Below are 71,224 nucleotides of genomic sequence, written 5' to 3' on the forward strand. Positions count from 1 at the left end.
AGCCATGAAATACCTTTTGGTTGCATCAAGCAAAATATATTATTTTGGTTTCTGTTTGGTTGTCTGACCCCACAAAAAGGTACGGCGTGGCTTTTGGTTTAAGACAATATTGTTTATCATTCCAAGGCAGCTTGCTCTTGGAGGGCACCTGCCCGTTTGCAAGTTGCACTCAATCCGTCATCTTCTTGTGATGGAATTTTCATCACCTAGAAGGCATGATCGGGAGGTATGATCTCCTTAGAGAATCAGAAACCAAATGCTTATTCCTTTTACTCCATGGCCCTGAATGAGTGCAGAAGCGTGTTTCTTTTCCTCCCCCCAAAAGGCCAGGTAAAACCATTATAAATTCTGGCTTGTTGAAGTAAATACTGGCCTCGTTACAAACCATTAGTGCTTCAGCGAGTTGAATAGGTTGCTGAGTTTTTATTACATGTGTTGAAAGTAATAACAGGTTTGAGATAAGGAGGGGATCTATTTAAAGCAAGTGCAGATGTCTACAATCCTAAGCAACTTTCCGTCTGGCTGTCCGTCCATCCACGCACCCACTCACCCACCCATCCAATCGTTTGGTCCACCCACCCACCCATCAGATCTTTGGGTCTATCTGTCTTTCTGTCTGTTGGTCTGCCCAATCTATCCATCCATCCATCTGTCCGTCTGCCCAGTCCATCCATCCGTCCAATCTTTGGGTCAGTCTGTCTGTCCATCTGTCCAGTCCATCCATCCATCCACCCTCCCACCCATCCAATCTTTGGGTCTATCTGTCTATCTATCTGTCTGTCAGTCTGCCCCATCCATCCATCCGTCTGTCCAATCTTTGGGTCTGTCTGTCTGTCCGTCCATCCATTCACCACCCACCCATCTGATCTTTGGGTCTATCTGTCTATCTATATGAATGTTGGTCTGCCCAATCCATCCATCAATTCCTCTGTCAAATCTTTGGGTCTGTCTATCTGTCCGTCCGTCCGTCTGTCCAGTCCATCCATCCATCCGTCTATCCATCAGTCTGTCCAATCTTTGGGTCTATCTGTTTATCTATCTGTCTGTCGGTCTGCCCAATCCATCCATCCATCCATCCATCCATCCATCCATCCATCCATCCATCCATCCATCCATCCATCCATCCGATCTTAGGGTCTATCTGTCTATCTATCTGAATGTTGGTCTGCCCAATTCGTCCGTCCGTCCGTCCGTCCGTCTGTCCAATCTTTGGGTCTGTCTGTCCGTCTGCCCAGTCCAGCCATCCACCCATCCAATCTTTGGGTCTATCTGTCTATCTATCTGTCTGTCCACCTGCCCAGTCCATCCATCCATCCATCCACCCACCCACCCACCAATCCGATCTTTGAGTCTATCTGTCTGCCCAATCCTTCCATCCATTCGTCCGTCAGATCTTTGGATCTGTCTGTCTGTCCGTCCGTCTGTCCAGTCCGGTCCATCCATCCATCCATCCATCCATCCAATCTTTGGTTCCACCCTCCCTCTCTCTCTCTCTCTCTCTCTCGGCGCTCCCCCGCCCGCCCGCTCCGAGGCCGGCAGTTGGTTTCCTCTATAACCAAGTGCGGGGCCCTCCCCGCCGCCTTTGTGCCTGGGGGCTGAGGCGGGCGGGCGCTCTTTCACCATGGAGACCCCCCCCCCGCCCCCCCGCCGGGGTCGGGGACCCCGATTGTCTGCGGGCGTTTTGCTTCATTAAATCTTGATCGGAGTTCATTAAAAGTGTGGTCCGGACATTCCTGCATAGTCTATTAATCCTGCCTGACACCCTCCCCTCCCCCGCGCTCCCAGCAGCCCCGCCATTATCCCCCGCCAAGGTCACAAAAGCACCATCTGTTTGCGCCGTGTTTACTCCCGCCTGACATGCTGGCGGCCGGGGGAGGGGGAGGGCCATCCCAGCCACTGCCTGCCCCCCCCCCCCAGCCCCGGCCCCGGCCCTCCCTTTGTGGGAATGCAGACCCGGGAGGGGACGCGGGAGCCCCGCGTACCTGCCCGCCTCCCTGCCTGTTGTTGGCCACGCACGCTTCCCTTCATTTGTCTAATGGCTTGTGATGGATTTAGTAGCAGCTAGCCTCCAGGAAGGGAGGGGCGGGGGGGGGGGATGAAAGGTAGGACCTGTTTTGCATTCCTGGAAGGACCGCTGCCAAAGGCAGGCATCAGTTTTTGGAGGAGTGCAGAAAACCAGGGCTGGCTGATGTGGAGTTCGGTGTAACTCCGAAGTCTGCAGAGTGAGATTCGAGTCCAGTTGCACCTTGGAGACCTGCTAGATGTTCAGCGAATGAGCTTTCGAGAGCCTTGGTGTAACAGAAGATGCTCCAATGATATTCTGGTAGAGTATGAGCTTTCCTCAGTCACAGCTCACTCCAGCAGTGACTCAGGAAAGCTTATACCTTACCACCAATTTTGTTAGTCTTTATAGGTGCTACTGGACTCTTGCTCTTTTCTACTCTACAGACTGGCTTGGCTTGATCTGTCTCAATTATATCCTGATTGGGATGTAAAAGCTCAAGGATCTCCATTCCTACTTATATTTGAAGAAGGGAGCTGTGACTCCTGAAAGCTTACACCCTGAAACTCTGGTTGGTCTCTACGGTGCCCCTGAACTTAAATCCTGCTAGTCTACTGCAGACCAACATGGCTACCTACCCGAAATAGAGTCTTGTTGGTCTCTAAGGTGTCACTGGACTGTGTAGACTAACACAGCTACCTACCTGCAACAGAGATGGCTGTCTTTTTAGGATTATTTTTGGCATCTTTTACAAGCAAACTGGCTCTGTTGCTTTGAATCTTAACCATGTCCAAATAGGCATGCAAATGGTGTTAAACCCCCCCCCCCCCACTCTCAAGAGCTTTCACTGCCTGGTGCTAATGCGCTGTTTTCTCAGTTTGTTTTTAGGATCTCATCCCAAACTGTTCAGGTATTGGGAGAGTACAGTTAGGGCTGCCAACTTCCAGGTGGGGCCTGGAGTTTTCCTGGAATTACAACTGATTTCTGGACAACGTTACCTGGAGGTAATGGCAGCTTTGGAGGGTGGTATGAGAACCGCACATTTTACTTTCTTCAGGCACCACCTACAAATCTCTTTATGGGGACCCAAAAGAGCTTACATTGTTCTCTCCACAACAACCCTGTGAAGTAGGTAAATCTGAGAGTAGGTGACTGGTCCAAGGTCAGCCAGCAAGCTTCTGTGGCAGAGTGGAGATTCAAACTTGTGTCTCTCACAATCTTTGGGTCTGTCTGTCCGTCTGCCCAGTCCAGCCATCCACCCATCCAATCTTTGGGTCTATCTGTCTATCTATCTGTCTGTCCACCTGCCCAGTCCATCCATCCATCCACCCACCCACCCACTGTAACTACTGCTAGCTTGCTGTGTCTTTAGTATTTCTCACATACAGAGGCTGGAAACAGATTATGTGACTACTCTCAGGCATGGTTTTGTTTTTGTTTTTTGCCAGGATTGAATCCCTCCTTTCTTGTATCGCAGAGCTAAAGGTGTAAGATTCGAGTCCAGTTGCACCTTGGAGACCTGCTAGATTTCCAGGGCATGAGCTTTTGAGAGTCAAAGCTCCCTTTGTCAGATACAAGGAGTGGGAAAAGGAAGGAGTCTTTATAATCCAAGTAGAGGGTAGGAGGGATATTGCAAATCAGAGCATTCGGAAGCTTAGCTATAATACATGTTGTAATTACCTTGCTAGAGCAGGGGTGTGGAGTGCAGAAAATTAGCATTTGTGGTGTGATAAAAATCCTATGTCCCTATTCAACCCTGGTGTGTGTGTGTTTTCATTGTTCCAAACTTGCAAATAAACTCAGTATCAGCAATCTCACTTGGTAATTTCTTTTTGAAGCTTCTCTCTGAGAATTGCAACTTTTAAGTCAGCAGTGGAATGTCCTGGAAAATTAAAATGACATACATGGGGTGTCTGCCACCCAGGAACTGACCAGACCCAGATCTGCTTAGCTTTAAAAAGGGTTGCCACATTAAGTGCTTTCACACTACACCCCCAGAGCCCAAAGAAACCTTGGCCGAGCCCAGCATTGCCTGTTTAAGGACTAGCCAGTCCTTTGCCACTGGACTGCAAGTAACATCAGATAACATTATCTACAAAAGTGCCAGAACTGGGCTGCCTTTTCAGATCTCCACATTTTTGTGTGTGGCAGCCACTAGGAGTGGGAGGGAGGATACATTAAAAAAATCCAATTGCAAAACAGTCCCAACAGAAGATCAAACCCACCAATGGTTTTAAGGACATTTGTGGCGATTCTTTTCTCTTGTTTAAAGATTTCACAGTAACTATGACAGTGTTACAAAAAAAGGTGTCCCTCTGTAGATTTATTACGATGTAAGCTTTCATGGGTTTATTAATTTATGATGATGCCGTTATAAATCTGTTCGTCTTTCAGGTGCCACAAGTCCCCCCCCCCCCCAGCCCCCTGCTGTAGCAGACTGTCATAGCTACCTCTTTGGAATTTATGACAGTGCTATCCAGGCGGGATGAAGAGTTACTCTTGTATGAAGCAAAAGGATTGGAACCTTTGGAGGCAGAACTCAGCACACAAGCCAATTGAATGGCTTTTGACCATCATCATACTTCATGGTGCAAAACCAGTAAGATAGCCAGAAATCAGAGCGAAAAAGGAAGAGAGAATTTATTTCATTTTGTTTTTTTATGTTATTTATAATCCACCTTTTGGATTGCACAGTGGGAATCAGTACAGTCAATTACAAAGGTGTTTCAAGAAACAATGAACAGGGTATATAAATGCACATTTGCAGAGATTTAAAAGTAAAAAAAAATCCAAGAAATGCTAAAATAGAGCATAAGCAGTTCTAAGACCGATATATTAAACAACATAGAAACGATCCAGTAGGATCATACTTACAGCAACATATTATATATAGTAGTAAAGTCTATAGTCCCTATTCCTCTGCTTATGAAAGACAGCCAATGTGGTTTAGTGGTTACAGTGTTGGGACTAAGACCAGACAGACGCAGGTTCAAATCTTTGCTCAGCTCATAAAGTTCACTTGGGTAACCATGGTCCGGTCCCTCTCTCTTTCTCTCTGCTTCACCTACCTCTCAGGGTTGTTGTGAGGACAGAGGAAAGCTACGTACATCATCCTCAGGAGGAATGGAGGGATAAAGATGGAATAGACCGATGTATGGATATGGTCTGAAACATGGGGAAGAATCAATAGTGCTCCTTTCTCCAAATTTGAAAAAGGAAGTTTACCTGTGTGGGATCAAGAAACAGCCATGGCATAGCTTACCTGAGCTTATCCATGCCCTTCCTATTGCTGTCAATGTGGTGGTGGAGCATGCCCTCAAGTCATAGCTGACTGATGGTGACCCCTGGTGGGGTTTTCATGGCAAGAGACTAATATAGGTGGTTTGCCATTGCCTGCCTCTGCAACCCTGGTTTTCATTGGAGGCCTCCCATATAATTAATAATGAAGGCCGACCCTGCTTAGCTTCTGAGATCTGACAAGGTCAGGCTCACCTGGGCAGTAGAGGGCAGGGCATTGCTGTCAGTAGTGAAATGCATATTATTATTATTTTTTATTAAAAAATGGGTAGTTCTGAGGACAGTTTCACGTAATTCAGATTACTGTCTTCAGTGGCTGGAAGGCACGTGATGCACCAATGATACGAAAGAGAATCTTGTCGCACACTGCAATCCTAAGCAGAGTTACTCCAGTCTAAGCCCATTGATTTCAATGGCCTTAGACTGGTGTAACTCTGCTGAGGATTACACTGTAAACTGCCTATTCCTGCACTGAGCAGGGGGTAGGACTAGATGGTTTCTAAGGCCCCTTCCAACTCTTAACACTTCTTATAATACACTTCAGCCATTGTTTCAGACCCACAGCTTGGTTAACGAAAGAGTTTTAAAAGAACGGAGTTTTCTTTTCTCTCCCCCCCCCCCACTTTGCTGGAATGCACATACATGGACAGAGCAAGGGATTCTGGTGTTTAGAGAGATATTTGACCAACAGCTGTTCTTTGTATTTTCAATAGGACGCTTCCATTTTTTGTTCCTCCTTCTCAGCATGCAGAGAAACCATCTGATACCAGAGAGCCACACTTTCTGCTAAGCAGTCTATACAGATATCCTATGGAATGCAGATAGAGAGGCATTAAAACCACCAGGCTTGAAGGGTGTATCCCCCCCCCCCCACCCACTCATCCCTGCTTTTGTTTTTAACATCCAGCCTGATGAAGAATTCTGGAGAACCCAAAAGCTTGCATGCTGTTTGGTGTCCGGTTGGTCGGTCTTCATCATAATTGTTCTGTGACTTTTGGTTTTGGGTAATGTGTACCAGCTAATCCATGCTTGGAGCCTAAATTGCCATTCTAATGGCATAGTGGTGGTTCTGCTGATGGAACGGCATTTCCTTTTGTAGCGGAGAGAAGGGTGGGTTTTTTTGTTGTTGTCAATTCTCCCTCCTCCTGCCAACCCCATACCTACCGCTCCCTATACTTTTCATTGGGGTGTGGGGGGGAATCCATTGACCCACACACGTTCATGCTCTGAGTTTTCAAGTACCTAGAGAATAAAGCGGGAATGAAACACCGTTCGTCTTGAAAGTGACACAAAACTCCTGCTTGCTTTTGCAGGGACTCTCCTAGGACTACTCCCCCCTTCCTCCTTTGTTAGTGTGGAACGCTCCTTCGTCTGGCTGCAGCTTGTTCAAACCTGGAAGAAGGAATGCCAGACAGGACAGCAGGGGGGCACGTGAGCACGTATGAAGCTGCCTTATACTGAATCAGACCATTGGTCTGGCAAGGTCACTATTGTCTATTCAGACTGGCAGTGCTTTCTCCAGCATCTTTCACATCACCTCCTACCAGATCATTTTAACTGGAAATGCTGGGGATTGAACCTGGGGCCTTTAGCATGCCAAGCAGATGCCCTGCCCCTGAGCCACGGACATTCCCTTCCCTGGAGGAGGGATACCTAGGCTATCAGTGCTGCTAACCACCCACAAAAAAGTTATTTTCCCCTCTTCCAGACTCACCAGAATGGCTGCTGCATAGTGAAACAGATGCCGCTTGCAAAGTCAACCATTTCTCCCCCTACCCGCCACTCAAAACCTGTGGACAGGAGACAGCAGGGAAGCGCTTTAGACTTCCGCAGCCATTCTCTGAATGTTGGTGCCCTGGATTCAGGAAGTGTTTAATGCAGATGCTCAGGGCACGCTGATCCCCCAGAGTTGACGGAGGATAAAGGCAACTCGCTTTATTGTGCATTAGACAAACGGGGCTCTTTCATTGGAGACAACAGTCCAGATAGGGCCTCCGTTGGATGGTGATGGAGGAGGAAGAGCTTTGCAGACAGCAAGTGGTATTTGTGAACATTCTCTCCCGGAGAGAGTGTGGGAGGAGCGGTTGGATTCCTGTTGCAATTTTGAGATCACCTCTGGACCATATTTTATCTATAGCTTCAGGCGCAAGGAGGCACACTGGGTTTCACCCTCCCTTTAGCCTTCCGTAAGAATGTTTTGGAAGCGTTATCATCGGCATTATTTTAGTTTTGAAGAAAAATAAACAGAACAGTGACTCTTTCCACATGGAGATGATTCTTCTTGCTACTCTCATTGCTGTTGCAAATGCAGAGGTATTGGCAGTGGCCATGGAGCAAACACAAAGGCAATGTGGGCTGTTCTTGCATTACCTTCCCCTCTCTATGGCTGTCATTCTACATCCCTCCCTCCACAAGAAGGCTTCTGTTTTTTTTCAAAATCAGTGAATGATAAATCTCTATAGTTCAATAACATCATAGTAATCGATTGCAACAATATACTGGTCCCCAGCTTTAATTTTAAAAAGTGAGTCACTTGCTCTTTTCCTTGTGGAGGTATAAGGGAAAATGTGCAGGCTGCCTTGAAGTAATGCTTTCTCCCGTCTTCTGTTTGTAGGTGTTGTGTGACAGGTCCTCTAGGGAAAGAGAAAGGTACTCCATGATGACTGCCTGTGTGCATAGCTTTGAAAGGAGCCTGCAATTATAGGGTTACCCACCTCCATACAGAGATTAGTTTTCCAGGAGAAAATGCCTGGTTTGGAGAGAACACTGTATGGCATTATACCTTGTTGAGGTCCCTCCCCTCCCCAAACTCCCCTTTCCTCAAGACTCTACCCCAAATCTCCAGGAATTTCCCAACCTGGAGCTGACAACCCTAGTCTTAAAGGGTTAGTAAATAGCTTAGTCCAAGCACCCATCAAGAGTTAGAGGAGATGAAGCAAGAAGACAGCTGTCTTTCTGTGTGTGAAGAAAGATCAGTTTTTGATTTGGGAAGAGAGACAGGGAAAGGCAGGCAGACATGGCTATGAATTGGTTGGGAGCAATTTGAGGAACTCCCTCTCCCTCCCTCCCTCTCTTTTTCTGGGGATCTGATGTGAGCTGGCGGATCGGCTACCCTGTAGGAGTCTTTTCTCCATTTGTGTATTTGTAAATAAAGCAAATGTTACAAAAAGACGCCAGATGCCTCCACTGTTTTCTCCACCAAAGAGAACCAGACCTGGTTGCATTATCTGTGAAATTCTTACTGCTCAGGATAAAGAGAGGACATGTGCCATTATTGCAGTATCCTATCTCAGGCTTAAACCCAGGCCTTGAAAGCAAATTCCCTGGGTTAAACCTTGCCCAGGTTCGATCCAGGCTGCCCCATATTTTCCCTGTTGGCTTCTAATTGAAGTCTCAAGTAAAAGACACTGGCTGCCTGTTCCATTGCTGTGGGGTAACGGAATTGTCTATGGGCCACCTTAACATTTGCACAGAGCTAATCCCTTTTCTCTACCCCCAGCATGGCCAAGATCCCACCAAAGATTGAGGTTGCAGCCAGCAGTGGCCCAGGCCCCTACCTGCCCCCCCTTCTCTTTAATTTTGGCAGGTGCTTGCTGTTAGTTCAGTCTTTGCCAAGGGGGTGGGTGGACGTTGTCCCCCAGCTAATTCTGTTATCTCATTAACAGAAGCTCTTTAATTGCCAAATAGCCCTACAGTTAATTAGAAAAAGAGAATGGGGGGGGGGAATGGGTATGGCGAAGGAGGGATGTTGGATCAACACAATATTGTTAGTAATGGGGGAAAGATGGGAGAGGTGGAGGAGCCAACTTAAAGGCGGGCTGGAAACAAGGATCCGAGTTCCAAGCTGGAGTACCAGGGCAGGGGGAGTCTTTGGTGCGTGTTGCGTGTGTGAGAAACCCACTAAAAGAAATTTACTCCCACTGGAAAAAGTGTCTGGGCAGAGGCTTTCCTTTACTCAGCTGATCTTGGAAACAGCATCTGTTCCTCTTTCTGAGCAGTGGGACGTTTTGCAGATGTGGGTTGGAGGCGACTGTAAAAAGCTTCCCCGCTTTGGCCCTTGTTGAAAACAGGTCTGGTCTCTGAGTCAGGTGATGGCCATCTTTGTGGAGGGCGTGTGCGTCCATCCCTCCCCACCCCCACCATGTGGAATGCCTTTGCCTCCCGTGATCCCTGTTTTCCATCTGTGGCTGAGGTGGGATTTTCACACGGTCTAGAGGTTTAGACCAGCAGGGCTTTAAAACCTTCTCTGCCGGCGGATTAGACCCTCAGCTGCTTGCAAGGGCATATGTCGCCCCATTATGTTCATCCGCACACGCACGCCCGCACATGGCGGGATGGAGGCATTACGATGGCCTGTTGCTACCCTCTGCTGGGTGGTGCTCGGCAGAGCGCAACAATTCTGCACGGCTTTCCAAAGGCACCGTTGCACCTGACAGGAGGATCTCTCTCTAAGGTGGGAGGCATTGGGCAAGCAGAACAGGGCCTGCGGGAATGCCCTTCCCCTGAGCTGTCCGGAAAACATACGACCTCATAAAATCTGCACGGACAATTTGTCAAATGTGAGACACAAATAAACAGAGGAAGAAAAGCAGAGCATGAAAAAAGGCCTCTGCGTAGCTTTGTAAATTAAGATTCTGCCTATGACAATCTCTTCTAGAACATTCCATCAGAATTTTCTTCATGGCCTAGGTCTTATATCTGTCAGGCCATCTCCATATGTTCCCTTATCCGAACTGCAGTCCTCTGGCATCACCTTCTAGTTTAGGGGTCCCCAACACGGTGCCCACAGGCACCATTGTGCCTACTAACACCTTTCCTGGTGCCTGCCAAGTGTTTCTAGAAAGTCAGTGGGGCCAAGAAGGGCTTTTGCCAAGCATCGCTTCTGACTGGCCATTGGAAATTTGATTGGCTTTGCAGATTTTTAAAAACATGGCTTTGGCAGAAGTTGTTTGCACAGCATAAGGATCTTCGTGGTGAGACTGAAGGTCAATTGTAATTTGTGGAGCCATTTTGTGGTGGGCTCCACCTCAGGATTGCCAGGTCTCTTCCAGTGGTGGTGGGGAGGGGACCTGGCACTTACCGGGGGAACGATCTTTGAAAATGATGTCATCGCGCCAGTGGCGGGCGTGCTTCTGCGCTTTGTACGAGGCAAATTTAGCCTGTGAGGGGCCAAAATTGTCCCCTGAAAAGCGTGAGAGCATGCCTGCTGCTGGTGTGATGATGACATCACTTGGGGAAGTGATGTCATCACACCCTGCTGAAGGTGCATCCGCCACACACTTGCCCAGGTTGCCTGCTGATGGCCGGTGATTGGTGGGCAGCAGAGCAAACTGCCAAGAGATTGCCCATCACAGGGACTCTCAACTCTGTCTCTCGCAACAGCCATTTTGTGGCAGCCATTTTGTTGCTGTCATCACCACACTGTGTCAGAACTCCAAATCTGCCCACAGGCTTAAAAAGATTGGGGAGGACGACCCCTGTTCTAGTTGTTCCCCAGCATCTACCATAGCTTGTTCCTTCTCTATAGTGGCTCCCATTTTGTGGAATGGATCCCCTGAGGAGGTAAAGAGAGTGTGGTCCCTCGAAGTTTTCAGGAACCACTGTAAGGTTGGCTTTTATTGGGGTTTAGGTGTTTTCTTGGGTAGGTGTTCTGCTGTATTTTGTATGTTTTTGCTGTTTGGAATGGTAAGCTGCCTTGAGCCGAAAGGGGAAAGTCTGCTATAAACATTTTAATAAAACGGAACAACTAATAAATAAACCATGGCTTCCTGAGAATGCATCTATCCTAGCCAGTGAGGGGAGGTGCACAGTTTTACACCAGAGATGCTCAAGCCAAACCCTGTTGTAGAAACAACGCATTGTACATACTTGCACTTCTTTGTGTATTCTTGAGTAAACGGCACTGTTTTTGAGCCTCCGGGATTGTCCCGAGAACAGTTGAAATATGAGCGTGTTGCGCCCCGCAAAGTGGTGCAGAAATTAATAACAATCAATTAATCCCATAAAGAAACACCTGCTGTGGAATTAGTTCTGTTTCATTGCTTCAATCTCAGAACAAAAAAAAAACCACCTAGGATTTTTCCAGTGGAAGCTTCTTTCCCAATTACAACGGAGCGTACTCCTTTTCAAAAGAGGTTGCATTTGCTAAAATAAAATATTCCAGTTCAAGAGGGTTGCCCAATAACTGGTAGCAGATTTGGAAGGGGCAACTCCCCCCCCCAAAGTTCGCATAAGGCATCACACTTGTGTAATCAACTCTGCCGTATGGGTGGCCACGCAATTGGCACTGGTGCTTCCGAAAGATGCGCACTGGGATTAGATGCGCTGGTGAGATTTATCCTCTAAGACATGGTACAGATGGGCCTTCTGCTGGGTGTCGAATGACGACGGTTCGAAGAGGTACCAAGTTAAAGGCGGTATCTTTTACTGACTTGTTCTTGCCAGCACAAGGAGGAATTGTGCCTTGCAAGATGTCTTGGTGTCCTGGTTGCCGCTTCTGCAATCAGCTCACATTGCAAATGTCGTTGCAGGCGAGGGTGTTAGATCTGCAATGCAGATTGCATACACTGGTATTGGATGGGGGCACGTTGGGGTTGCGGCCGTGCGCACAGCAGGTTGGATGGACTCTCAGTGTGTGCTTTCTGCGTAAAAACCAACCCAAGGACATCAGTGCGAAGGCAGCCAAAGGTCTGTTGCAAGTCTGCCAAGGAAAATGGGATCTTGTCCAGTCTGTTGCTGTTGATCATTTATTTGGGAGAAATGCTCTTGAATGGTGGATATGAAACAAGGCAGTCGTCCTCTGTAGCCTTGTATGAGACCTTGTGTATTTGACCTTTGAAAGGGGTTCGTTGTCCTACTTTTTGAACTTGGATGGCCGCTAAAGATTTCAACATTGCTGAACTGGCCTTCTGCTTGTAGATTAGTATGTGTGGTGCTGCTGCCCCCTGGTGGCAGGAGTTTGCCTGCCTTTGGGAGGGGCTTCATATATGTATTCACACACCAAAAAAGGGGTTTTTTTGTGTGGTGGGGAGGGCAGGGCTGACACTTTAAAGCATGCTACAATAAACATGCCACGAGAGTCATCTTTTTGTTACAACAGATGAACACAGCTGGACTTTGTATTCCTAACTATGTTATTCCCAAATGGAATCCCATAATAGCAGGATCATATTTGCAAGAGGGAATGTGTTACTTCCCTTCATTGGAAGTGCAGAGATAACACGCAGCTCAAAAGCAGCCATGGGGCTATAACTGCCTGCGTAGCATGTGTGCGTTACCAGAAATTACCCCCTCTGGTGTGCTTCTATATATATGGTAGAGGCCCACTTAGGGGGGGAAAGTACAAAATTAGAGCGGAGACTAAGAATATGTATTTCCCCCCCCCCCCCCCAGAACTGAATGCAATTTGAAAGAAAGCTAGAAGCTTGCTGCATGTGCATTCCTCTTATTTTTGCCTTCGGTAAGCAGGTTTTGCAGGTGGCTGTGTTGCTTTGAAACCTGCACAACCTGTTTGACTCGAGGAGGCAGCAGCATGCACATGTGGACACACATACTTCTCTTTGCTTCAGAACTGTTGCTATCCTTAAGTGATCGTGGAATCCCTTCAGCGGCCTGTGCTTCTAGGATTCTGTCACCTCTAAACACATGAGCCACAATCTCACACTGAATTAAACACGCTTGAACCGCACAATCCTAAGAACCAGGGCTTTTTTTCAGTGGGAATGCGGTGGAACGGAGTTCCGGCACCTCTTGAAAATGGTTACATGGCTGGTAGCCCCGCCCCCTGATCTCCAGACAGAGGGCAGTTTAGATTGCCCTCTGTGCCGCTCCAGCGGCACAAAGGCAATCTAAACTCCCCTCTGGCTGGAGATCAGGGGGCAGGGCCACCAGCCATGTGGCCATTTCCGACGAGGGGGATTTAAACTTAAAAAACTCCCCCCCTTCCAGCTGGCCCAAAGTGATGTCATTGTGCAGTCCTGAGTTCCACCACCTCTTTTCCCAGAAAAAAAACCTTGCTAAGAACCTTTTGTTGGAGTAAACCCCGTTCAGTACATCTGAGTAGGATTCTAAACAGAGCTGCTTAGGATTGTACTGTAAGCACATGGAAACTCATGAGTTTAGGCGCATTTAACTCTGTTGGATTGAGGCCATGTAATGATTACGGTTCTGAGCAATCGGGATAAACCTCAGCAGGAATACCTCTCATAGGAATAATCCCTCTAAATGAATTTAAAACAATACAAGCCCCGGGGAATGATAATATTTGTCTCTTGGTGAGGGGCGAGGTATAAATCCAAACCTAGCAAGGACAGCATTTTGGAAATGCTGGGAGCCTTCCTCTCCTATGGTGGGAGTGTAGAGCCCTTTCACTGCGCCCTTTATAAAGTGTAAAGGATGAGAAGCATGCAAATTCTGCTACAGGGTTATGCGGAGGAGGGCCCAGATCTGGAATCTCAGCCATTTCACTGACTCGGCTGTCCTGCTTCTAGAGAGGCGCTTCGAAGAGTTGGTCTGAGCATCTGCTGCTGGGAACACGGTAAGTTCTTGGAAGAAGCGCGGGGTGCCTTCTGCAGGGGGCACTGGATGGTTTGCTGGCATCCAGACAGGGCACATAAGATAACCAGTGTGGTGCAGTGCTGAGAGAGTTGGACTAGGTTCTGGGAGACCCAGGTTCGAATCCCCACTTTGCCAGGGGAGCTTGCTGGTTGACTTTGGGCCAGCCTCAGCTACCTCACAGGGTTGTTGTGAGGATAAAATGGAGGACGAGGAGATGGATGTAGCTGCTTTTGGTCTCTACTGAGAGGATGGTGAGGTATACATGAAGTAAATAAATAAATACATTGTTGTGCTCATCTTCTGTGTAAAGCAGGAGTTTTTGTGCTTTTTGAAGTGGGACCCACTTTTCAACTTATTCCACATTCCATATTTATACTGTATTTATTGTGATTTTAAATTTCTGCTAAATTTAAGTTGTATTGGAATGTTATGAAACGTAATCCGCCCTGAGCATGCCGGTGTGGAGAGGGCGGTTCCCCCAACAGTCACGTGGTCCTGCCCACCTGACTTTTGGACATTTGGGGCCCGTTTCGGCTGGGGTCAGGGCCAAAACCACGAGGATTGGGTTGGTGCCTGGCGGGGGACCCCTCCCCAGCCCAGCACCAACCTGATCTGGGCCTTTGGGCCTGATCCAGGCCAAAACGTGTTGAAAATGGCCATTTTGAGCCATTTTGGACCAGTTTCGGCCTGGATTGGGGCCAAAACGGCTCAGATCGGGCCACTGCCAGCAGCCGAATCCCGGCCATTTTGGCCCGATCAAGGGGCATGGCATATGCTAATGATTTATGCTAATGAGTTCCTGCAGCTCTTTTTCTATGAAATGACCCCTGATCTGAGTGTCTGCCCTCTGAAGCTGCCCTTTCCTCCAGGGGAACTGATCTCTCTCATCTGTAGATCAGTTGTAATTCTGGGAGATCTCCAGGCCGCACTTGGATGTTGGTAGCCCTGTTCTTAAATGCCAACATTATCCTCTGGATCACAGAGGGAAGAGTGTCTCTGGGGGTGGTATTTCTCACAATTCTCTGATTATTTTTAGGTTTCCAACATCCCAAGACTGATTCTTACCTCTGAAGGATCAGGGAGCGGCAATGCTTCCCCGGGGCCTGGGAGTCGTATTCATCTGTCTTTCCCTGGACCTGACAGAAGAAGGTGAGAACAGTTCAGGCAGCCGAAGCGCCTCAGAGGAAGCAATCCAGCGGAACCGACAAGCATGCAGTTGATCTCCTTCTGCTTCAGTGGTTCATAACTTCCTCAAATGAATCCCTCTAGGGATGGAAACTGGAAGGGAGGACTCTCTACTGTGTAACGGTCGTTTGGCTATACCAAAGCTAAGCTTTCGTGCCCTAGTGAGACTTTTAAAAGAGCCATCTGATTTTCTCCTATAACGGGACTGTCGCGCGTAAGGTTGTTTCTTGCCTCCTTAGACAGACAGCGGTGTGTAGTGGTTAGAGTGTCAGACAAGGATCTGGGAGACCCAGGTTCGAATCCCCGCTCTGCCATGGAAGCTTATTGGGAGAACTTGGGCCAGTCATTGTCTCTCAGCTTAGCCTGCCTCACAGGGTTGTTGTTGTGAGAATAAAATGGAGGAGGGGAGAACAAAGCTGTAAACTGCTTTGGGTCTTTATTGGGAAGAAAAGTGGGGTATAAATAAATAAGGTAGAGGGATATCAGATCTTTCAGGGGCCCCCCCAGAGTACCCTACCCCCTATTTTTGAGCCATTAGTTGGGGGAAAATAGCAGGTCTGGTGAGCTGTTTGAGCTCAGGAAAACAGCATGTTGTTTGGGGGAGGGAAGAATTAAGCCTCGTCTCCCTCACTTTGCAGCTCTGATCTGAGTCAGGTCAGAAGGCAGAGTTCTCAGAGCCAAGCTACAAGTGATGAATGACACTTGAACGGCAAGTGAACAGACTCACATGTATTCCTGCCTGTTCACTATGTGATCAAGTGGAGCGCAAGTGGAGCGCAAGTGAACAGAGAGGAATACACGTGAGTCTGCTCACTTGCCGTTCAAGTGTCATTCGTCACTTGTAGCTTGGCCCTCAGTGTGTAGCGAAAGAGAGGAGCTGCTTTCCGTTGCCCCCTCTGCCACAAAGTCCACAGGAGGACCTTCTTCCTATCCGTCTCTCCGCCTAATCCACCTCACAGGGTCGTTGTGAGGATAAACATGGAGAAGGGGAAAACCATGTACGCTGCTTGCAGTTTCTCATCTGGTTTGACCTGAATGCAGAAAGCCCAGTTTGATCATTTGTGTACTTAGGAATTCTTAGGTGTGATCAACATGCAGGCATTAGCCGATGGTTGAGCAAGAACAGCTGCTGACGGCCATGAATGCTTCTTGTCTCCCCGATCGCCCTGCAGAGACTCCTCAACAGGTTGTCCTGGTACAGCCAGAGAGCCTTGTCATCTCTGAAGGGGGAACCACTGTACTCAAGTGCGAGGTGGAGAACGCATCCGGCATTGTGCAGTGGGCTAAGGACGGGCTCCTGCTAGGTCCCCACCGGGACATCCGTGGGTTCCCCCGCTACAGCATGGTGGGAGAACCGAGCAAAGGTGAGTGGTTCCCTCTGGGGGAGTTCGCTTCCGCTTGTATTTTCACTTAGGTGGGGCCATGTCCAGCTGTGCTTTGACACTCTGCTCCAACATAGAGAGGCAGTGAATTTCCCAGCAAAAATTCTACTGACCATGTTCGTTTGTGGCAGTCACAAGCTGATCACTTGAGTCTTAGATCCAGAGTTTTTTTCCCTTTGGTAATGAAAGACTTGAACGCTTGCCGAACAGGTTTGCACTGGGATTTTGCAACATGGTGCATGTGCAAAAATGCTGCCGATTCAATCAGCTCCCAATAAAGACAAACGTCCCCGTATGGGGGCCGATTCAATCAGCTCAGCAGCCAGTAACATCATTGAGGATTGCTTAGACAAACACCACATTGTGTTAAGTCGCAGCATTTATTTACATCCAAGTTATACAATTTGCACCCCATTTAACTGTCTATTTAAACAATTGCATTCCAAGCAAAGTAGATGTGAGGCAAGGATGTGGGGAGGGGGACTAGGTTGCCAGCCTCCAGATGGTAGCTTGAGATTTTCTGGATTATAAATGATCCCCAGGTGAAAGAGAACAGTTCCCCTGGAGAAAATGGCTGCTTTGGAGGGTGGAATCGATAGCATCATACCCTGCTGGGGTCCCTTCCCTCCCCAAACCCTGCCATCCCCAGGCTCCACCCCCCAAATCTCCAGGGATCTCCCAACATGGAGCTGGCAACCTTAGGGGGGGACTTTATTGGATGCCGTGAAAATGTGCATGGTTGAAAAGCCAGTCTATACTGTACCGTTAGGAAGGAAGAAGTCAAAGCAACCTGCTGAGACGCCATGAATGGGATGACAAAGACCAACAGTCTGTTGAAAAAATGGACTGCCTGAACTGGGACTGGCAAACAGGTTGTGAGCCAACCTGGTGCGTGTTTCAGCATCCTCCTGACTCCAGCCCTGGTGCACCTTGGGCCGTGCACCACATTAACCATTTGGAATCAACCACTTGGGTTTTCTCCTTGAGCTTTCTCCTTGGGTCTGACTAATAATTATTGTGTCAAAAGCTGTCCCAATACTGTCTAATAGGGTGGCTGACTTTTTGAACTAACACCTTCAACCACAGCCAGATTTACGCACAAGCGAAGCAAGCTACAGTTTAGGGCCTCAGATTGGGAGGAGCCTCTAAATACAAAGATCACTAAATTTCAGTGTTAGAGTTTTTCTTTTTGGTAGTATGATGAGGTCTTTTGACATAGTTCAGGGCTTCAGCATGCCTTGATCCAGTTTTGCTTGCAGCTTTGCCTTAGCAAGGGCATCATTCCCAGCAATTAGTAGGGGATCCTGTTGTGAAAAGCTCCTCGTTCATCAATGCAGATAAAGCTGTAAGTGCAAAAACAGGCAAGGCGAGTTTGTATGTGGTCCTTTGGCAATTGTGGTGTGTGGAGAGCCAGTTTGGTGTAGTGGTTAAGAGCGTGGGACTCTAATCTGGAGAGCCGGGTTTGATTCCCCGCTCCTCCGCTTGAAGCCAGCTGGGTGACCTTGGTTCAGTCACAGCTCTCTTAGAGCTCTCTCAGTCCCACCCACCTCACAGGGTGTTTTGTTGTGGGGAATAATAATGACATACTTTGTAAACTGCTCTGAGTGGGCATTAAGTTGTCCTGAAGGGTGGTATATAAATCAAATGTTATTGTTGTTGTTATTTCATTAATCAAGTTTTCAAATCAAGTCTCCTGGCCTTGCTCGGCAACTATGAGGGCTAGAATCTTTTTTGGTATCTTAAGTAAAAAACCCCGAGATTCTTGTGACGCCAAAGTTTGGGCTGGCAACCAGATTTTGCAACCAAGCAGCAAAGCCTATGATTGTGGAGAATGCACACAGCATAGCGGGCAGACCGGGAGACAGGCTAGCAAAGCTGTGTTCTTAGTTACATGGGAGCAGCAGCTGAGTCTAAATCAAGATTCGAATACAGCACAGACCAAAAATAGAATATGTGAAACAAACAGTGAGGAATGATTGCTTATGCTTGCCTTGTGTTTGGGTGCTCAGGCGAGTATAATCTGCAAATAACAAGGAGCCAGCTGGAAGACGATGCCTTGTATGAATGTCAGGTGGGACCCTCTGAGAGAAGCAGCGCCATCGTCTCGCACAGCGTGTTGCTCAACGTGCTCGGTAAGAGAATTTGAGCCTGTGCTCTGCTGTTCTGCTGTTAGTATCACCCCTTTCAGGACCAGTTTAGAAATAGACTTGGTCCCCACAGCACTGGCTGGACCTTCTAGAAATCTTGATTGACCCACCCCTCTCTTCCTCCAGATCTGTCCTCAAAACCCATCTTTCCCATAGATCCAGAGGAGTTAGCCATGTTAGTCTCTAGTTGCAAAATAGTAAAAAGTCCAGTAGCACCTTTAAGACTAACCAGCTTTATCGAGGCATAAGCTTTTGAGAACCACAGCTCTCTTCGTCAGATGCATCTGATGAAGAGAGCTGTGGCTTTTGAAAGTTTATGCCTCAATAAAGCTGGTTAGTCTTAAAGGTGTTACTGGGCTTTTTACCATCTTTCCCATGAAACCTTTGGTAGTACAGAATCCCAAACACACTGAAATAAAGCTAAACGTACGTAGCTTTATTTGTACATATTCCTCACCTTTTACCCTGAATTCTTTCTTTCCTCCCCTTCCTCTCTCATTGCCAACATTTTGATTGGAATGTCCTAGGGGCAATGGGCTACCTTTGTGCTTTTATTCCTCTGTAAGGTTTCATATACCTTAATGAAGTTCTATTCTATTCTATTCTATTCTATTCTATTCTATTCTATTCTATTCTATTCTATTCGCATTGAGTCGAGTCTATATACTAGTCTAGTTTGTAACCACGTACCCCAAACCTATGCACATTTTTTAAAAGTTAAGTCCCTGTGTCCAAAGAAGCTCTCTCGCTAGTAAGAGGGCATAGTATTGCAACCTTTGTTAATTCATCATATGAGTATTAACTGGTGTTCAACGAAATCTGCCTACATTTGCTTATGGTGAAGACAAATGTGTTTGATGAAATGAACATGCCACTCTCAAATTACTTTTTTTTTGTGTTTGGAAAGTCATTTTAATACTTAAAAATACCACGGTGAGGGTGAAGGGACAGAGGAATGCCTCTCCTGATGGCACCTGCTATTCAGCAGCTTTTAACCATTGATTTGAAGGGCTATTGCCCTTTTAATGAGATGTGCCTTTTTAGTTAATCAACAGGTTTTTCAATTGACCCATTTAGCCAATTAATTGACTAAAGGTTGCATCGATTTAGACAGGACTTACGGAAATGCTTCTGTGTTGAAACTGGAAAAGCAGTTTTTTTAAATTTATTTTTTTTAATTTTTATTTTTTTAAGTTATTGGAGTATTGTACATTTTGTGTGTTTCGTTTTGGTTAATCAATAAAAGTTAAAAAAAAGAAAGAAACGGGAAAAGCAATCTCAAATTTCCGTTGTCGACTTTGCTTCTTTTCCTCACAGTGCCCCCTAAGATGCCGCTCCTTACAGACTATGAGGCCAACAGCACAGTGACTTGGGTGGCTGGTGTGGAGTACACAGTGAAGTGCCAGGTGAAGGATGCTCGGCCTGCTGCAGAGATTGCCTTCAGCAAGGGTGAGAAGGTTGCCATAACCCACTACTTTTTCCAAGAGGGTCTTTGGATACAGATGCCCTTCCCTGAGGTGTGAGGAGGTTCAGAGGCAATGCTCCCAGGTTTTTGTTTCCTTTGGATGAGAGAATATTGGGGGGTGGTAGGCGTCTGTCTCAGAATTGCTTTTTTGACAAATATATAACCCAAGCACTCCTTTCAGATGCCTGAATTATCCATTCAGGAAACAGCCACAGCCACAAAGCGTTTTAACATTCTTTTGTTAAAGGCTCTGTCCAGACCAGTCAACTATCACCTCAGGCACAACCATTTTATAGGCCCATTCACAGTCAACATCTTCACAGATTTTTGTAGAAACAATCAAACCAAGAGAAGGTCTAGAGTTGCTTTGCTTTACACTGATTGGTTTCTATCCTGTGCTAAATCGGCTTCTATCCTGTGGTAAATTTCTGCTAACAGATGCGGAGAGCAATTTTCACCAAATTCCCATCTCCGATTCGCTCCTCATGCTGTTCGTGGGGGGTCCCTCTGGGGCAGTTTTTCAGGGGGCATTTGGGGCTGCTGCTGGAGGGGGCAGGTGAGGAAGGGCTCTGGGCACAATCTCTTTGTGAAGATTTTTTTGCCCAGTCTAATGGAAACAAATAGGAGCTGTGCGGTATAATGGCTAAAGTGCTGGGCTGTGTGACCAGTCACTTTCTGTCAGCCTCATTTACCTCACAGGCTTTATTGCAAGAGAAAAAAAACCCCTTCCATCTGTTTTGAGTGAGCTTCGGAAGAGCGTGGTAGATTGCATTCCATGTTTTGTGGCATGAATGAGATGCCATTTGGATTTCTGCCTCAGGCACAAAAATGACTTGAGCCCAGTCAGCACTGAGCCCAGCTGAATTTCTTTGTTTCAGGTCAATCCCATGGTGGGTCCAGTTTTAAGGACCGCCGTGGGAAGTGTTTGGAAGAAGTTTGCGCTGCCCTAATCTGTCTTCTTGTTTTTCTTCAGGTGATGACAATGTACCAGATGCTGAATCTAACACCCTGCCGGGATCTGAAGACAAACTCTTCAGCACGGAGGCTGTGCTGAGGTAAAAAAAAAAACCCTGATGATGTCCTAAACTGCTATTCTCCCCCTCTTCCTTTCATATTTGCTGGCATAACTGTTTAGCTGGTTTGAACTAGTGTGGTCTGGTGGAAAACATGTTGGTTGTGAACTGCGAAAGATTAGGTCTACCTGGCAACTGCTGGGAGCTTGGGAAGGGGAGTAGGGCCATGGGAGTGGTCACTAGTGTCATGTGTGCTGTGACATCACTTCTGGGAAAACCCAGAAGCAACATCATGTTGCTCTAGGAATTCCTGGAAACTCTATGGTAAAACTATAAAGTTCCTTCTGCGTTTCCCCTGTAAGTGACCACATGCTTCACACGATGTCAGGAGTTTTAATTTTTTCTCCTCCTGCTACTTGGAGCCGTGGTGGACAATAAGAGTTGATGGGTCTCCGGCAACTCTCGTTAGGTTTCATGCCCAAATTCTTTCAAGTGTACTTCTCAACTGTGAAATAGAAGCAATCATGGCCAACCTCTACAACTGTGTTGTGAGGAGAAAGGAGATATTGCAAAGGACTGTGGCCGCTCGAAAAAAATTAAGAAGTTATTTTTTGTATCAGGGTGCATTTTTCCATTACTTACTGTGTCATACTAAGATTTGGGAGATCTGAATCCGATCCCCACCCTTTGGGTGACAGGGTTGTCGAAACTGACATCATGTAATCCTGTAGGAATTACCCAAATCTTTATGGCCTTTAACACTGAGATTTGGGAAATTCCTAGAGTGTTGCCTGATTCTGTGACATTACTTTTAGGTACATACCTGGGAGTAGCGTCGCACCATCATGTGATGCCAGTTTCCCTCCCCTTTGCTCCCACTGCTTCGCCAAGCAGCAGGGGAATCTGGGAGTGGGAAGATGGCTGCCACAGAGGGCAATCTCATCTCTCCATTGGGTGATCTTGGGTCAGTCACTATCCCTCAGCCTCACCTACCTCACAGGGGTTTTGTGTGGGTAAAATAGGGAAGGGAGAACCTTGTATGTCACTCCCAGTTTCTTGGAGGAATACAGGATAAAAATATACCTATATAGTTATCTGCTGATGGCTGATTCCAGCTCCGGATTGCACAGCAAGGGTCCCCAGCCAGAATATCCCGCCATCTAGCACTAGCCCTGTGATACCAGCCTGCTATAGATTTCTATATTCTTTGCTTTTCTTTCCAGGATCACCCCCCAGAGCTCAGACAATAGGAAATGGCTGATGTGCCGAGCTTCTAATGCAGCCTCTTTAATCCCAGCGGTTGCCGGTTTCACCATGAACGTCCTGTGTGAGTAATTTTGAATGCCTCGCCAGACCTTGACAAGGAAACCTAATAATACCAGTTGCCGGGCGTACTCAGGAAACTTTTATTACAATCTAATAAAAAGCAAACACAAAAAGAAGTGGGATGAGGAGAAGAAAAGGAGGGCGAAAGGTGGAGGAGGACAAGGAGGGACATTATCCAGGGCAGCTGTAATTAAAGAGGGGGAAAAAAAGAAACAGAGACTCCCTAGAATAAGAGAGCGAGCAAGACAGAACACTAACAAGAGAATCTGGGGAACACAAAAGCAAATGAATAGGTTTGCTGGCTCTTTTTTAAAAAAATAGAGAAGGTAGGTGACATTCGCATCTCCGCTTGTTACCAAAGGTAGAGTGAAGAAGCAGGTGATGAGGGGGTGGTGGTCGAATATCTGGGAGAGGTGGCAGCTATTTCTTGCTGCATTTTTGGATATTAAAGGTCTGATAAAGATCTCCAGGTTGCAATCTGGCAATCATCCTAAGCAAGTCCCGCCAAGTCTAAATCCATCTCACAGAGTCATCGTGTGAATGGGATAAACCGAGATATTCCTACCTGATGTGTGTGATGCACATCACCCATCATTGGAGGGGGAAAAAAAGCAAGATCCAATTAAAGAAAAAAGTCCAGAATCACAAATGTAACAGTAGGACAGAAACAACGTGGGTGGTTTCGGAGTTCAGAGTAATACAGTTTGAAACCAGGTTTCTTGTATTCCTGTTAGCATTTGAAAGGAGAAAAGAAGTATCCTTTAAAAACAGGTATTGTTGCCTACCTTAAGACTCTAATAATGAAGCAGGAAGATCAGTTTTGACATTTGTTCGTGAGATTTATAAGCTGGCCCTCCAGAATAGCAGGAGCCTCGTCCCTTCAGTAAGAGAAGGGAGAATAGTTATGGCTTTTTCTTTTTCTCAGCATGGGAGCTATGTAACACAAGATAATGTGTGGGAAGGCTACTGTTATTTGGAGGTATTTGATGTAGCTGGTCTGCTAAAGCTAAGCAAATTTCAGGGTCCAACCAGTCAATGCAGCAATGGGACACTGCTCAGAAGCCCCGTGAATGCCGCTGTGATTCCCATGGGAAAAAATGGATCTAAAGTAGTAAATGAAATTCTTCATTATCTGAAAGGAAGTATAATGAAGGTCTGGCCCAAACTAATCCATCTTGCCAGGATGTTGACTGCTTTTGGGAATGGAATGGTGAAACCCTATCTTGTTTCAGTGTTGTGTAGTGGTTAGAGTGTCAGTTTAGGATCTGGGAGACCTAAAATCTGGGAAAGTTCAGTCTTGGAAGTTTTCTGGGTGACCTTGGACTTCAGCCTAACCTACCTCGCAGGGTTGTTGTGAGGATAAACATAAAGGCGAGGAGAATGACATAAGCCACTTTGGGTCTCATTTGGGAGAAAGGGGGGGGATATAAACAGAATGAATGAATGAATGAATGAATCTGCTTCTTTTCTTGTGTTCCTTTGCCAGTCCCACCCGACCCACCTGTCATTTCGGGCTATGAGGGCCCTGTTGTCAAAGCTAAGGACAAGTTAAAGTTGACCTGCATTTCTCCGAGTGGAAATCCTCTGGCTACCCTGCAGTGGCTGAAGGTGAGTGGGAGAACTTGGGAGTACTGGTTTGGATTGACCCAAATTGTAGGTTATTGTTCTGTTAACAAAATTAAAAAATCACAACAGGAATGCAAGCCCTTAAAAAAGATAACGAAAACAACAAACAGCAGTGAACACAAGCTTCAAAGCACCCCAGAACTCTTTTTCGCAAGGCTGGATGTTTCCAAAAACAAGAGGGGAGAAAAGAAGGGGAAAAGACTGCAGGCCATGATGGAAGGGCCCAAAGTCCGCCATATGTATCTTTCTTAACATTTTATTTTATTTACCTTATTTCTGGCCCACCGTTCTTAATCCAATTCCATGGGTGCTGGGTGCAAAATAGATTTCAAAGAGTCCCTCTGAAACTTTTGAGGACAGAGAAGCAAAACAGAGGAGACACTCCTGTTGAACACAGAAAAGCCAGTCGTTCGTCATAACGGAGCATTGTGTGAGTGGAGGCCTGAGACTCTCTGCTGGGTCACATTACATACAATGGCACATCAAGCAGCTGTTCATATCCCACTGCTGACACAATGTGGGAAAACCATGATTGTTGGAAAGGTACTGTCTTTCCTGTTTGCAGAGGCCAATATCAATCTTCTCCAAGAACTGCCACCTAGTGGCTGTTAATCCCTTAAGCGGCCACTACTAGCTTTGTGTCTTGCAGAATGGGGAAGTAATTTCCACCAGCTGGGAGACGGATGATACTAACCAATTGTCCCGGAGTTTCCTGACTCTCAGCTTAACAGCAGAAGACAACAATGCTACAGTGACCTGCCGGGCATTGAACCAAGTGTTATCCCTCCCCCTGCAGGCCAGCTTAACTCTGCATGTGGTCTGTGAGTATCGAACATTTCCTACCAAACGTGTGCCGTTGCGGTTCTTCCCTCTTCTTTCCCCAATTCTCACCATGTGCCAATCCAAGGCTCCTCTCACAGATTCCTGTTACCATTTCTTCCAGTTTCTTTCTGCATGCCCCAGTTCCCATTTACCGCTAGAGTTGTCACCTGGCCTTGCAAGCCAGAATTCAATACTTTTGCTGGAACAGAAAGAAGAAAGAACAACAACAAGAAGAAAAAAGGTATATTGGGTTGGATCCAACTAGCTTTCCTTCTGATGAAGAAGGGAGGAGAGAACCCCTTGGATCACCCAAAAAGGCTGAGTTGGAGATGACGAGACCTGCATGGACAAAAGTCATGTAGAATGGGGGCTGTAGTAAGGAACTCAGCAAGACTGAGCCAGAAAAGCTGGCTGGATCCATCCCATTGAGTTTACTGTTGTTTTACCACATATGCTGAAAAAAAAAGGGAGGGGAAGAAGAGGAGACATGTAGTCTTTCAAAAGTTGCTCATGATGCCCTTAGAACCTTTGCTTAAAAAATGCAACTGCACATGCTCAGAGGCATATTGCCTTGAGGCATGTTGTTATTATTTTCAGAAAATCCTCAGGAGGGCAGAAAGAGGTTTATAAGATTGCTAGGCTTTGCCATCTAGGTTTTATGGCTCATTCTCGGGGTTTGGGGGTGGCAGGTTAACATATCAGGGCTGTCAGTGAGCCCCCACACTGGAGGGCTTCCTCAAAGGGTCTAACCATGTTGCACTGTTTATGGGTCAATTCCGTATTTGCCCCAGGCCCTATCAAACCAGATGGGCATTGCGAGTGCCAGTGTTTGGAACTCTCAATTACTTTTGCAACTTCATTCTCAGCTACATGGGGGCCTACATGATTGGGTCAGGGACTGTTTTGCGCCCAGAGAGAGGCCTTCTCTCCCTGTCTCCCCACCTGAAATGGCCCTAAGGAGCTGCTATTTGACCCATTGGGGAAACTTATACATAGCCCCTCAGTACATTTAAGTTGCACAAAAAGTAGTTCCCTGGAGCTGGTCAGTTTTTGGAAAATGGTGGCCATGGGGACCTCCCCACATGCTGTAGTTCTGTTCTGAATGGGACCCCTACACATTTGAGAATTAAGTTTCAGCAGGGACCACAGAGCCTGTCTGTTTTGACAAGACCTGGGGAAAGGGTCCCATGTAGTTAGGTCCTGATTAGTCTTCTGTGAACTTTTTGTGTGTGGCAAGTACTGCAGATTCACTAAATTGAGAGGCAGGAATGAGACACTGGCAGCTCCACAGAGCCAGTTTGGGGTAGTGGTTAAGAGCGGCAGGACTCTAATCTGAAGAGCCAGGTTTGATTCCCCACTCCTCCACTTGAAGCCAGCTGGGTGACCTTGGGTCAGGCACAGCTCTGTGAGAGCTCTCTCAGTCCTGCCCTCACAGGGTGTCTGATGTGGGGAAAGGAAGGGAAGGTGATTGTAAGTGGCTCCAAGACTCCTTCGGGTAGTGAAGAGCGGGGTATAAAATCAACTCTTCTTCTTCCTCTTCTTCCTTCTCCTTTTCTTCTTCCTCTTCCTCTTCTTTTTCCTCTTCTTTCTTCACAGGTTTTATGTTTCATCTGCAGTTAATTTCCTTTTTATGTTTCTTTTTGTGTGTGGGGAGGAGCTGTCCATCTTCCATTGCCATGACGATTGTGTCTACACACATTCCGAGAAATCATGGTGGTACAATTCCTACTGATGTGCCAAAGTTTGGCCATTAGTACTGCTATTCAGTGACATCGTCATCCCACACTCTTGGTGTTGAGGGTGCTGGGGATGGAGGAATCCTAGAGAAGCACACTATACATTCATGAACACAAATGTTGCCAGTCTAGCTCTGTGATGGGGATGAACACCAAGCACTGGGCGACTCTCTCTCTCTCTTTCTCTCTCTCTCTCTCATTTCTGGCCTGCAGTTTTCCCTGAAGAGGTGAAAATCATTGGCTCAAGCAGTACTCCGGAAAACAAGGAGATCTCTCTGAGCTGCTCTACCTCCTCCAGCAACCCCCCTGTGCAGTTGCGCTGGTGGCTGGGCTGGAGGGAGCTCAACGCCACTGAAGTCAGCATCTCAGAGGTAAGTGAGACTGGGGGCTGGCCCGATCATGAGGTAAAGTGAGATACCTTCTCAAAAGGTGGAATTGGGGCACCATTCAGACCAGGACGCAGACAGGTCAGACCTATAGGACACAATCCACCAGAAGGTTCTTGTGGGTAAGTCTTACAAGCTCTGGAGATGTTTCCGGAGTGGTGCTGGATTGTTCCTCTTTTTTTTTGGTAGGTGTTTTAAGCATGGTGTCACAGGTGTTCGATATTGTGTGCCAGACTACTTTGTGCTGGACCTAGTTGAGATTTTGGAGTTGAGACCTGTGAGGAAGTAGGCTGCAAAAATCACCACATGAGGATTGCTTACCTCCTGCAGGGAACTCATGGTGGAAAAATCGCCGTGTCGAACCTGACGCACAGGGCACTCCGAGAAGACAATGACCTGCCGCTGACCTGTGAAGCCTTCAATGAAGCCATCCTGTATGCAAAGAAGGCCAGTGTGACCCTCAAAGTACTGTGTGAGCATGGGATAGGGCTGTGTCTCCATCATACAGTATCTGCTTTGCACGCCAAAAGTCCCAGATTGAATCCCCGCCGTTGCCAGTTAAAAAGAGATCAGGTAGCAGATAATCTGAAAGACCTCTGCCTAAGAGCCAAGCTACATGTGATGCCTGGCACAAGTTGGACACTTGTCAGCTTCCCTCAAGTTTTGATGGGAAACGTAGGCGTCCTGGTCTTGCAGCTGTAATGGAGAGCCAAGCTGTAAAACCAGGACACCTACATTTCCCATCAAAACTTGAGGGAAGCTGACAAGTGTCCAACCTGTGTAAGGCGTCACTTGTAGCTTGGCTCTGAGAGCCTAGAAAGCTGCTGCTGGTCATAGTACAGACTTTAATAGACCAATTATCTGACGTAAATGGCAGATTCTTTTCTTCTGGTCAAGGGAAGTGGCTGCGGCTCAGGGGTATCTGCTTGGCATGCAGAAGTTTCCTGGTTCAATCCCCGGCATCTCCAGTTAAAAGAATAAGATAGGAGGTGATGGTAAGGACCATCGCTGGATACCCTGGAGAGCCAATGCCAGTCGAAGCAGACAGAAGCGATTACAACAGATCAAGGATCCTGATTGCTCCCCTTGCCCTATGTTGGGTCAACTTCATAGGGCAAGAATGACACAACCCCAATAGGGGTACCCGTGCATTATATTGTATCCTTTGATTTTGTTGGAGGATAAAGTTGCAGAGTCTAATATTAGCACAGTGGAAATAAATTGGTTTTAGCTCTAGAGAAATACTTTTACTACGTATCAGGGAAAAGGGTACGTTTGGTGAGAAAATAAAGAATGGCTAATTAACTCCTACATCTCTATATCTTGGTGATCAGACTAGAACAGAAGAGAGACTAAAAAACTGCAGACTGAACAAAGAGTAATAAAACCTTAGTATATTTTGCTAGTTAATTGCTTCCCCCCACAATAAACTGGATCATCCGATAGATAATCCTAGGTCCCTTCATTAAGACTAAAGACTCCCCTTTCTATGGCAGGAACTTTTACTGGAGACCTAAGGGGTCCTATGCTAACTAGCTATCTGACTAAACAAAGAGAACACCAGTTTAACTCTTTCGTGACTGAACATAGGGCACTTGCTAAAATCTCAACAGATTTCCATTCCTACAACTCATCTTTTCCCCCTTTCTTCCTTTTGTTGTTGTTCAGATCCTCCTCAAAAGATCTGGATTGACGTGCCTCCCCCGGAAACAGTCTATCGAGCTGGCACCCAAGTCAAGCTAACCTGTTTTGCCAGTGGTGGGAATCCTTTGCCTCGCCTTGATTGGTTCAAGGTACCTGAGCATTTCCTCTTCCTTTGGAATCTCTTCAGAGTTTGAGTAGGAAGCACAAAGCAGAGGGAAGAGTGCCCTTTCCTTCTGCAGTGCCATAGCCTCAGCCCATATCCCCCTCTCCTAAATTTCACGTTGAAGAATCTGATCATGCACCCCCCAACATCACGTGTACTTTGACTCTCAGATGGTCTGATCCTGTGGGGTCTTAGAAGCAAACTTGAACATTGGGTGTTCGTTCCCAGCAGGGAACAGCTGCCGGGAATGTGTCTGCATGTAGAAAAGGAGCTGCCAGAGGTCAATATCTGGCAGGCAGCTGCTCTGAGAATAATAGCTCGATGAGGCAGATACTAAGTTTTGCCAAGCACTTGATGACCGATTTGTATGATTTGTGACTGATTGAGCTGTCTGTTTAAACCACTGCCTGCTGAACAGAGAGGTGGAGCAGCAGGGACGGGAGGAAGTAGGACTCCATGGGGCTGTGTGAGAATGCGCATGTGCGAAAAGCTGGTTGCACTGAACTGTATTTTAAAGACGGGGGCTGTATTTCTACAGCTTTAAAAACTACTAGGGGGCACCTATCCTTCCAGAGCACATGTGTAAGCATTTCCCACCGAAACCACCCACACTGTAGCGGAGATGGTGCCCCCCACCCTCAGTTCCTCTTTTGCTGCCTGTCAGGGAGGTCATCTTCAGTGTGCCTTGTAGTTCCCTTCAAAGTGGATTTTCTTCTTCTCAACCAGAAGAAACTTCACAGATAATCTACAAAAATAGCAGATAAGGCTCTATTTAAAAGATGTTCTAAATGCTCTACGAAAATGACTCGTACGGATGGGCATGATCTGTGTCTCATTTGCCTAGGGGAGGGACACAATGTCCGGCCTGCAAATATTACCAGAACTTTGCCCCAAAGGCATGGGCAGAGAGAGCTGCCAGGCTAAAAGCCCTACTACGGCATCAGGCACTTTCGGCATCAAAGAGCCCAGCTACTAAAATGGCAAAATCCATTAACCTGCTGATTATGCCTTATACTGAATCAGACCATTGATCCATCAAGGACTCTATTGTCTACTCAGACTGGCAGCAGCTCTCCAGGGTCTCTGGTCTTTCACACCATCTGCTACTTGATCCTTAATTTGAGATGCCAGAGATTGGACCTGGGACCATCTGCATGCCAAGCAAATGCTCTACTGCTGAGTCGCACCCCTTCCCTGAAGGAACAGTCGAAGCAACCTGCCAACAGCCATGAACGGGCAGACAGATGTGTGAACGGTCCGTTGAAAAACTGGCTTGCTGTTTGTGACTGGCGAACAGGATGTGAGCCAAACCAACGAGTGTTGGAGCATCCCTCTTTGTATTTACGGAAAAGGGAAAAACCGCTTCCCAACTCCGCCTCTCTGTTGATTCCCTAATGCCAAGCGTATTCAGAACAAGTTGCTACCTCACTATATTCTGGATTATTTCCCTAGGATACCAAGATAGTGAGGGATGGGATATTGCCGTCCACAGGGCCGTCAGGAAATATCGTTTCCAAGGAGTTGCTCCTGACCACTTCCCCCAGTGATAATACGGCCATCTACCGTTGCAATGCCTCCAGTCCCTCGAGAACCCAGCCTCCACTCACAGCCTTCACTCGTCTGCATGTCCAATGTAAGACTCCGCACACAACATACACACAGGCTGGAGCAGCTGCATATGAAGCTGCTGTACGCTGTGTCAGATGATTGGTCCATTTGGCTCAGTATTGTCTACTCTGATTGGCGACAGCTTTCTGGGGTCTCCCCTGCTGGCTGAGAAATTGGTGATTGAGGGCAGATGTGGGATTCTGTGTCTAAGCCCTTCTCCATGCCAGAGTGAGCACAGAAAGCCAGCATGGAAGGATAGGGAAGAACCCGTCTTGTCCCGCCAGTTTGGGAACATTTTATCAAGTGTTTTCCTGCTTGGTATAGTTCCCGAAGGACTGTGCCACTTCCCCCCCGCCCCTGAACAGAGAGCTCTGCCCTGAGAGTGCTTGTACCAGAGCTGAAATATGGATCTGAGTTGGCTGTCTTACTGTTGTTTCTTTCCTCAGTCCCACCCCTGCAGGTAACAATTACTACGACAACCAAAGAAGTCAGACGTAACCAAACGCTGAAGCTTACCTGTCGGTCGGGCAGCAGCAATCCTCCTTCCAAACTCACTTGGCTCAAAGATGGAAAGAAGTAAGGTGGACAACCCCTCCCCACATCACGTCTTCCCAAAACAGTTGCAGTTGTGGTTCTTGGCCCTTCTCTATAGGGTCTCATCTATCTCTGTCAGAAACAGCCTAGTTCTCCACAGACTTTCTGAGAATATTGGTTCCCTGAGGCCGACAATATCTCCCCCCCCCCACCGCTCCTTCACATTACCTCAGTTTTCTAGAACTGGTCTAAAGGTCCATTTCTAAGTCCTGTTTTCTGCTCGAGAACTCGTAGCACAGCAGTGTTAGGGGTGAGCAACAAGACAGCCGATTCCACATTGTCACAAATTTGCTGGGACATTTGGTGATAAGAAAGTCCTTTGTTCACGAACCACATAATTAACAACAACAGATTTATATATCACCCTTCAGGACAACTTAACACCCTCTCAGAAAGGTTTACAAAGTATGTTATTATTATCCCCACAACAAACACCCTGTGAGGTAGGTGGGGCTGAGAGAGCTCTGAGAGAGCTGTGACTGGACCAAGGTCACCCAGCTGGCTTCAAGCAGAGGAGTGGGGAATCAAACCCAGTTCTCCAGATCAGAGACCTGCCGCTCTTAACCTCTACACCAAATTGGCTTATAGAACTTGCTGTCACTGGATGTCGTGACGCCATTAGCATAAATGGCTTTAAAACAGGATTAGATAAACTCATGAAGGAATAGGTAAGGGACTCTATCTTTCTCAGCCTCACCCTCTATCTGCAATATGAAGACAGTAGCATTGGCCTACCTTACAGGGCTGTTGTAAGGACCACAACACAAAAAATGGTGAAGTAGTTGAACAAGTATTATGTAAAGGCCAGCAGCAGCAACAATAATAATCTTTCCCTCAGGTTGAATGCAATCGACTTTGGGCAGAAGAAGGCGGAGTATGGTGGTTTCTCCACTTCAGGCCAGCTGACATTGGTGGCTCTCTCTGCAGATCATGGGAAGAGGGTGGAATGCCATGCATACAGCTCAGTCCTCTCCGAAGGCTTGAATGCCTTTTACCAGCTCAATATCCTATGTAAGTACTGAGGCTATCCATTGACAGAAGGCATCACAGTCTTTGGAATCAGGCGTTTGAATGGTCTTTGCTACCGACAGCCCCGTTGGTTAATTGGATTGACAATCTGGTTAATTATTCCATTGGAACTTTAGTCAATTCTGTTCTCCAGGAAGATGTAAAGAAAGGAAAGTTAATGGAGAGGTGCTCTCTAATTGCAATCATGTCTCTGTGAAATTATCTTGAGCATCCTGGACTGGAAAGCAAGCAAGAACTTTGTTCAAGCAATGCATACTTAACTGACAGAACTTACTGCCAGCTGGATGTAATTATGGACAGTAGTGTGGGTGGTTTTAAAAAGGCATTGGACAAATTTGCGGAGGAGAAGTCCATCAGCAGCTAGTAGCTGCGATGACTAAAGAGAACTTCCAGTTTCCAGTTGTAGTAAACCCCTGAATGCTAGATGCAGAGTGTCACAAACAGGGAAGGACGAGGCCCCTGTGTTCTTTACCTGTCGGCCTTCTGGGGCCCTAGGGTTGCCCAGTATGGGAAACAGTATGGTCGACTCTTCTTAATCAGTGGTGCACTTCTTATGTAAGGAGTAAGATAGGATGACAGCTTTCTTTCCTCTGGTTCTTATAGTTCCTCCAGAGTTCTCCATCGAGCAGCCCCATGTGGTGCGAGCTGCAGAGCATGAAGTTATCCGGCTGCCTCTGCTAGTCTCTGCCAGCCCTCCTGAGATCACTTACCGCTGGAGCTTCCTCGGAGAGGTTCTTCTTACAGGTGGGTTCCTCCCGATTCCTGGGAGAAGTACCTAAATGATGGGAGGTCTTTAGGACTGGGCCGTGGTTAGGCCTGCAATGGGGCTCATGAGCTGGAGCGGATGTGTATGATGATTCCCATTCCTTAGGTCAATAGCCTGTTGGAGATGACAGAGTAACCACCAAATGAGAGGTCCCTGCCCCAAGGAGCTTCCAATCTGAAATCTGACCCAGAGAGTCCTGGAGGCAAGGGTCAACGGGGGAAAATTTCAGTTTAGTAAAGGCTGAGGGGTGAGCCAAAGCCTTCAGGGAAAATGTGGGTAGGAAGCAGAAGGAACAACCAAGAGGACCCGTATACCGGAGACCCTGGTCTGGGTGTCCTTATTCTCAGAATAGCATGCTCCCTTGATATTCTGGTGTTTCTCCAAGACTCTGGAACTCCTTCCTTATAGGGTGTTTTCATGGCTCCAAAGCTACTGCCTTTTAGGCACCAGGCTTCCCCCCATGTCTTTCATATATTTGTTTCTCCCAGCCTTGAAATATAATTTTATTTCTGCTCTTTTGTTTTTAGTCTTTTTTAAAATAAGTGTTGTTGCTTTTAATGATCATGACACCCCAGTCATGAATACCACGTTCTTTTATGTTTTCTGCATCTACTGTAGAGGGCTCCCCACGGTACCACTTGCGAGACGGCGGATCTCTGGAGATCTCGAAGGTGATACGTGCAGAGGCCGGCCAGTACTCAGTGCGTTGTGAGAACTCTGAAGGGTTCAACGAGATCACCATCTTGTTGGATGTCCAGTGTGAGCCCAGCTCTTTCATTTATATGGGGCAGAGGAATTAGAGGCTTGGTCTGTTCTTCTCAACCCTAGCCAAGTGTGCCGTGTTCTGTTTTAGGCTTCTCTTGATGTTACATTCCCTAATCCCTCCAGGCCGGGTTATATTAAAAATCCTCCCTACACTTGGCGTAGATGCTAGAGATGGGCATGAACCGAAATACGAATCAAAGTTTGTCACGAACCGGGCTGGTTTGTGGTTCACAAACTGGTGGTTCGTCAGAGCCCATTTCTGACAAACTGCCACAAACTTTAGGCTGGTTCAATTGGTTTGTTTTTTGGTTTGTCACTGCAGACAGCCTGGCGCTGATCAATCAGTTTCCTAGGCAATGGCGGCGGCGGGGGGGGGGGGACACTTTCTGCAGACCTTCTGCTGCCTCGGAAGTGACGTTTTCATGAACCAAATGAACTGGTTCGCGAACTGGAGCAAATTCGTGAAAGTTCATGGTTCGTGAAACATGACGAACCATGAACTGCATGGTTTGGTGTTTTCCCGGTTCGTGCCCATCTCTAGTGGATACTGAATCAAGGTCTTCCCATTACCCCTTAACTTTCTTTGTGTTGATTTTGTGTTCAAGGGATCAACAAGATGACCATCTTGTTGGATGTCCAGTGTAAGCTCAGCTCTTTCATCTGGGTTATATTAAAAATCCTCCCTGCGCTTGGGTTGGATGCTGAATCAAGGTCTTTCCATTACCCCTTAACTTTCTTCATGTTGATCTTGTATTCTAGGGTTCTTCTAACTTTCTTTGTGTTGATTTTGTGTACCTCAAAACTTCTCCCCCAATAGATGCTCCATCCATACGTAGCATTGGAGACCCAACCACCGTGGACTTGGGGGGCACAGCTGAGATTGTGTGTCAAGCTGATGCCAACCCTGCACCTGCGGGCATGTTCACTTGGAGATGGCTCGTAAGTCTCTGCGCTAACATAAAGAAGGGATGAAACTGGCTGGGTGTGTGTATGTGTTGGTACACTGGAAGCTCCACAGCAGGAAGAAAAATAAGTTCTCTATTCCGACAATCATCTTCCTACACCTTTTCCTTTATATAAAAAACTGCGAACTTTCCCCAGTTTTGCGGATGAGACCTTGCCATGCAAAGCGAAGAGATGACCTTTTCTCAAAGCTTTTGTATTACAAAGTGGTAAAGACGTGCTTTAAAGGGCATCAGGTTAGACAGTGCTTGGTGGCTGCTAGGTATTGGACAGAGCAAACAGAAGGAGAAAACCGCACCGGGGGCATATAGTTAGATCACTTTAAATAGCTATGAAAAACAATGTCCATAGTCAATCAAATTTTAAACAGTGCAGTGAGTTATTAATAATATATATAATAACATAATAATATATAATAACATATATTTCCCAATGTTTGTATTTACATTGATGTGACTGGATAGGACTTTTGTATGTATTTTATAACGGATTATTTATTGATTGCACTAGACACTTTATTAACTCGCTGCACTATTTAAATTTTAAAATTTGATTGACTACAGACATTGTCTTTCATAGCTATTTAGAGTGATCTAACTATATACCCCCAGTGTGTTTTTTCCCTCTTTTGTTTGTTCTGGGTTTTACCCGGCCTCTCATTTTTTTTTTGCTAAGGTGTTGGACAGACCCAGTCTGTTTGGGTTTGGTTGGCAAGAAAGCATTCAGGAACAGCTAGTGAAAGAAAGCAAATGCAGAGTTGTAAATGAATGGGTAACCCCCCCCCTCCAAAAAGATGCAAGTAGGGTTGGGAAATTCCTGAAGATTTTGGGGACTGGGGGGAGGAACCACAGAAGGGTACGATGCCATAGAGTCTACCTTCCAAAGCAGCCATTTTCTCCAGGGGAACTATAGTCAGGAAATCAGTTGTAATTCTGGGAGATCTCCAACCACCCCCTGGAGGTTGGTAACCCTAGCAAGACTCCAGAAGTTTCTTCTTAAAGAAACAGTCCTTATTGTGCTCTCTGTTAAGATAATCTGGCACCAGTCAAGTCATGGGCTTTTTCTGTGGCAGGTCCAATCCTTTGGAATGGCTTACCCAAGTGGGCATTGAGCGTGTCTTTCTGCACTCAGAAAGGCATGCAAATGCTGTCATTTCCGAGGGTGTTTGGTGGAATGTAAAACCGGTTAGCAAATACGATTGTTTTTCATCTGTTGTGTTATTTTTTTATCTTGGTGATGGACTGTCATGTTTGTTACGTGTTTGCAACATGAACACATGAAACTGTTTTATGCTGAGTCAAACCCTTGGTCTATCAAGGTCAGCATTGTCTACTCGGGCAGTGGCTCTTCAGGGTCTCAGATGGAGGTCTTTTACACCACCTATTCTCTGATCCTTTAAACTGGCAATGGCGGGGGTTGAACCTGGGACTTTCCGCACGCCAAGCAGTTCTACCACTCTGCCACAGCCTCTCCTTGTTGTCTAAGGAGATAAGGCAGAATACAAGGAGGGAGGGGGAGGGGAAAGCGCTGTCCTGCTTCCCACTGCAAGAATTGTGGGCCATGTCTGTCTCTGATTTTTACTGCTGTTCTATTTTTATTCCCTCCTTTCTCCAAGGAGCAAATAGTGATGTACATGATTCTCCACTTCTCAATTGTATCTTTACCAAAATCCTGTTAAGTAGGGTAGGCTGTCCTAGGGTTGCCATCCTCCAGGTGGTAGCTGGAAATCTCCTGGAATTACAGCTGATCTCCAGATGATGAAGGTCAGTTTCCCTGGAGAAAACGGCTGTTTTGGAAGGTGGAATCTATGGCATTATACCCTGCTGCCATCCCTCACCTCCTCAAACTCTGCTGTCTCCAGGCACTGTCCCCCAGATCTCCAGGAACATCCCAACCTGGAGCTGGCAACCTTAGACCGTCCCAAGGCTGCATAGCAGCTTCTTGGCTGGAGGGGGTGAGGCCCGTTGAACTTGGGTATCTTCAAACTTAGCCTGACACTCTAACCACTGCATCATGCTGGCTTTGATGTCTTCCAATCTCTGCACTTGCACAGGGTGAGTTGGAGCGTAACCTGGAAGAGCTGGGCATTGAAGTGCTGTCAGAAGGGCTGGTGGGGCGACTGCGTGTCCAGGAGGCAAAGCGAGCCCATGCTGGACTCTATGAATGCCAGGTAGACAATGGCATTTCCCCAGCAGCAAGGAGCAGCGCCCGCTTGGTTGTACAATGTAAGTGTCTTGCTAAGGTACCCCTTGGTATATCCTTGGCTGACAGATGCATTCTAAAGCCCTGTCTTCTACCTCCACCATCACCCACAATCCAACAGTGGTATTTCTTAGTGTCCTTGGATGGGGCTCTCATCCCATTACCTAAAAATCCCCTGCAACTTTATTCATGTGAAAGGCTACAACATCCACTCTGCAGCTGGAAACCGCTTTTCTCTGGGAAACTCTAAGCATGAGCATCTTTCAGTTGCACTGGAAGCTTGGATGTGGGATCCCAGGTTAAGTTGAAGCTGTTATTTTGTCTCTTTGTTGCAATCTGAGAATCATACCATGGTTCCATCACTTCTGAATGTGGAGCTAAAATTCCGGCTGCTCTTCCCAAATTCGCCCTGCTTCTTGAGTAATTGGCTTATAGTCACATTTGCATGAACGTTGTAAAAGTTCTGACGATGTCGATTTTTGGGGTCTGTTTTAATCTTCCTGTCTCACTCCCCCCCAGTTCCACCAGAGATCATGAAGAGCCCTGGACAGAGAAAAGTGGGGGCTCCGGGGGATGGGATAAGCACAGCCGCTCTCCCGTGTCATGCCCAAGGCGTTCCCCTGGTGGAATTCAGCTGGTCCAAGAAAGGGGTTGCACTTGATCTTCAGAATCCAAGGTGAAAGTCTTCATCTCAAGATATATGTGAACAGAAAGCCTCTGGGATCCTGTACTTTCCTGGGATCCTGCACGAAAGTAACCCCTCTGGGATCCGCTCTTTCCCGGTTACATCTGGTTAACACTGGCAAATGCAGGAGACATGCATCCATTTAATTTTTTGAAATGTCAAATTTCAGATTTATTTTAGGGAATCCAAAGCAAATGATTGTGGGGGGAGGGTGAGTGTCCAGAAATATATTTCATATTTGGCTTGAGTTCAGTGGTGACTCAAGAGTTCTTTGGTTATAGTTCAAGCCAATAATGTGTTGGTATCTGGTTCAGCACATATCTGAACCCTGGATGATTGTGGTCGAGATGAAGAGACTTCAATATAATTCACTTCACAGTGTTCGCAAGGCAGAAGGGGGTGTGGATGAAAATTAGGCGTAGAGGCTTCTAATGAATGCATCTCATTTATTATAACTAAATGTCAGCCGTCACCTATAAATTGGATGAAGGATGTATCAGCAAAAAAAGGAGTTTGAACATTAAATTGCACATTCATAACATGTTTTTAATTCGTAATGTGCTGGCGCTTTTAACCCTCAAAGTGCCTTTTGTTCTGCTTGCTGCTTCCCAGACTTTTCATGGTAGAAGAATTAAGCTCTGAGGATGGGATTGCTGATCCTGTGTTTTCCTTCTAACTCTTTGTTATTATTTGTACGGCGAATTATAGGGTGGGTGACTTTACCCCCTTCTCTGTCTGCCAGTTCTCCGTTGCAAACTCCCCACTCCTGGGATTCAAATGCCTACGCAGCTATGACACTCACTGGGTGACTTTGTGCCAATCACTAATTAATTTACCTTACAGGGTTACAGCGTAGGTACAATGTAGCCTGACATTCTTTGAGTTAGCGGGGAATAAAAATGTGGTGGATAATGTGGTCCAGGACTCGCACCTTTTTTTTCGTGGAAGCTGTTTAAAATCTTTGTCTCTCCAAATGGTCTAAGGAGCAGAATGCTAATCCGAGCCAGCTTTTCTCTAGATTGGCTTGGGTTGGGGATCTCCATCTTGGAACAAAGACCTAATTAATACAGGGAGTGTCATTTTAGAAGAGCAGTGGACCACAAATGATTGTTCCTTAGGAATAGTTAGAGCTCTAGCAATTACAAGGGTGAAAATGCTCTTAAAATGCACCAGCTATTTATGGAATTATGTCCAATCTCCAAGCAGGTATGCCAAGTGATTGGGGCTAAGGGAACAAGAGTCTGGGATCCCTGGTCATCCAGGACACCTGTGAAATCGGGCAAATCTTATGGAATATAATTTTCATATGATGTTTGATTTGAATCCATCTGGTGTGAGGAGGCTCCAGGGGCCGTCTTACTTGAAGACCTGTGGTGTCTCATACTGTGAAAGTCTCTTCTACCTTCACCCCTTGAATTGTGCAATGGCTTTTTAAGCTGCTTTTCTGTTTCTGGGTTTTTATTGGCTGGCTTTTTAACGGACACATGAAGCTGCCTTATACTGAATTAGAACATTGGTTCATCAAGGTTGGTCTTGTCTATGCAGACTGCAGAGGCTCTACAGAGTCTTGGGTAGGGGTCTCTCACATGATACTTTTTAACCTAGAGGTCCCAAAGACTGAATCTGGGACCATCTGCATGCCAAGCAGGTGCTCTGCCATTAAGAGCTAAAACACATGAGATGAATTACATGAGGACGCTCAAGTGAAGGGAGACGCAGTGTTAGCTGGGAAGCCGACTTTTAAAAGACAGATCGGAAGGCTTTGTCAATTTCCTCTCTCTACAGAGCCACCAAGATCCCTCCTCAGAGGGTTTGTTAATTTCATCTTAATTTAATTTAATTTAATTTATTGTATTTATATTCCGCCCTCCCCACTTTCGCAGGCTCAGGGCGGATAACAAATACAAACATCACTCAACCTCCCAGAAGGATCTGTCAGTTTCACTTCCTCTTCTGGGAGGTGAAGATGAAATTAACAAACCCTCTGAGGAGGGATCTTGGTGGCTCTGTCCAGAGGGGGAATTGACAAAGCCTTCCGATCTGTCTTTTAAAACTCGACTTCCTGGCTAACATTGTGTCTCCCTTCACTTCAGTGTCCTTGCGTAATTTGTCTTGTGTGTTTTAGCTCTGAGATACAGCCCTTCCCAAGGGTGGTGGATTTTTATGATGTTATGCTTGTCTGCTTTTATATCATTTTATTTGGTGGAGCCACCTATAGAAGGTCTTCAAAGAGGTGGCATGTTAATGCTTTAAATAAATAAAAATAAATAATAGGTCTCCCATGAAGGAGCTGTTCCAATTGAGTTTAGCAGACTGGAACTATGGATGAATTTTATGATTATCATCACTTTACATCTTGACTCAAGCTTTAGCTTTTGATGAGAAGCTAGGAGATCGTATATATACGGATCTTAAAATGAGATCCTGGAAAGAAGCTACAGCGTTCTGTCTTTCCAGCATAGTCTCTTACTGACTCATTCTTTTGTGACCCTCACCCAGGTACACCATTCTCACAGAACATAAAGCATCTTTGCACACCAGCATTTTAACCATTGCTAACGTGAGCTCAGTTCATGATTATGGCCTCTTCACCTGTACAGCCAGCAATGCGATGGGCACTGATAGACTTGACATCCAGCTACTTAGCATCAGTAAGGAAATGGTGGGACTTGGCCTGGGGGTTAGTTAAGCTGATATGGAACTGGAGGGGTGAAGAGTCGCCTTTCCCTTTAATTATCCGACTTAACATTTGACTCTTCCTCAACAGGCCGCCCTGATCCCCCAACAGGGTTAAAGGTTGTCGCTGTTGCCCACAACTGGCTGGCTTTGGAGTGGACCCCCGGCTTTGATGGAGGGCTTGAGCAAAGCTTTCGTGTGAGGTGGGAGTATTAGATAAAGGGCACATCCGTTGTACCAACACCAACTAGTCTTAGACCAGATTAGCTGACATGGTCTCCTCTTCCACAGAGCTGTGGGAACTAGTTTGGTGAGGGCACTGGGAATTCTCTGCTAGAGATCTTATTGCTCCAAAAGAGGAAAGCCAACAGATAAAGTATCCATAGTAAGAAAACTGATCAGGATCAGTATGCGACAGAAAAACATATTCCCAGGCCGTTAGAAAAAAATTAATTTAGACCTGCCAGCCCTCTTGTTGGGGATAGGGGATCCACCAACTGCAGGTCCCATTGCCCACCACTACCCAAATGACAGCAGAAGAAAAAAATTAAAAAGCCGGTGTCGTGTGTGCCATCACATCAATTCCAGGGGAAAACCAGGAAAACCACAGAGTTTCTAGCAATTCCTAGAGCTACCCTCTGTCATTTCTGAATTTTCCCTGGAAACAGGGCTCTTTTCGAGGGGGAACGCACAGGCACGCAGTTCCGGCAGTTCTCCAAAGAAGTCACGTCAGGTGGCCCCGCCCACCTGACTCGCAGCCATTTTGGGCCCATTTCAGCCTGGATTGGGGCCAAAATAGCCCGGATCAGGCCTCTGACGGGTGGTGGATCACTCTCCCACTCAGCAGCAGCCCGATCCTGACAATTTGGGCCCCTTTTGGGCCATTTTCAAACCCTTTTTGACATTTTGGGCCCAATTTTGGCCCTGAATGGCCAGGTTTGGGTCCAGAACAGCCAGGATAGGTGATGTCAGGGGTTGTGGCATATGCAAATCAGTTATGCTAATGGCACACTTCTGGTGATGGCAAGGGGCTTGGCATATGCTAATGAGTTATGCTAATGAGTTCCTCCAGTTCTTTTTCTACAAAATGACCCCTGCCTGGAAGTAATATAATGGTGCACACAACATGGCAGCCCCCCCATGTCCCCCCCTCAAATGTCCCAGTAGTTGCCAGGCCATCAGTTATGCTAAATTTACTTTGTTTAGCTCTAAGAAGAGCAAAAAGTGCTCTGTGCCACTCGCCTCTATCTTAATCTTTACATCAACGCTGTCAGATAGGTCAATGTAATTATTCCCACATTGCAGATGGAGAACTGAGGCCAGGACATAAATAGGGAGGGGCTGGCCTAAAGACCACAGGCTACTTAGTGGGTTTATGACAGAGAAGAGATTTGAATTAGAGACTTCTTGATTTTTAGCAGAAACTTTCCCCCTGGATCCTAACAGTAGCTAACTAGATGTGCACAAGTAAAGAGTCAAACTTCGAATGTCCCTTTCCGACAGCGCCCCCTTTCCACTCGTCTTCCTCTAGGTATCACAGGCCAGGGACGCCCAGCTTTCTGGACGTGGATGTCTTCCCACCACAGTCCCCCATGTTCACCTTGACGGGACTGCACCCAAACACTCCCTACAATGTCTCTGTCAATGCCTGCAATGCTCTTGGCAAAAGCGACTTCGCTGATGGTGGAGCGGGGCTAATGGTCACCACCACAGGTAAGGAGCATCCCACTAAATAGCAAAGACAGGCCCCAGACTTGGAGAACAAGGGCAGACCGGGCTTTTAAGGTAGAGAATCCATGCAGAGAATCAAGTATGCCAAGTATGATTTTAATTACCTGACAGGTATGCTAACCACAGTTTTAAAGATTTAAATAATAACATTCGATTTATATACTGCCCTTCAGGACAACTTAATGCTCATTCAGAGAGGTTCACAAAGTGTGTTATTACTCTCCTCACGACAATGAAGCTGTGACTGACCCAAGGCCACTGAGCTGGCTTCAAGCGGAGGAGTGGGGATTCCAGCTCTCTCAGAGCTCTCTCAGCCCCACCCACCTCACAGGGTGATTGTTGTGGGGATAATAACAACATACTTTGTAAACCGCTCTGAGTGGGCTTAAGCTGTCCTGAAGGGTGGTATATAAATCAAATGTTGTTGTTGTTATTATATGTTGGTAAAAGAGTCTAGACAACTCAAGCATCAGAAGTTGGCAGGGAGCTCTGTTTTCTCTGTTGCCTTTCCTGGGAAAATTAGGATGTTGCCTCTGCATATAAAGTCACGTTGGTAAGCAAGACAATCTTCTGTCCTGCCCTTTGTCTAACGCTGCTAGAATATGATGGCCATCCAGATCTGATGCATGAAATTTCCTTCCAGAGATAGAGAAGCCAACTGACGGAACGCCCCTGACTCCACCCATACATGGGCCAGGTACAGTAGCTAATCCACTGACCTTGACTGTTCTTCCTAGTGGGAGATGGTGGGGGACCATACTTGCCAAGACTGCTCTTTCTCTGATCAGTGGCTGTGACTCAGCTGGTCTCCTGTGTAGGCTTGCCAGTTCTGGGTTGGGAAATTCCTGGCAATTCTGGAGGTGGAGCTTGGGGAGGGCAGGATTTAGGGAGAGGAGGTACCTCGGGTATAATATCATAGGGTTCACCTTCCACGGCAGCCATTTTCTCCAGGGGAACTGAGGTCTGTCACATGGAGATCAGTTGTGATTCTAAGAGATCTCCAGCCACCACATGGAGGTTGGGAATGCTATCTCCCAGGGCGATGGTGGCCTTCCAAGGAGAAGTAGTAGAAGGGTGTTCAATTTGACTCTAGGTCTTCTAGCCAGTTGCAGAGGCTGGAGCATCCCTGCATACTTCAGACCTGGTCTGCAGATGACTTGAGGTCAAAGCATAGTTTCAAGGAATATGTTGGTAAAAGCAGGGTTCATTTTGAGGGGGAACGTGCAGAACCACAGTTCCGGCAGTTCCTCAAAGAGGTCACATGTCAGGTGGCCCCGCCCACCTGACTCTCGGCCATTTTGGGCCCATCTCAGCCTGGATTGGGGCCAAAACAGCCCAGATCGGGCCTCTGACAGGTGGTGGATCTCTCTCCCACTCATCAGCAGCCCAATCCTGACCCTTTTTGGCATTTTCAGACCGTTTTTGGCATTTTCAGCCCCCTTTTGCCATTTTGGGCCCAATTTTGGCCCTGAATGGCCAGGATTGGGTCCAAAACAGCCAGGATAGGTGATGTCAGGGGTGTGTGTGGCATATGCAAATCAGTTATGCTAACGACACACTTCCAGTGATGGCAAGGGGCGTGGCATATGCTAATGAGTTGTGCTAATGAGTTATGCCAATGAGCTCCTCCAGCAATTTTTCTATGAAATGACCCCTGGGTAAAATACTCTTAAGTGTCAGAAATCAGCAGATCTCTGCCTTCCCTGAGATACTTAGCATTCTGGCCCAGTGCAAAGGGTGGCTTTGGTAAACATGACCATCTTCTTCCCTATCAGATGCTGTCAGAATTTGGTTCTCATCCAGTCATTGTTAAACAATTTCCCTTCCAGGAATAAAGGAGGAGCCGATTGAGAGAGAGCCCCAAACTCCACCCGTACCTGAATCAGGTACCGTGAGGTTTTGCATCTCAACTGTCAGTCCCAGCTACCTCTCTCCCCGCCTCCCCGTGTTATCCCTTTTTTCTAAATGGGCCTGGATGTCTTGGTAGCTTCTGATTGTTCAAAGTGAAATGTTGATATCTGATGCCAAATTCAGCTTCCCGAGATCCATCATCTCCATTTCTTCCCTTTAAACTTTGCACGTTTCTGATCTGTATGAATATTAAAAGAAGTTTGATGTAAACAGACAGTATCTGTAGGAAGACTGAACAAGACTTCAGAGGTCAGAAGCTGGAGAGAACGTGACATCTGTTTGGCAGAAGCAGGCTGATAGCAAACAAATATTTATAAAAGCACTTAATGTGCATATTTTCTTCAGGTCTGCTTTTTGTGTTTTGCACACCATTCGTTGCAGCATTAGGATCAGTTTATTTGTTTCTTTTGGTGCAGAGTACAAACAGCCTTGACTGGGGCTGGTAATTAAATGCCTTTTGGCACAATTAGTTTATTACAGAATAAATGTGCATCGTTTCCCATTTGATGTGCACAATCTATATGTCTGCCCTCAAGGTTGTGCTTCCGTTGCAGAGATATTAACGGTTTCTGAGCAATCAAATGCATCTTCGAGTCAGGAAAATAGCCCCTTCCCCCAGATCGCAGGATCAATGGCTATACTGCAGTGGTCTTCAACCCCATGGGTTAGGACCCCCTGGTGGGTCATAGAGCCTTCGCTTGCAGAATTGTGAGCTCCTGTAGATGCCATTTTCTCATGCTTTTTTGGAAGGAAGAGAGCAGGAAAGATCACTTGGCAGTGGAAAGGATTCCTTTTTAGCCCAGGCAGATTCAAAGTCCACACTCCCTACAAAAAGGCCATTTCCGCATGTCCTTAAAGGGATGGCCCACTCACCGAATCCTGCAGCTTTCCCCCTTGACTCCAGACAGCTCTGCTTTTAACCGGTTGCAGGCTGTTTGGCTTCTGTTTTTTCGACGCCTTTTCTGGGACTGCACTTTCCCGCCGTCTCAGAAAAGGTGCCGAAAAAACAGAAGCCAAACAGCCTGCAACCATTTTGAAAATGGAGATGTCTGGAGTCAAGGGGGAAAGCCATTTAGTGAGTGGGCTGTCCCTTTAAGAATGTGTGGAAATGGCCAAACTTTCCTTCGCCTTCTCCTTCACATTAGGGATGCTGCTTGCCCACTGAGAGCGGGAGGAATCTTCTCCCAACTCCCATTGCCCTCTGGTGGCTGGCAGGAGAAAGAAATAGCCATTGGCACAACAGTACCGTAGAGTTTCCAGCTATTCCTAGAGGACTGTGAGGTCACTTCCGGGTCCCCTCCCAGAAGAGGGTAATGTTGTTGCCAATGGTGCCCAATCCCCCAGGCTCCTGCCAGTTTCCACCCTGGGATCACTTATCGCCAATCAGTCAGTGAGGGACTCCTGGGTTCTTCTGAAGCATAGATGGAAGAGAACAGCAAGTGTGGAATCATTATCTTTTTAATGTTGCCTTTACAGAGAGCTTTGTTTTACCTCTTTTCCTTATTGAGCTCCTTGGTGCTCTGGGAGGGTTCCTGATCATTTCCAGCCTCTCCTTCCTGGGCTACCTACTCTATAAGCGGCAGGCCCAAACCCTGCAAGGTAAGCGCATGGCTGACCTGCCCTGACCATTGGCTGGTCTGCTGCCCATTTGGTAGCTTACATGATCGGCTTTGCCTTCTTCCCTTCAGTGGAAGAGGTGGACATCAACAACAAGACCTCCTCCTTCCCCTCACTGTTGCTATAAGGCCCCTGCTGGCCTTTTGCCATCTGATTCCTTTTCATTTTTGTTCTCATGCAGGAGATGGGACCAAAGATGCAGCTGGGTGAGTATCGTCTAGGTAGGAAGGAGGGACCCCCAGAGAGGAGCTAGCTAACTTTGCTTCTTGCAAAAGCACACTGTGCCTTCAAATACAGGCACAACTTTTTGCAAGGAGCCAGGCGGGGCTTTTGGCTATGGTTCCTGCAGCCTGAGGTGCACGGCAGCTTTTCTGACATGCCATTCGCTGTAGAGGAGCAAGTTCAGGTCACAAGAGGGTCTCACCGTGGCTTAGAATATATGAGACACAGCAAAGAGTGCAACTGGCTGCTACTGAAGGCCATCAGCCAACTCAAGCTAGCCATTAGGGCTGCCCAAATCCAGCCCGTGCAATTCTTGGAGACTTGGAGGTGGTACCCAAGGAAGGTGGCATTTGGGAAGGGAGCTCAATGGGGAGGTTATTCCATAGAGTCTGCCCTCTGAAGCTGCCATGTCCCCTAGGGCAACTGGTCTCTGTGCTGTATAGATCAGCCCAGGGCTTTTTTTCTGGGAAAAGAGCTGGTGGAACTCAGTGGGTTGCCTGCACAGGGGGCAACTCCTGGCAGGAGGTGGTGACCCCGGTACCACATGTGCGTGTGTAAAGTGCGTGCATGCTCCCAGGGCCAATGATGTCACTTTGGGTCAGCTGGAACAAAGGGGGAGTTTTTAAAAGTTTAAATTGCCTGCAGTGAAAATGGTCACATGGCTGGTGGCCCTGCCCCGTCCTGTTCCCGGGGAGCTGCTCTGGAGAAAGCCGATGTGTCGGTGAAGCCGAGCAGGACTCCCAGGGAGAAAGTTGCAGCTGCCCGCCCCCAAAGATCGTTGAGAGCAGGCTTGTGACTGGAGGAACGATTTGCAAAAGCTGCTGCTGCTGCTGGCTTTCTCTGGCTCTTCAGGCAGCGATTCTAACAGAGAGGGGAAGGGCACTGGGACTTCAGTTCCCAGGAAAACTTGCGAAAACAATCAAGTGTTCTACACATGAAAAAAGTCACTTGTAGCTTGGCTCTCACTCTGCTTAGCTTCTGAGATCTGACAAGACCAACCTCTTCTGGGCTATCCAGGTCAGGGCTAGAAGGATGGAATTATCTTAACCAAAAGTAGTGCCCACTTTCATGGCTTGGAAAGGCCAATATGCCTCCTAGAATACTGTGGCTCTTTCAGGTCGAAGGTGCGAAGTGAGAACAAGTACTCCGAAAACAAGTGGCTGAAATTTGGTGCAAGTTCGGAGGCCAGCACATCTCCCAGGGTAAGCAGGATTGTGGGCTTGGCCTCAAGGTGGGTTGCCAACAGGCCACCAAAAAGAGGCATACCAGCTTTTGTACATTTAGCATTTACTTGATGCACAGAAATTATCTGGTGAAGTTTTTTCATGTGAAACAGAAACATGCTTATTTGCTAACATCTGCCACGCGGCTATTAAATGTACGGGAGCAGGAGCGGGTATAAAAGTTGGCAACCGAAACACCAAGAAGGATCAAGGAGTGTCCGAAGAAAAAGTTAACCCCCCCCACTGCCCCACCCCCGTTATGTAGGAAAGGACTGACTCTTTGATGACTTTCTGAGATTTCCTCTTCCTCACAAAAAGTTTACAATTAAACAGAGGCAGCTGGATCTACTCATCTGCAACCTCCGCTCAACATAAAGTTTATATCCCATGAAAAAGCGTAAATCTTGAGCGAATCCCAGATCCAGCCCGTTTGCAAGGACTGCAGAATTCGGCACCAGTAAATCCAGCATTCTGCAAGAGAGATAAATTATGCCAACAAGGAAAATTAGGATATTGTGCTTCACATAAACGCAGCTATAAAATCTACTTTCCTCTCCCCCTCAGGGACTTGTATAGTAGAAGGAAATGTAGGTCCCTCGAGAAATTGTTAGTTAAGACACTGGAGAGCAATGGTGCTGAGTGCTGCTCTAGAATCCTTACCCAGATGGTTTCTTTCTTTTTTCCCCCAATCAGCAAAGAATTCCATGTTCTCTGTTCCAGCTCATTTGCCAGATTCATGAGTGCTGGAGACTTGCTCTTTCTTTAAAATTACAGTGAACCTTTTGGGAACACTTGCAGCTTATGAAAAACGGCCATATTTGGAAATAAGAACATCCCCCCCAAAGTTACCCATCCGAATAGTGAATGCCAGTTTGGTGTAGTGGTTAAGAGTGAAAGGACTTTAATCTGGAGAACCAGGTTTGATTCCCCACTCCTCCACTTGAAGCCAGCTGGGTGACCTAGGGTTGGTCACAGCTCTCTCGGAACTCTCTCAGCCCCACCCACCTCACAGGGTGACTGTTGTGGGGATCATAACAACATACTTTGTAAACCGCTGTGAGTGGATGTTGAGTTGTCCTGAAGGGCAGTATATAGATAAAATGTAATTTATTATTATTTATTTATTAATTATTATAAGGTCGACTCATATATGTGCAATGATTTACTTCCACATTTCCTGCAGTGTGGTGTAGTGGTTAGATCACTGGACTAAGATCTGGGAATCCTGGATTCGAATCCCCACTCTGCCATGGAAACTCGCTGGGTGACCTTGTGCCAGTTGCATGCTTGCTCTCAGCCTAATGTGCCTCACAGGGTTGCTTTACAAATGAAATAGAGAAGAATGATGTTGTAAACTGCCTTAGGTTCCTGTTGGAAAGAAAGGAAGGGCATAAATGAAGTAAATAAATAAACAGAGGGCTATATACATGGTTCTCCGCCACCCTTATATTATCCTCACAACAACCTTGTGAAGTAGGCTAGGCCAAGAGAGAGTAAGTGGCCCAGACAGAGTAAGTGGCCCAAGAGAACCCAGTGAACAGTTGAGTGGAGTCTTGCATCTGAGTTTACCCAGTCCTTGCCTAACATTCTAACCACTAAACTACACTGCCACTACATTCTCTATACAGACATTGCATTTCCCTCTCTTTGCTCCAGACATGGTTTTTTGCTTCTTTCTGCAGGGTAGCTCTGTTGGAACCACCACCAGCTCTGTGGCCACTGCACGGCCCTGGACCCGGATGGGCCGCCATGTTGACAGCGAGACCGATGGCAGCATAATGGGTGAGTGTGACCTGGCTGCTTCCTTTCCCTCACCCCCCCCCCCCCAGCTCTAAACCACAGCCCCCTAACTTAGGCACACATTCACGGAGCCCCAATTCCAGAGCTCTAAGCTACAATTTTAATTTTTTGACTTCATTTATACCCTACCTTTCTCCTCAATGGGAAGCCAAAGCAGCTTACATCATTCTCCTCTCCTTCATCTTATCCTTGCAACAACTCTGTGAGATAGGTTTGGCTGAGAGAGTGTGACTGGCCCAAGCGAGGATTCGAATCTGGGTCTCCAGATCCTAGCCTGTCAATCTAGCCCCTACACCATGCTGCCTCTCTATTTTCCTCCCAAATAGGAACCTAAATTCTGAAGGAGGGGTTCCTTTATTTTTGCAGAGCCCACCATGTCACCCCCATGGCTTGGCTCCCCAGAACTCCATGAGTATGAAGAAGTGATGGTGCCACAAAAATATACGGGAATGGGACCTCTTTACACTCCCAGGTACCCCACGGAAGTACCTTGGATTCCTGAGTACGAGGTGAGAGTTTAGGGAAAAGATGGGCAAGAGACTTCAAGAAGGAGGGATAGATTTAGAACTGTTTCCCTGTTTTGAGCAGGGCAGGGAGATTGCCTCCTTCCTGGTATGGTGGGCTACCATTTTTCCTCTTCCTGACTCCTTAAAATTGAAACTAAAAAAAATAAATAAATCAGATCCTGCGGATTTTGGCCATGGCTGGAATACAGCCACTGTATCCCATAAGGAGAAAGTAAAAACTGCCTTGCTGGGTTAGCCCAAGATCTAACTGGTCCAGTGGTCTTGTTTTTGGGCACTGGAAAACCAACTGACTCTGGTAATCTCACACACAGAGTGTGAAGGTTGTTTGGGGAGGGGCTGCAGCTCAGTGGTAGAGCATCTGCTTGGCACATAGAAGGTTCAACCCCCAGCATCTCTGGTTAAGAATACCGGGCAGTAGGTGATGGGAAAGACCTCTGCCTGAAACCCTGGAGAACTGTTGCCAGTCTGAGAGCCAAGCTACAAGTGACGCCTGACACAGGTTGGACACTTGTCAGCTTCCCTCAAGTTTTGATGGGAAATGCAGGCATCCCGGTCTTGCAGCTGTAATGGAGAGCCAAGTTGTAAAACCAGGACGCCTACATTTCCCATCAAAACTTAAGATAAGCTGACAAGTGTCCAACCTGTGTAAGGCGTCACTTGTAGCTTGGCTCTGAGTAGACAATCCTGACCTTGATAGACCAATGGTCTGATTCAGTATAAGGCAGCTTTATGTTCATGTGACCTCAGCAGCCGGCGTTACTCCGGTGAATGCACGGATGTTCTCTTTGCTATCATTCATGACAACATCCCACGGATGAGCCTGTGCTTTATAAGCCACCCTCTTGTCATTCCATTTGGGTCTGGAGCAATTCTCTCTTGGGAGTTCCAAGGTTTTTCTTAATGGCCCTGGTTCTTGGTACTACGAGAATAGCTGAGAGTTTTACATTGGCCTTTTTGCCTTGTGCCTAGGGACCCTATCAGCAGAGCAGAAGATCACTGGGTGGCTATGAGGAAATAATGCCGATTTACGACCTTGTGGCTGATTCTCCGCCAGTGGGCAGGGACAGGGCATTGCCATTGGAATATCTTGGGGAATTGGTCTAAGGGCCGAAAGATACGTTACGTTGGATGCACACATCAGGACACGGTTGCTCAACCCGACTTGATAGAGCAGGGGACTAACCTTAAAAAATGGTTTTTTTGCCGTGTGAGGGGGAAGGGCTGAGCATGGGATGAGGGGCGGGGGCTGGCTCCACATGTCAAACGGCAACAGAGTTGTTCAGCCGAGCTGGGATTTTGCTACATTTTTGAATAAACAGCTCCTGATTATGTGTTTCGGCCCTCCCTGTTCTTTTCTCTAATTTCTCATGTCTTTTCAGGGGGGTGGGACTGAGTGGTCAGGAGGTGGCGTGGGAGGGGGGGGGTGATGGACCGTGGCTGCCTCGCCAGTTGTGCCAGCAGGGAGAGAAGCAATGACACTGAGCCAGCTGGAAGATAACACAACAGTCTTTCTTTATTGCCACAAATTAGCTCATCTGTTACAGCAAAATGTGAGTTCATCACCAACTTATCTGTCTCCTTTCCTCATCCTTTATTTAGCACGGGCCCGGAGAGCATTCAGCTTGAGGGAACGCGGGCAGGCAGGTGCTTGGGAAAGGCGGGGAGGACAGCTTAGAAAAGACACAATCACCTCGGTCCCTCCTTATCTGGTTGGGAAGAATTTCAGCAGGAGCTTTATAGCATACAAGACAGAAGCACAGTTCGGTCTTTTCTTTGCAGCTGCTTCAACCACAGAGGAATGGTTCTGCCCTGGTTTTCGAGTAACAGTGTGGTTTTTTGGAGGATCGACGTGATGTCCTTCTCCTGCCATTTCCCTTCCTCGGCTCAGATGTTTCCGGAACCTCCTTTCAGCAGATTTTTCCAGAAACATTGGGGTCAAAATGGGATAGCCCAGAAGTGGACGGGAAGATGTAGATTTCCAAACCTCCCCACCTACATCCAGTACCATTTTCCTCCCCAGAGCCTCCAGCCTGCCATTCCCTCCCCCCGGCCAGGCTTTTTGTCAGCTTACAAACCTGTGAGTAGGTATAGCACTACAGCGACATACCTACTACCAGTAGAAAAGAGAAAGAGTCCAGTCGCGCCTATAAGACTAACGAAATCTGTGGGGTGGGAGCTTTCGTGAGTGATGCAAGCTCCTACCCTACTACAAATTTCGTTAGTCTTATAGGCACGACTGGACTCTTGCTCTTTTCTACTGCTACAGACAGACTAACATGGCTACCCATCTTGATCGACTTACTACCACTTTTTTAAAAAGCTGGCAAAGAAGCCCTCGGGTGGGGAAGGGTGTGCTGGGCCTGGGTAGAGAATTACCCCCTGTGGCTGTTCCGTAGCTGCTGCGAATGCCTCGGCAGTGAGTCCACAATCGTGAATCGTCCCTGCCAAGAAGCAAAGTTTGGTCAAAAGTAGAGTTTGGTCTGGAGGCTGGCGGCCACCTGATGCGGGATGCTGCATCCTGAACGCATGGAGAACCACGCTTGCCAATTTTTTTTACAGAAGTTAGTAGGACAGCAAAAACACATTTGGCAGGGGAGAAACACTGTTCTATAAAAGAAGAGACAGCATGGGGGAGGGAGAAAACAGAGGGTTTTCCCACTTTGTGGGGATACAGCCACCTTAAGTGGAAGGAAGCCAGTGCAGTCACGGAGACAGACGGTTTCCTTGGCATTGAGCCATAGGGCCAACCTACAAGTGATGAATGACACTTACCTCCAAGAGCAAGTGAATGGCAAGTGAACAGGGAGGAATACATGTGAGTCTGTTCACTTGCCAGGCAAGTGTCATTCGTCACTTGTAGCTTGGCTCATAGAGAGCCTTCTAGGGCTCCAAATTAAACCAGGGACCTGGTTACAGGTTTCTGGGCACAGATGCTGTGAGAGGGTGTAACGCAGGCCAGAGCCTATTTTTTTAAAAAAAACACGCAGTGTTTATCCCTGCAGCTTAGACTACTGAAGGCCTCACTTCGTCCAGAGAATGAGGACCAGTTCTAAGCACCAGAGGGTAACGCTGAACTTATATAATATTGACCTCAAGTTCTTTGGGGGTAGACTATAGTGGTAGCATCACCAAGTTCACACCTCTTCAAGAGGTGTTTATACCTTCTAAGGACTTACCTACACTACAAAACTACCATTTTTATACTGCTTTGATGGTCACAATGTATACCTTTCCAAAGAATCCTGGGAATTTTCATATGGCAAAGTTGAAAGTTCTCTTCTGAGGAACCCTAGTTATTTCTGTCACAGAACTACGATTCCCAGGATTCCCTGAGCAGATGGAATTACAGTTTTTAAGCCTGTGGGATGCCTTAAGAGTTGACGAGAGAGAAGATTTTAGCCAGCGGTTAATTTTGGAGTTCCTGTACCGCAGGTCAGAGAAGCTACACCGTTGCTGGAACTTTTATTTTCTGTGCAGTTCTTTAACAAAGACATTCTCTTAAGTTCTGGACCGGCCTTTGAAATGAGGACAGCCGAATTCCATTGTCTAGGCCAGGGCCCATTGATGAGGAGCCTGGCCCCATGCTGTATGATCCAATTTTCCATAAACCAATATGGTTCAGATAAAATCCATTTCATAGAAATGATAAAGTGCTGTGGATTGGGGAAGGGAGAGAAGTCATTTCATAGAAATGATAAATTGCTGTGGAAGGGCAGAGAAGAATCTAACTTTCTTTGTACCCTGGGGCAACTGGCATCAGGTTGAAAGCTGGAATACTGAAAGAAGAAATGTGTCGTTTTATAGAAAGAAATTTCCCTGATGATCATTGAGGGTCATAGGAGATCATATTTGTTCCCCGACACCAGCTGCAGTTGGAAGAATGCTTTCCTGGGAGTAAGCCCCACTAAATAAAATGGGACTTACATCTAAGTAGACATGCTCAGCATTGCTCCCACCAGCAAGGAGGTACTAGAAGGCAAGGAACAAAAAGGAACCTCTCCCTCAACACCACCTGACATAACAGTAGATTCCTCAAAGTGGGGGTGGGGAGAACTGCGCACCAACGAGGCTACCATACAAAGGGCAATTTTTGTCAGTATCGTTCAGAAAGCTTAGTATAAAGCGCCCTACCCAATAAGTTAGTTAAATAGAAACAGACAAGATGACATTTCTGCAAAACACACAAACACAAAACAACATCCGCATTTCCCCAGTCCCTTCTCGAGCAGCCGACAGTCCGTCTGGTCCCGGTTGCAGGGCCCATCACAGACCAGAGGGGAGAGGAACTGGAACAACAGCGCCTACACGGCGGCTCCGGAGCAGCTGGCGCAACTGGAGAAGACACGAGAGAAGTCGGTCTCAGTGTTAGTCGTCTGACCCAACTCATTAAACAACCCTCCTCATGGGCAACCTCACTTACCTCCTCGGTAGCCGGCCCCGAGGCTAACAGATGAACCGGCTGCTCATTCTCCAGGTTTCGGGCTGTTGGATCAGCCCAGTGATGCAGCAAGAGACGTATAATTTGCTCCTGCAACGGGTGCCTGTGGAGCCCGGCGGCCATGTGTAGCGCAGTGTTCCCATGGGCCTGGTAGGGACAGAGAATCCCAGCATTACGGCACAGTACCACCCACTCCCTCAAAAGTAGCATGCAGAACTGCCGTCCCAAGCCCTCAATAAACATCCCCATCACAACTCTTAAAGGTCACAGCTCATAAAGGAGGCCAGGAGAGCCCCTGCTCTCCTGGCTTTCTGCAAACAATGCAAAATTGAATTATTCCAAAAGGCTTTTTACTTAGATAGGAGGGTGGTATTGTAGGGAGGGGGGGTGGGGTCTCAGATGCTTCGCTAATGAGTTAGGGACCATATACTTCACCATCATGTCGCCTTACATACTATCTGTTGCCTTAAGTACGCGCTCTTATGTGCTACCTGTGCTTCTTATTGTCTAATGTCAGTTCTAGAATTAGTAAAGAATCCAGTAGCACCTTTAAGACTATCCAACTTTACTGTAGCATAAGCTTTCGAGAACCACAGTTCTATTCAACAGATGTATCTGACAAAGAGAACTGTGGTTCTCGAAAGCTTATGCTACAGTAAAGTTGGTTAGTCTTAAAGGAGCTACTGGACTCTTTACTATTTTGCTACTACAGACTAATACGGCTCACTCCTCTGGATCTAAGTCCTAGAACTGATTATATTCTGTTTTAGCAATTCTTCAACTCCATATTGGATCCTTGCTGACGCTACGTCTTTGTAAACTTGTATTTATTTGACCTATGGCATTGTTTATGGAAATATCCTTGACACTGTATAGAAACGCCTGCCCTTATCTTGCTACTGATTGTACTAATCTCACACTATGTAGTCCGCCTTGAGTCTCAGTGAGAAAGGCGGACTATGAATGACATTAAAAGAAAAAGGATAACCACCTGCACGGTGTATATATTCTGCAGCTATTTCTCTCCCAGCCTTTAGCTCAGCCGTTACATTAATCAGCAGCAAACCAGACAACACATGACACAAACTGGGTCAGGCTCCCTCCAACCTGCAGACACATGTAACACCAGGGTACTAACATTCCCATGTGCTCCGGGGCCCAATTTGGCTCAGAAGTGCAGCTCAGTAGAGACTTTGGACTCTCCTTCCACACCACACTCCCAAGCCGAATTGGCTCTGGATTGCACGGGAACTTGTAGATGCATGTAACATCGGGGAAGAAGTTGAGTTGGAAAAACTCTGACACGATTCATATCATCTGGCTGAGCCCAGCTCAGATGTGTGTGCCAGATGGCGGTACTACCCAGTCACTGCTATAAACACAGAGCAGAAAAACCAGGGAGGGCAGCAGTACTAGTTCCCTGCATTACACTAGTAATACTGAATCTTAGAGTCAAGCTACAAGTGACGAATGACACTTACCTGGCAAGTGAACAGACTCACGTGTATTCCTCCCTGTTCACTTGCCGTTCACTTGCGCTCGGAGCGCAAGTGAATGGCAAGTGAACAGGGAGGAATACACGTGAGTCTGTTCACTTGCCAGGCAAGTGTCATTCGTCACTTGTAGCTTGACTCTTAGTTTCACTCCTTGCTCTTGCGAAATGTGTGTAAAATCTCTGGAGACTGATGAGCACCTATTGGATAGCACCTGTGCCATCATTGCTAATGGTACTTGAAAGTAGAATAACAACAGAAACTTTCCTACATAGCAAGCCTTCCTCACACTCAGTTTTTATACATACAGGGCAATACTGCTAGGGCACGCACAACAGGAAAGCCACACCAACACAAAAAGGGTCTGCACATAGTCCAAGGATGCCTTCTGGATTACCAACCTTAAGATGAGACCTTGAGATCTCCTGAAATTATAACAGATCTCTAGACTGGAGGAAGGGGCAGTTCTGGAGGGTGGTTTCTGTGGCATCACATCCCTCCCTGTGGCAAACTTCCCCCTCCCAAAACAGTGATCCCAAATTTTCTAAGCTGGAGTTGGCAACCCTAAATGCATCATTTTATCTCAGCAACACACACTGGGGGTGGGAGAGTGGGGGTGGGGGTAGAGAAAGATGCACCCTTTTTCTGTCCCATGGAGCAGAAATTTTGAGCTGCTAACCTTCATATTTACAAAGTTCTGGGGTTCAGGCAGCTGGAGAAGGAACTGGATCAAAGGCAGGTTTGCAGCTTGCACAGCCAAATGCAGGACAGTTTTGCTGCTCTTCAGGTCCTAGAAAGAGGGAGGCAAGAGGTTAATCAGCAGACTGGCAGTCCAAGAGCTCTAGGTCATCTGCCTTGATAGGAAGAGGTGGAGATCCTCAGCCCAACCTAGTGCCGCCTGGAGGAAATAGCAGTTCCAGAAGGCAGACTCTATGGAACCACATTCCTGCTGAGCTCCCTTTCTCAAACTCTGTCCTCCCCAGGCTCCTCCCCCAAATCCCCAGGAATTTCTCAAGCTGGAGTTGGCCACCCTATCCTTACCTGGCTCTTATAGTCAGCCCCAAGTTCCAGGAGTAGCTGAATGCAGAACAAGAGCTGAGACAAGGGCTCCACGCTTTGTGCTTGGAAGGCCGCGTTGTGAGAGAGGACGGCACAGTGCAAGGGGGTGAGACCTGGCGGGTTAGCACAGGAAAGAGAGTCAGAGCTGCACACCACGGCCGCATGTCCTCCCCATGTTTTAGTTGAGTGTCTTTGTATTCACAACCGCTTTGTCATCTTACCTTCGAAATTTCTGGCCTCCACGTTAACAGACACACCAGTTGCTATAACCGCCTGGAAAAGAAAATGGCAACAAGGATTTCTTTGATGGTTGCATTTGACAGTAGACTGGCTGTGCAGTCCTCAGTGGAGTTACAACCTTCTGAGTCCATTGACGATAAAGGATTGCACTGTAAGCAAGTCCTAGAGTTGCCAGGTGCTTGTCAGGAACCCCTGGAAGATGTTGGGGGTAGGCCACGGGGAAAAGGACATTGGCAATGTATTAATGTCCCTTTGGGTTGGAACCCAGAAGCGATGCGGCTGATAGTCTAGGATTTTACCTGATCTCTATGGTAAAAACCACAGAGATCAGGAAGATTCCTACAGCGCTGTTGACATCTTTTGCATGTTTCAGCCAGAAATGACATCTATACGTTGAAGTCATCCTTTCCACCCGTTCTCCTGCCTCTCAATTGAATACCGGTGGAGATGGGGGAGCATTGGTGGGAATTTGCCTCCCAATAGCAGGCTAATGGAAACCTGAGTAAATCTCCAAATTGAGAGCTGCAGCTAGGATCCAAAGCACATAGGTTCTTTTTCTTTTAATCAATGCACACACATTAACATTTTATTTATTTCCCACCCTGTCTTAGGGACTCTCGACAAACTGCTGCACCCTCTACTGTCATTTCATGTTCTTCTCTAGATTGATTCCTGGTTTGAGTAGGATAGTCATCTATTTTGGCTGTTATCCTCTGCTGTCCAATACGGGGGAAAGGTAGGCTCACAGCTGGAAGTGTTTTGAACGTTCTGACTGTAGCTGATGAGCCAGCTAGGACGGGCAAGCCCCTTTCCTCATTTAAAAACCGGTCTGCCTCTTCATCCACACAAATGGCTGCAGCAGAGTTTGGCAGCAGTTCTGTCACCCAGGAATTTAGATAGGGAAGATTTTTTCCCCCCTGGCATGTTGATAACGTGACAAGAAAAGCCAACTTGATTTCTCTGTGTGTGCTGGAAAAAAAGGTGCAGAGCAAGCCTGCGGTTCCAACTCCAGGTTGGAAAATTCCTGAAGATTTAGGGATAATACCTGGGGAGGAAAGAGTTTGGGGAGGATGGGGAGGAGAGGGGGATCAATGGGAGACAATCATTCTCTGTACATGAGACATCTTACATGGGCATACTCAAGGGTAGGGAGATGCAATGTTAGCCAGGAAGAGTAGTTCAAAAAGACAGAGCGGAATGCTCTGTCAATTTCACCTCTCTACAGAGCCTGCAAAGATTGCTGATTTGTTAATTTCATCTTCACCTCCCCTAAGGATCTGTCCATTTTGCCTCCCCTTGGGGAGGAGAAGATGAAATTAACAAACTCTCAGAGCCAAGCTACAAGTGATGCCTGACACAGGTTGGACACTTGTCAGCTTCCCTCAAGTTTTGATGGGAAATGTAGGCATCCTGGTCTTGCAGCTGTAATGGAGAGCCAAGCTGTAAAACCAGGATGCCTACATTTCCCATCAAAACTTGAGGGAAGCTGACAAGTGTCCAACCTGTGTAAGGCGTCACTTGTAGTTTGGCTCTAAGGAGCGATCTCTGCCTCCTCTATGTAGAGAGGTGAAACTGACAGGGCCTCCAGCTCTGTCTTTTTGAACTACACTCCCCAGCTAACATTGCGTCTTCCTACACTTGACCGTCCTCATGTCGGAGGTCTTGTGTACAAAGACTCTGTGCCATATAGCCTGCCCTTTCTCCCCATGCACACTTACAGCAATGACACTGGGTAGCCCATAGGTGGCGCCAAAGTGCAACACAGTTTGGCCCTTCTGGTCTACAGCGTTGACGTCAGCTCCCAGCATGATCAGGTCTTTCACAATCTCTGGCTGATTTGCTGAAGCAGCCACAAGCAGTGGAGTCTGGGTGCAAGAGAGACAGAAAAGTGTAGTGACTGGTTGCATCTGGGAAAGGGGGAATAAGAGACAGCCCAGAGCTAGTCTTGAACCTGGGACCTTTGGTAGGCAAAGCAGATGCTCTGCCACTGAGTCACAGCAAAGTTAAACCTAAAGACATGAGCCAGGGATAAAAGCCACCCAGGAGTGTTTTTTTATGGGGAGCAAGCTGCAGAAGAGGAAAGGGTTAAAGTCCTCCTTGTGCCCTCCTCCCTCCCTCTTGATAAAGCAGTCCTGGTGGCTAAATTTCGAAGAGGCCATAATTTGTAACTGAGCCCATCTGGCATAGATCCAGAGGAGTTAGCCGTGTTAGTCTGTAGTAGCAAAATCAAAAAGAGTCCAGTAGCACCTTTAAGACTAACCAATTTTATTGTAGCATAAGCTTTCGAGAATCAAGTTCTCTTCGTCAGATGCCTGATCAAAACTGGTGATGAAGAGAACTTGATTCTCGAAAGCTTATGCTATAATAAAATTGGTTAGTCTTAAAGGTGCTACTGGACTCTTTTTGATTTTGATCTGGCATAGTAAGTTTCCGCTTTTGCAGCACATCAAAAGCTTGCTCCACTAGAGATGGTAGCAGGCTGGAGGTGGGAGAGACACACGTGTGAAGGACTGGGGTTCTATTCAAAATACTGGCGGCAGTCTTAGCATTCTTGTTGGTTAGATATTCCTTCCTATATTCCATTAGTTAATGACTATATCTCATATGGAAGAGACCAAGAAAGCTCTGGCAGCAATGAAAGTCCAGTGGGGAGAGCTGCATTTTTCTAGGAACCACTGGAAATCCTCTGCTACGAAGATGGCTCTTTCACTGTGTACAGACGAGCAGGAAGCACGGGCCTCAACCTTACCTTTCCCCGGTGCTCTTTGGCATCCAGCTGCCCGCAGTCTCGGAGCATCTCAGCTGCGGCATAAGCCAGTGGGCGGAGTCCTTGGGCCACAAACAGGTGCAGGAGCCTGAGGAGGACATAGAGTAGGTGCTTGCTATGGAAGGGCTTTGTTGGTGGTGGTTTCTTATCTCTGGAACGTCCCTCCCCCTTGAGACTCGCCTGGCACCTATTCTTTATAAGGCTTTTCACTGAAGGGTTATTCCCTGCACTCTGCACTCTGCACTCTGCCTGTGTCCTGAAGGCTGGTTTAGGATTGCGGCATTATGTTCTCTGTAGAGCTGTGTCACTGCAGTCTCAGGTTGTCTGGGGCACTCTTTTTATGCCCCGTTTGCCAGTTCTTTGTTAGTGATTTATATTTTTTAAAAATGTATTGTTATGTTGCTCTTCACTTCAGAAGCTGCCTTAAGGAGGCCTGAGGAGAGGAATCCTGACATGTGGAACCAGCAGTGGGACAAACAGCCTGCCCCCAGCATAGCCATTTCCTGCCAACAAAAACGTGGGGTGGAAGGAAGGGAATGCTGAAGCCCTTTCTGCTGCTGTACCCCACTTGGGAGATAATTTGGCCCCTCCACACTATTTTTAAAAGTAAATTCCGGGGCTAAGTTTGCCACAGGCTGTCCCTGGCAACTCCCGGAAGAAATTGGGGACTGGAACCTGGTGTACTGGCACACTGAAGACACTTCAGGTAAAATCTAGAAGCAATGACTTTAGATGCTCTAGCATTTACAGAAAACTCTATGGTTTTATCTAAGAGCTTTTGTAAAATGCAAGAGCATCCAGTGTGTCACTTCCAGTTTCTACTGGAAGGAACAACAGTGTGCAGGCATGATGCCAGTATGTGACCCTTGCCCTCTCCTATTTTCTCTTACCAGCACCTCCTGCTGCTGTAGCATCCTTACCCAGGTCACATGTTAAAGGCAAGTTGGGTTGGTGTTTCTCTCAACTCAACTTGCAAATAATGTATTGTCTGACCAGACCCTAAATGTATAGATACCATATGATATATGTATAGTCTGGACCCCGTGGTTTTCAAAAGAGAGGTTATTCAGCACATACAAAAAGAATAAACAAAAGTATGTGTTAAACAAATATTATGTGCCAAAGTATTACCCCCTCCCATCTCTAATTTATTTGTGCAGGAGCTACTTTAAGCAGGCCCAATGTGTGGCTCCCCTGACAGCCCTGAGATTTCAGCCTGCCACCAGAACGAGCCCCCAAACCTAAGACGAGGAAATCCCCAGTCAGAATGAGAAGCCTATGCAGCGTTGCTTTAAAATCCCTGGATTTAGTTTGATGTATTCATTAAAATACTTTATACTGCTTTATTTTGCTGTCACAGCGGTTATGATTTATTTACTTTATTTACACCCCACCTTTATCACTAACGGGGAACCAAAGAATTTCCCTTCCTCCACTCTTATACTGAAGAGAAGTCTCATTCCTGGCCATTTATTTACACACTTGTTGAGGGATCCCAGGCCCCTGAGTAGGTTTGCCAGCTTCCAGGTGGTAGCTGGAGATCTCCTGGAATTACAACTGCTCTTCAGGCAACAGAGACAAGTTCCCCTGGAGAAAATGGCTGCTCTGAAGGGTGAACTCTTTGGCATCATACCCCACTGAGGCCCCTCCCCAAACCCCACCCGCTCTAGGCTCTACCCCCCCAAATCTCCAGGACTTTCTCAACCTGGACTTGGTAACCCTACCCTTGAGCTTCGCAGTGGGCCAATTTGAGCTGAATCGGGCCTGTTTGAGGCCCAAATTGGCCTGCTGCAAAAAGCGCTTCCTGGAAGTGACATCATCACGCAGGTGCAGGAGCGTGTGCGCAAGGAGCACTCTCAGGACTGTGCGAAGGTGCTCCCTCCTGCCAGGAGGGTAAGGGAGCCTGGCAACCCTACTGTCCTTCCCAGAGAAGACCCAAAGCAGCTTCCATCATCTTTCTCCCCTCCTCGGTTTTATGCTCAAATTATGATGCTGTGAAGTAAATTAGGCCGAGAGATCGCCCAGTCAGCTTCCTGGCAGAGTGGGGATTCGAACCTGGGTCTCGCAGAACCTAGGGCCAAGAGACAAGTGACAAATGACACAGGTTGGACACTTGTCAGCTTCCCTCAAGTTTTGATGGTCTGGTCTTACAGCTTGGCTCTCCGACTGCTGTCCAATAGACTTTTCAACTGTCCCTTGTCCAACATTCCGCCAAGCTGCCTACATTTCCCATCAAAACTTGAGGGAAGCTGACAAATATCCAACCTGTGTCATTTGTCACTTATAGTTTGGCCCCTAGTCTGACATGGTGACCACTACACTGTGCAAGCAGCTTCCAAGGTCTGGTCGCCACCTCTTCTAGACCCTTCCTACCTTCACCCCTTATCGTTGTGTCCCCTCCAAAAAAGACAAGGACAACAAGGCTCTTCTGGATTGGCTGGGATGTCAAGCAGTTCTTTGGCTCATCAACAACCCACTCAGACACTCACATGTCTCCATCTTCGTCCTGCTGCAGCAGCTGAGCTAGGTCCATATTCTGGATCTTCAGCCGAGCCTGGGCCAGCTCCACTGGGTCTATCTCCACCGACATGGCTAGATAATTCCCAGAGGGAAGAGAGCAAGAGGTATCCTGTCCCAGCTCCATCCAAGTGCCCCCAGGAAGTGGGTAGAGATTCAAGCCCTGAGGTTCAGCAGCTGCCTTCTGGGAAACAGAAAGCAAAGAGGCATTGCAACAAACACAGCCACTCTCTCCCTGTAACACAATTCTCCCTCCAAGATACAGTTCCCTCTCCTCTGCCACCAGAGAAGTCTGTTGGGAATTAGCAGGTGTTTATGTTCAGTCATGAAAGAATTAAACTGTTTGTGTTACTTAGAGCTGGACCACAAGTGACGCCTGCCACAGGTTTTGATGGGAAATGTAGGCATCCTGGTCTTGCAGCTTGGCTCCCTGACTGCTGTCCAATGGACTTTTCAACTGTCCCTTGTCCAACATTCCGCCAAGCTGCCTACATTTCCCGCCAAAACTTGAGGGAAGCTGACAAGTGTCCAACCTGTGTCAGGCGTCACTTGTGGTCCCCCTCTTAGTTAGTAAGCCTATTTGCTTGTAACCGCTTAGGCTTCGAGTGAGGATCCCCACCATAGAAAGGGAAGTCTCTATTCTTAATGAAGTAGAATTAGGATTCTCTATTGGGCAAGCAGTTTATTGGGAGGGGCAATTAAGTGGGAAGATATACTGAAGTTTTATTCCTCTTTGTTCACTCTCTAGTCTACCTTTTACTGTCTAGGATATAACATTCTGAAGAAAGTCTCTGTTTAGTTCAGAAGCCAGCAAAGATGTAGCCAAGTTAGCCATTTCTTATTTTATTCCAATGTATCCTTTTATCCTTTAAGTAGTAAACTATTTTATAGAGCTAAACACTGGAGTATGTGTGTTCTCATTATATCCAATACACATAGGGTTGCCAGCCCCCAGGTAGTGGCTGGAGATCTCCCGGAATTACAACTGGTCTCCAGGCCTCAGAGATCAGTTCACCTGGAGAAAATGGCTACTTTGGTGGGTGGACTTATGGAATTATGTCATGCCAAGGTCCTTTCGCTCCCCAACCCCCACTTTCTCCAGGTTTCACCCCCTAGATCTCCAGGAATTTCCCAACTTGGAGCTGGCAACCCTAACACATTTCTGCTAAACTCTGCTAATTTAAGTCTTAAGAATATATCCCTAAACTATCATTGTTCAGGGCACAAAGCCCTCTGATATTTGGCCCTGACTTGTTCTCACCTCATAATCCAACACAGGTGTTATCTTTGAACCATACGCATCCTCGGCAGTCCCAGGTCCCGAGCCCCCACAAATGCCAGTTTCCAGAGATGGGAAGGGGTTCATCATATCATACATGCCCCCTGCAGGCTGGAGGTGGTAATTCTTGGCAGTGTTCAGGCAGTGGTAGTGACAGTCCGGGAAGGCTGTTTGACTCGAGGCATCTGGCTGCCAGCCAGGAAAGGCAGCGATGGGGTACTCCTGAGCAGCGGTCTGTCCGGGAGTGGGTCCCCTTCCTTCTGTTGCTGCGGGGGGCTCCAGAAATGGATGCTCAGCTGGGCAAAGAGAAGAGAGGGCATAGACTCGATGTTCTCACAGCCTGGCCTCCTGGCACAGAACTGCAAGGCAGGCACACCAATGCCTTTGTTACCAGCTTGGGTGTACCCTTAGTATCAATTTGAAATTGTGTGCCCAGGGAATCCAAAACTGAAGGCAGACAAAAAGTTAGTTACTACAAGTCAAATTGTTTATGCCGATCCATGCCGATCTCTGTTTATGAACTTTGATGCTTTTATTGGCTGCTTTTTTATGGGCATGTTTTACTGGCTTTGGGCTTCATTTTATTGACTTGGCTTGTTTTATTAGTTTGTTTTTATGGGCATGATCTGATTCTATTGACTTGGTCTTATTTGCTTGGTTCTGTTTGACTGGTTTAGTTGTGAACTGTCTCAAACAACTCTGGAGAGGTGTTCTACACATTATCTAAGGAAAGACATTATTTAAGCACCTCTGCATGTTTTGCATAATTAATCCTATCTTTTGTACATCTTTGCATCATTTGTACATTGAAGTCAGTTCCTGACCACAGGACATCTTGCAATGCAATCCTAAATGGGGTTACACTCTAAGTCCATTGAAGTAAATTGAAGGTTAAAACTCTGCTTAAGGACTGCACTGTTTTATTCAGCCACCTCTCTGGCTTCTGAGACCTCAGCAGTCACCGTTCACCCACTTTCCAGTATATCTTTACAATCCTAAGGACTAGAAACTTGCTTTTTTAAAGAGAAGCATCAGTGGAAAATGAATTGCAGCAGGAGGCTGGGTTAGATGTGAGCCTGCCTGGGTTTCATTAGCAATTCAAGAAGCAATAGAGGCCAGGCATGACTAATATATCTTGACTCCAGCATTAATTGGCCCCAACACCTGCCTTCTCCAGGCTCCACCCCCCAAATCTCCAGGCCACCTTGTCAGAGGTGCAGGGCAGATCTGTTAGGCTGCTCAAGTGTGAGTTGGCAGCTAACGAAAAAGCTGTATTGTGGATGCGGCAAACTTTTGTTTTATTGTTATTTTTAATTCTTAAATTTCTGTTTATAGTGTATGGCTTATGGGCTGTTAAACTAAACTAAACTAAATGAAAAATCTGTGCCCTCCCACAACTCAGCATAGATTGATCTGATGTAGATACGAAGAAATCAGGACTGTATTAGCACAATCGGTAAATGCATCTTTGCTGGGCCATGGATCCACATGCTAAGCCTGGCTTTGATTTCCTATGCCACAAGTCAACAGCAGTGATCAAGTGCTTTTTTTGCACTTTAAAGCACTTTAAAAAGACAGAGCCAGTGGAGATCACTTCTCAGAGGGTTTGTTAATTTCATCTTTGCCTCCCGGAAGGCTCTGTCAGTTTCACCTCTCCAGTCTAAAACCCTGTGGGATTGCAACCAGAGGGCAGTGAGGAATGGAAATGGGCTGCAGCTGCCTTCCAGAGCTGGGCTTGGACCTGGAGAGGTTATGATGGGCTGAAGTCTACCTTCAGGCATTTCACAGCCCCTTCACACAGTTCCCATGTATAGCAAAGCCTTTGCCCTGCTGCTGGCTCTGTCCTTTTAAACTACCCTTCCTGGCTAACATTGCATCTCCCGACACATGTTCTTCTTCACATGTCAGATGTCTCATGTAGAGGCAGACTCTCACTGATAACTTTTCAAAACTGTGCCCATTGGTAAAAGGCTGAAGGGAATGTCACTCTGAATACATCTGGGGAGATTTCAGCTGGGATCCCCTCCAACAAAAGAGTTTGGAAAACAATGGGCTGAAACAGAGATCTTGTGGGGTGCCAGCAACTTGGCAGGGACAGCAGAAATGAACCAAAACGCTCACCTGGCTGGCTGGCTTCTGAAGCCACTGGTGGAACCTGGAAAGGAAGCGAGAGATTAAGTAATAAGCCTAGTAAAGACAAGATGACTGGCTGGACACAGCGAATGTCACTGGCAGGATTGTCCCCTGACCATAACTAACTGTTTTCTTGCTTTCCAGTTCATGAGAACGCAGCACGTACAGATGTGTGAAACTGCTTGATGTCAGGAAATCCACATAGTACACTTTTATGCCACTGTTCCTCTGTGGAGTTTAGTGCAGTACTGATAGCCCTCCCTTCCATAGTTTAACCTCACAACAACCCTATGAGATAGATTGGACTTAAAGTCACGCTACAAGAGATGAATTACACGAGGAGGAGCACATGAAGGGAGTCGCAATGTTCGCCGGGAAGCTGAGTTTTAAAAGATATCGGAAGGCTTTGTCAATTTCCCCACTCTACAGAGCCCCTGCGATTGTTCCTCAGAGGGTTTGTTAATTTCCTCTTTGCCTCTACAAGACTCTTATCAGTTTCACCTCTCCTAAGAGATGAAGAGGAAATAAATGAACCTTCTGAGCAGAGATCTCTGTGGCTCTGTAGAGAGGGGAAATTGACAAAGCCTTCTGATCTCTTTTAAAACTCAGCTTCCCAGCTAACACTGCTCTCTTCATGTGTTCCTCCTCGTGTAATTCATCGCTTGTAGCTTAGCTCTTAGAATCACTGGCCAAAGGTAATTCAAATCAGCTTCAAAAGTAAGTACAGATTTGACTCTAGATCTTCCTAATGGTAGTCTGACACTTAAACCATCTTCTCCAGCGTGGTCTTCTCCGCCTGGTAGCAGCTTTCTGGAGTGGCAAGTGGCAACAGAGATCTTTTTCTGAAGAGGTTAGGGATCAAGTGTGACCTTTTGCATGCAAAAATATGACTCCTCTCTACAGATCAGAGCATCACAGGGGGCAGGGAATCTCTCTACAACACGCCTGGTAAGTATGGGGGTGTTTCTTTTTCCTAGCCTGCAGGGAACCTCAATGAAGGATAGAAATCGCTGCTGCAGCCCAAGATCTGCTGCAGTGAAAGGGCCAAGCTACAAGTGATGAATGACACTTGGAGCGCAAGTGGAGCGCAAGTGAACAGGGAGGAATACACGTGAGTCTGTTCACTTGCCGTTCATTCATCACTTGTAGCTTGGCTCATAGTTATTTCAGAGCTGTTATCCTGGGAGATCACCTGATCACAGTAAAATAATTCTGAGAGGTTTGGAGGATAAACAGCCCCTCGATTCAGCAGGACCCTCGCCGCAGTTAAGCAGGTCTCTTGGGGAAACCTGTGCATGCCTCTTTGAACTCTACAATGTAACAAAGGGGTGGAGGAAGAGAAGACGAGAGACAGGAACAAATTGTGCTGCGCTTTTTAACATCTTTTTTTTTTAAATTTATTTTTTTTAAACCAAACAAACAAAAACAATGTACAGAAGTAAAATAGAACAACAACAAAGTCTTAGTGAACTATATACAATAAATGTCATGCCAATATAGTTAAAACAAAGACAACTAGCATTTTTTTTCAATTATTTGATAGTCGTTGCTTCAAATCTGAGTAACAAAAAGTAAATGCTTAGGTGGAGAGTGATTTGTATTGGAAATGAATTCAATGAATGGTAACCATTTTGCAATAAAATCAGTTTCTTTCAAATAGTGTTCATTCTGGTATAATTCGTCATGTATTTTTTCTTGTATATAGTGGTCCCATATTTTTTCTAACCATTTTTCTGCTGTGCTGCGCTTTTTAGGTAGAGTGGAACATTTGCCTCTTTCCTTCATGACAAGGCTCCCAGCAAAAGTTCCATTTCAAAGGTTACGAAGAAACGTGGAGCACAGGAAATGTGAATCACTTGTGTTTCCTCTTTCACCTATATTTTGAGAAATTCAAAACCGCTCTCAGCCCCACCCCCTTGATAGCAGGTGGCGGTCACAGGGCTTCTCAACAGGACTAAAAGCTTCCCCCTCCCCACGTAGTTCCCTGCTCCTATGGACTATGTGAGTGCTTATGTCAAGGTGAAAGAGAGACGTCAGAAGCTCCTGAACTGACTAGATGTGCAATCAACTCATCAAGCTTTTCGGTGCCCGAACGAGAAGATTCAAACTGCACCCCCGGAACTGTGTGAACACAACAGCATCTGCTCCACGTGTGCCTACAAGGAAGTATACTCCCCCTTCCCGTGTGTTTCTACATGAGAATGCTAGCATCTTCTGAACAGGAGAGAAATCCAGAGCAGCAACTCATGCAGAGGCACAACAGGGCAGCTTGATGCTGAGAGCAATCTCTCTGCATCAGCTGTGTCTGAACGAGCCGACTGTCACACCCAGTACAGGAAGACAGCCGAATCACCTCTCCCCTACGCATGAAGAGTCACAACAGTTCCCCTCCTTTATGGGCATATACTTTAGGCTCACAGTAACAGCCTTTCAATTAGCATCTTTTTTCCAATGGCACAATAGTTCTTTGATATTAGAACTCTGGTCACTTTGATATTTGGTCCAGTTTCGGGGTGAGTTTTTTTCCTGCCTATCCACACAGTATCATGATGCTGATGCACCACCTGGCTTTTCCATGCAAGCTTCCTTGGGCCAGTCACACATACCTGGCCTAACTTACCTTGTATGGTTGTTGTGAGAATAAAATAGAGAAGAAAATGATGTAAGCTAATTTTGATCCCCATTGGGAAGAAAAGCAGGGTGTATCTTTCTATATAAAAGGAAAGTCGTATTGGCGATGACTTACTTTTTATACACTGGCCTGTCCCTCTGGAGGGTGACGTTGTGGCAGGGAGCCCAGGAGACCAGGCCCGTCCCTCTGGAGGGCGCCATCACGGCAGGAAGGCCAGTGTTCCTGCGCTCCATTTTCCAGGGCTGGTTTTTTTTTTTAAAACAGGCTCTGTTGCTAGTTTACTATAAAGGAATACATTTTCTCTGATTTGCCTGAGATCTTCCCTAAGTCTTCTTGAGTGCAATATTTTAGGAAAGACTGCAGGAAAGCCAGGGTGGCAGCTGGGGGGTTGGGAAAGTCCAGCTCTTTTGTGGTCCTGCCCCCCCCCCCCCCCGACACCATTTTCCTAGGTTCAGTTCCCCTTGGCAGCGCAGTAGTACTATAGCAATTGGTCAGTCAATGATTTTTTAAAAATAGCCGCCCTCCCACCTTGTGGCTGCTGCAGGGAACCGGGGCAGGGAAACAAGATGTGTGGAAGCAGGGTTTTTTCCTGGGAAAAGAGGTGGTGGACTCTCAAGAGGGAAATGAGGAAGAAACCCTTGGGTTTCTTTGAAATAATATTATTTTCAAGCACAATTGCAGAGTATTTTCAAGAGGTGCCGGAACTCCGTTCCCCCGTGTTCCCCCTGAAAACAGCCCTGTGTGGAAGCCCCTTTGGCATTGTGCTGAATCTAGAGTTGCCAACTCTGGGTTGGGAAATTCCTGAAGATTTTTGGGGTGAGTCCTGAGCAGGGTAGGAATTGGGGAAAGGAAGGGCCTCGGCAGAGTATAATGACACTGAGAGCCACTGTAGCATAGTGATTAAATGGTTGGGTTGTGAATCAGCACTCTGCTAGTTCAAATCCCACTACTGCCATGAACTCACCAGGTGGCCTTGAGTTAGCCACTCCTCTCAGCCCCAGCTGCATTGTGGGGATAATAATAACATTCGATTTACATACCATCCTTCCGGACAACTTAATGCCCATTCAGACCGGTTTACAAAGTGTGTTATCATTATCCTCACAACAATCACCTGTGAGGTGGGTGGGGCTTAGAGAGTTCTGAGAAAGTTGTGAGTGACCCACGGTCACTCACATGGCTTCAAGCAGAGAAGTGGGGAATCAAACCTGGCTCTCTAGATTACAGTCCTGCCGCTCTTAACCACGACACTGACTCTGTTAACTGCTCTGAGTGGGGCATTAATCTGTCTAGAAGGGTGGTATATAAGCACACTGTTATAATTCTTATTTTAGAGTCCACTCTTCAAAGCAGCCATTTTCTCCAGGGGAAGCTGATCTCTGGAGAGCAGCTGTAATTCAGGGAAATCTCCAGGCCCCACTTGGAGATTGGCATGCCTAGATGGCTAGGCAGCTGTGGTGGCAAAGAGAAAAACCCTGGAACACTTTTGCAGTTTGGGTTCTACCAATCTACCTAAACTGGATGGCTTTGCCATTCGAAGGGGTCCAAAGTCCTCTGGATTGGCTTCAGCAGCCAATGTCAAGGAAAGGGGCTTGAGCAGGGACATTCGTGACTTTTGCCAGTGGAGTGCTTACCGTGGGGGCAGCGCCATGGCCCAGAGAGGTCTGCTGCTGTCTCTTCTTTTCCAGGAGCTTCCGCACGGTCTGAGGGGCCAGGCTGCTGCGTTGTACTTTGCAACCTGCTGGGAGAGAGTGAAATTCATGACAAGGGTGCTCAGGATGGCAGAAGAAGACAGGGTGGCCTTCCAGAGAAGAAGGGCCCAGATCCTCTTGGACCCCTTCATAAAAGCAAAAAGAACTGATACAGTCATCACAGGCAAATGTCTGCTTCTCCGGAAGGAGCCCCAGGGCAAGCTCTCTGCAGACAGAAAGCTAGCAGGTCAGGGAAAGGGGACCTGCTAGCTTTCTATCTGCAGAGAGCTTGCCCTGAGGCTCCTTCTGGAAAAGTCAATGGACTTAGAATGGTGTCATTCTGCTTGGGATGGTATTTACCAGGGACTTCTCTCCAATAGGACTGCTTTCCTTGTAGTCTAACTGGAAGGTATGTACACACACACACACACACACACACACACACACACCTGTTCAAAAGCAAAAGCCCATTTTCATTAGGACCTACCAAAATGACACTTCCACGTTCTCCAGAACCCTTACTCAGGAAGGAGATGCAGTCAAATGTAGAATTCTGGCGAACCTGAATGCTTTGTTTTCTGTCATTTTCGTGGGTCTTAATAAAAACAGGCATTAGGTGGTTTCTGGTTCAGGGCCACTGCTTACAGCTGATGAGGCTACCCGAAAGCCCTTTCCGCGTATGTTCTGGGAACTTTGCATACTCTGTGTTTTAAACAATGATAAATTGCATCACATCATGCTAGCACACGTTTTTGCTCCATAATCTATCTAAGTGACAAAAGAAGAGCAAGTCAGCACATTTACTTATTCCATCCTGCTTTGTGACTACCTGGAAGGGATGAATTGCTCCATTGACTGAAGTTCAGACCCCCCCGGGGTTGCAGAAGTTCCCCCTCTTATGGCCCACACACTGCTGAGCAGATCTTTACAGGCTTGAGGACCAGAGGCTTGAGAATCGCTTTCAAACGAAAGCCAAAGCTCTCAAACGAGCCTGGGCAACCGATCCCCTTCTTTAGCTCTCAGTCCCCTGCCAAGGTTTGTATGCCACAATTCAGAGCCTCGTATCTCTGCAGAAATCAGCTGCCACCCCCCCCTTCTCACCCCGCCATGAATCACTCTTTGCCCTTTTTCCAGATTTCCACCTCCGTCAGTTGTGGCTTTCCTTTCCAGCCCGCATGAGATGCTTTTCCAGAGCAGGAGGTGTCCCAGACGCTGTGGGCTTTTCTTTTGTCCCCTCCTTCAGCGGGAGGAAGGAAAAGTGGCATGCCAGCTCACTGTACGACCGTGCTCCGGATGATCACCGGGCGGTTTGGGCTGCCTTTATCAAAAACCAAGCTGTTCTGCGGCTTCCCCAGTGGAAAGCGTAGCAGGTCGTGTGGAGGAAGTGATGCAGAGGCAAGAGCCAGAAACTTCAATTGGTCTAAAATATAGCGGCCAGGCTAGAGGCAGGGACTGACTACATGCTTTGAATCATCTCTGTGCTGAAAGGTTTGCATTGGTTGCCGCTTTATTTTCATGCATGATTTAAAGTGCCGGTGCTTGCTTTTAAGACTCTAAAAGGCAAAGTGGGCTTGAAGGTATCCAGTCCACCAGGGGTCATTTCATAGAAAAAGAGCTGGAGGAACTTATTAGCATAACTCATTAGCATATGCCATGCCCCTTGCCATCACTGGAAGTGTGTCATTAGTATAGCTGATTTGCATATGCCACGCCCCCTGACATCACTTATCCTGGCTGTTTTGGACCCAATCCTGGCCATTCAGGGCCGAAATTGGGGCTAAAATAGCAAAAAGGGGCTTAAAATGGCAAAAAAGGGCCCCCAAATGGTCAGGATCAGGCTGCTGCTGAGCAGGACAGTGATTCACCACCCATCAGAGGCCCAATCTGGTCCATTTTGGCCCCAAAC

General features: G+C 47.0%; 1 protein-coding gene across 1 annotated transcript; it reads left to right on the forward strand.

Annotated features, from left to right (window-relative positions):
• The first annotated feature begins 16,148 nt into the window (after window positions 1-16,148).
• NPHS1 (NPHS1 adhesion molecule, nephrin) lies at window positions 16,149-50,173 on the forward strand. Its single transcript, XM_054998891.1, has 28 exons — window positions 16,149-16,404; window positions 18,432-18,554; window positions 19,887-20,018; window positions 21,008-21,089; window positions 22,271-22,374; window positions 23,860-23,981; window positions 24,649-24,820; window positions 26,771-26,928; window positions 27,274-27,415; window positions 28,612-28,736; window positions 30,203-30,383; window positions 30,805-30,934; window positions 31,791-31,963; window positions 32,585-32,725; window positions 33,366-33,506; window positions 34,330-34,451; window positions 36,529-36,700; window positions 37,197-37,353; window positions 39,862-40,013; window positions 40,130-40,241; window positions 41,570-41,751; window positions 43,599-43,655; window positions 45,157-45,279; window positions 45,479-45,503; window positions 46,637-46,721; window positions 48,425-48,524; window positions 48,909-49,051; window positions 50,039-50,173. The coding sequence occupies exons 1-28, from the start codon at window positions 16,149-16,151 to the stop codon at window positions 50,171-50,173; spliced, it is 3,747 nt and encodes a 1,248-aa protein (XP_054854866.1).
• Window positions 50,174-71,224: the final 21,051 nt, after the last annotated feature.

The sequence above is a fragment of the Eublepharis macularius genome, chromosome 15 (assembly GCF_028583425.1).
Source record: "Eublepharis macularius isolate TG4126 chromosome 15, MPM_Emac_v1.0, whole genome shotgun sequence".
In the NCBI taxonomy this organism is placed as follows: domain Eukaryota; kingdom Metazoa; phylum Chordata; class Lepidosauria; order Squamata; family Eublepharidae; genus Eublepharis; species Eublepharis macularius.

Bases quoted from the DNA above. Each gene is read 5' to 3' on its own strand.
- NPHS1 (XM_054998891.1), top strand. From the start codon at position 16,149: ATGGTTGAGCAAGAACAGCTGCTGACGGCCATGAATGCTTCTTGTCTC. The intron at 20,019-21,007 runs GTGAGAAGGTTG...GTTTTTCTTCAG, and splicing joins AGAGATTGCCTTCAGCAAGG to GTGATGACAATGTACCAGAT. The intron at 46,722-48,424 runs GTAAGCAGGATT...TTCTTTCTGCAG, and splicing joins AGGCCAGCACATCTCCCAGG to GGTAGCTCTGTTGGAACCAC.